The 72089-nt window shown below is 41.5% G+C and overlaps 2 protein-coding genes across 2 annotated transcripts in view; both read left to right on the top strand.

The window, feature by feature from the left end:
- The first annotated feature begins 11479 nt into the window (after window positions 1–11479).
- On the top strand, window positions 11480–40873 carry kcnk10a (potassium channel, subfamily K, member 10a). Its single transcript, XM_071478404.1, has 7 exons — window positions 11480–11934; window positions 13960–14345; window positions 27677–27794; window positions 30235–30395; window positions 32402–32594; window positions 33435–33577; window positions 35236–40873. The coding sequence occupies exons 1-7, from the start codon at window positions 11880–11882 to the stop codon at window positions 35899–35901; spliced, it is 1722 nt and encodes a 573-aa protein (XP_071334505.1). The 5' UTR covers window positions 11480–11879; the 3' UTR covers window positions 35902–40873.
- A 27163-nt stretch (window positions 40874–68036) lies between these two features.
- The window catches only part of LOC139621667 (B2 bradykinin receptor), a 4922-nt gene continuing 869 nt past the window's right edge, over window positions 68037–72089 (top strand). The window contains exons 1-2 of the mRNA XM_071478405.1: window positions 68037–68112; window positions 69793–72089. The exon at window positions 69793–72089 is cut by the window's right edge and continues 869 nt beyond it. Coding sequence (XP_071334506.1) covers window positions 69799–70872 — 1074 coding nt within the window. The 5' untranslated portion in view covers window positions 68037–68112; window positions 69793–69798 and the 3' untranslated portion in view covers window positions 70873–72089. The remainder of the gene's footprint in view (window positions 68113–69792) is intronic.

The following is a 72089-nucleotide window of genomic DNA, read 5'->3' on the forward strand; positions in this document are numbered from 1 at the left end:
AAGTAATGTGAGCAGTGTGTGTTTAGGCTCGTACAGCGTCCAGCTGTGCAGGTATCCTGACAGAAGAATCAAACACCGTGCAGTCTGAACACATCTGTAGATTATCTGTTGTGTGTTGATTAAACATGTGTGATGTCTGTCTGTTTAAGATACTGCTAGATGTAAGATATGACATATATGTCTATCAAGAGTGATATATCATTATCACATATCTTTATCCTCTGGATATATAAAGAGAAACGTTTATAACATATATAAAATACCCATAATAAAATTTGTATATATGAACATATATTTAATTATCTATATGATAATTTTCTTATATGGTGTATAATTTATATATGTAAGTTTATTAAAACAAAATACATATGAAATTCTTTATATCAATATATGTTGATAATTGTGAGTTGTGTGTGAACATTTATCCACCTTGATATGAAGCTTCTGCATTCTACATATGTACATATAAAATAAATACACAGGGTTATGTGTTACACCCTCATCCAGCATCATGTCAGATGATGGGGAGTGCAGAGGTGAAGTGTTTGTGAACATCATGATGGACATTCTGCTGCTAGGACCACATCAGAACCAGGATTACTTAATTTCTCTACTCCCTGACCTGGACCATGGAGGTGGACTGTCTGCCACCAATTATCCATTATCCTTGTCTGATGTCAAAATGGTTAGTTTATAAAACAATAAAACCTCATTGCTGATGCTTCACATTAGTTTACTGCTAACATCTGTGTCTGAATATAATGTCACTTTAAACGGCTGCATGAACGACACTGATGTCTCTAATGAGGTTTAATTTGTTAGATTACATGTCAGTGAAACAGATCTATGAACACTGATCATCAGGGATTTTGATTTGATGCAAGAAGATCTTTGGGATGTTCATCAGATCAGAACCTCCATCATGTCTCACATAGATCTACTGACTCTAATGAAACACCAGCATGCTCAAGAAAATCTTCCCCTCCACAAACATCAGTCTGGAGGCTTTTATTTTGAAGACAGTCTCGTCCTTAACCCAGAGGACATGTGTCAGTCAGCCTGTGAGCTCACTGTCTGGTTCTGATTGGCTGAGACAGTCGATGATGCAGGTGAAGTGTCAGAAACTGTAACAAACAAATCAATGACCAGGTTCACAGCCTGAAGTTTGCTGTTTACACAGATACCGATGGTGTTTATTCTGTCAAAAGTCAGGGGTCAGAGGGTGAGGGGTCACGGGTCAGAGGTCAGAGGGTATGATACAGGTGAGTGTTGGAGTGTCATACAGGTGAGGACTGCTACTGTCTCAGCTCTCAGAGGTTAAAGTCCTTCACTCTGTATGATTTGTGCCATGCTTCGCTCTCACCTGGTCTCAGGTGAGCAGACATGGCTTGAGATGACTCAGACTGAGCTGTGACTGATTCACAGGCTGTTTTAAAAATGTAACAACAATGATCTGTCAGACTGAGCTGAGCTTGTTTGTGTGTCTTTATTATGTGTCAGTCAGTTCACACTCACACAAACAACAGTTTCATATTATAGAAGATGACTGACTGTTTATCCTGCTTTAATCTTTAAAGGACCACACTGCTGCTGGTGGCGGTACTGTGGTTGTAGCATCACACCAGTGTACAAAAACAACAACAACAACCATCAGAAACCATTCAGAGGCAGGAGTCTGATAAATGTTAAAGTTCACTGGTCCTGTGTTAAAGACGTCTCACATCATCTGCTCAGTGGATGACAACAGCTGAGAGTGACTGAGGCAAACCTCAGGTCTCAGGTCTCCAGTCTCTGATCGAGGCTCTGACAACAGAAGGTTTCTCTGCAACACTTCACCAGGTTTTTGATTTGACTGACACATGTCCTCAGTGATATAAACTGTTAAATCATAATAATGATGAATCACTGGATAAAAACCAAACTGTATGAAGAGTCTTTACAGCCAGCAGAGGTGGGACCACTTCATTCAGTTCAGGTCACAGAATCCACAACAACCCAGAATGATGACTCTTTTATGGACTCGTCCCATCACTAGCTGATTCAAATAAAACATGAGTGCAACAAAACAACATTAAAATAATAGTAACATCATGGAAATGCTCATTTTGATTTTCAGCTGCAGAGTGTTCCTCAGTTTGAGCTCAGCTGATGAAGCACTGGCCTGAGAATTTCCAGCACATTATTTTTTGATCATGATATCGTACACACTTTCCTTTGATTTGCCTCATCTGTGAATTATTAAAGACATATATTTGAATTATAAATACACTAACTATAAGGAAACAGGCCAAACATTCACCATGCCCCAGGCTACATCTCTCCTCATTGCATATCATTTCCATGTAGTCTCTCTCTGTTTCCTCCTCTCCATCCTTTGTGTTTACCCCCCCCACACACCCTCCCACCACCCGGCCGGCTGATGTGATCTGAATGGAGGCTGATTCAGGGTGTCAGGCCTTGTCTTAAATGTAATAAATTAGCATCGAGTCAGGGAATGGTGCATCTCTTCCGACACATCACCAGAGAAGGAGCCTGTGCACCACCATCCTTGACCTCCTCTTCTCCCCTCATTCTCCTCACACACACACACACACACACACACACTGACACACAGCCCTCACCCTCCAATTCCCCATCTACAACCCCTGCCCCTCCATCATCAGCCAGCCCTGGTCTGGCTGGCTCTGTCACACGTCATCCTGTGCCCCAGTGAGAGTCATTAGCATTGTCAGAAGTGGCTGGGAAAGGAGGCCAGCAGAGACCTGTTTGTGTATGTGTGTGTGTGTGTGTGTGTGTGTGAGCTGGTGATGTATGCAGATACAGGAAGGCTGATCAATGATATGTGGCAGGTCTCTGCGCTCGCCTGAGCGGAGCTGCTGTGTGAGCTGAGCTGTGTTGATGAAATGTGCAGAAATGGATTATGGGTAAAATGTGTGGGGCACAGGTTTGAGACTGATCACTGCAGGTAAAAACACCACTGTGGGTTTTTATTCATCAGTTCTAAATGTTGAGATCTGGGAGTACGGTGACATCACAGTGACATCACAGTGACTGAAATACTTCAACTGGCCCACCAATTCATCCTGAGAGAGACAAAGAGACATGGAAAGAGAGAGAGTAACACGGAGAGAGAGAGAGACAGGGAGAGAGAGAGACGGGGAGAGAGCCAAGCAGGCTGTCTGCACTCTCACCCGTAACAGTCTCTCTCTCTCGCTTAAGGTAATTACACTATGGACTATTATTAGAGTCCATGTCTTTAGAGTTAGAGAACATAAACATGTCCTAAAGAGCTCTCGCAGGGTCCCTCAGTAACTAGTCAACATCTCTTGATCTCCCAGACAGTCCTCCCTGGTCCCTCAGCAGTTCTGGTCCAGACACAGTCTCAAATTCAGCTGGACCCTCACCTGCAGGAATCTCTCACTGAGTCTGAGGCAGTAATTATTGAGCCTTCATCATTTCCATGAACCATAAATCAAAGCTAACTTATTATAAATCCCTGAGCTAATGCAGCTGCACCATCATTAATCTCTTGGATAATCAATCCTCTGCAGCTCAGTGTGTGTGTGTGTGTGTGTGTGTGTGTGTGTGTGTCACTCTCTCTCCTGTTGAGACGTCTTTACCTCTGTGAACTGAACTGGTTAAAGTGAACGTTCATAATCAACTCTTCCTGTCTGTCCCAATATCAAATAGAAGCATTACCCCACCCCCACAAACCCCCACCCACCCAAACAGACAGTAGGATGGGGCATGTTGATTACACTAAACTATTTAACTATTTCTAGTTAAAGACTCTTATTTATATACACTCATATCTATATAGACTCATATTTATATACACTAATCTTTATATACACTCATATTTATACAGACTCATATTTATATACACTAATATTTATACAGACTCATAATTATATAGATTCATATCTATATAGACTCATATTTATATACATTCATATCTATATATACTCATATTTATATACACTCACATCTATATAGACTCATATTTATACAGACTCATATTTATACAGACTCTTATTTATATACACTCAAGACTCATATTTATTTAGACTTATATTTATATAGAGTCATATTTATACAGACTCTTATTTATATACACTCATATCTATATACACTCATATTTATATAGACTCATGACTCATATTTATATAGGCTCATATTTATATAGACTCATATTTATACATACTCATATTTATATACACCCATATTTATATAGACTCATATTTATATAGAGTTATATTTATAGACTCATATTTATACAGACTCATATTAGTGTAGACTCATGTTTATATACACTCATATTTATAGAGACTTATATTTATATACACTCAAATTTATACAGACTCATATTTATATGGACTCATTTATATAGACTCATAATTATATAGATTCATTTATATAGACTCATATTTATACAGACTCATATTAGTCCAGACTCATGTTTATATACTCTCATATTTATACATTCATTTATATAGACTAATTTTTACCATCTCATATTTATATACAGACTCATATTCATATAGATTTATTTATATAGACTAATTTTTACAGATTAATTTATATACAGACTCATGTTTATACAGACTGATATTCATATAGACTCATATTTGTATACACTCGTATTTATACAGACTCATGTTTATATAGACTTATGTTTATACAGCATGAATCCAGGAGTGAGGATCCATGAGGAGGCTGAGAGGGAATCAGAGGAGGGAGAAGTCAAACCATGTGGAGAGGTCATTATTGTTATTATTATTTTTATTGTTATTATTATTATTATACAGAGTCCTGAGAGAAGACCCACAGTAAGCCTGTGTGTGTCCTCTTCTAATGATCAGCCCTCCATTGTTGGGTGGTAGACCAGAGACCCCTTAAGTCCTCATTCTGTGTGTGTGTGTGTGTGTGTATTCATGCGGGTGTGTGGCTGTATGAGAATGAGATGCCGAGACTTTGTGTGTGTGTGTGTGTGTGTGTGTGTGTGTGTGTGTGTGTGTGTGTGTGTGTGTGTGTGTGTGGGTGTGTGTGTGTGCGTGTGTGTGGGTGTGTGTGTCTGGGCGTCAGTATTAATGAGCCCAGATTTCATTTCCGATGAGCGATTATTTGACTGTTCATTTGGCTGAGATTTATGACGAGGCCTGTATCTGTAGCCTGCAGCACTGCTCCAGTCTTTAATAATGGGAAATGAACACATTAATCACCCTGTAGCAGTCAGCCACAGAAAGCACAGCAGTTCCATCCAATCTGCATCAGAGAGTATCCCCTCATACTCATTCAGAAGCCTGATCTAGTATGTGGTGGTAGGAAAAATGACCTGTCTCTTTGAGTATGATTTAACATCCTAAAAACCAGACAGAGTCACACATACAGACACACACTCTCACACTTGTGGTGCTGCTCTGATCAAAGGTTTGAACAAAGCTGGGTCCGTTTGCATGGTCAGTTTATCAGCTGAGGTCACCACAACAAACCCACAGGATTTACCCAGGGCGCTGCTGACCACAGATCCCATGAGTCACCTGGTTCCCTATCAGCAGCCACACCTGACGCTGGGCCACAGCTCTGAGGTGAACAAAGGATCACAGGCAGCGCTGCCTTTTCAGTGCTCTCACCTATCAGCAGCTACAGGAACACAACTGAGGGATAACAGTGACCTCAGATTACATGAAGTGGCTGATCTGACTCCGCCTCTCTTTATAGCACTAATGTTCTACCTTCTTTGATGGTTCCCGCTATCGCAGCTCCTTTAGCAGAGACACTGATTAATTAATCCTTAAGGTTTACATCCTGCTTGATTTGGCGACGCCTGTGGTTACTCATGGTAACAGCAAGGTACCTGGGTTCTGCTGGAGCACCTGGTGAGCGCCTCTACTTCTGGGATCTGGGATCAGTCAGGCTGCATCAGAGGTTCAGGTCTCAGTGTCTCCACTGCAGCCAACAAACTGTGGGCTGAGAATGTGCATCATGTCACTCAGTCCCAGTACAGATGAATAAATGGTCAGACTGAGTGTTTCCCTGTGCATCACATCCAGTACAGTCATTATCGTTTCCTGAACCTGGATGCCACCACGAAAAAACTGGTCCTGATGAAAATCAGTGTTTCTACACCAGAGTGGTCACAGTCATATATGACGTGATGATGTGTCGCTTCCTGTCCTGTGGAACCATGATTTCATATGAACTGGGAACCTGAGGTTTACATGTTCATTTAATTACAGAGGTTTCATCTTCAGAGTTAATTTTAATTATACAGTTAGATAAATGAATGTGTATTATGTGCGCAATGTTAAGAGCTCATAATGTGGTGTGTGTACTTGTACTTGCTACATAGTAAGGACCAAAAAAAGTATTTTACTAACAGAGTGAAGACATTTTGGGAAAGTGAGGACATTTTGGCCGGTCCTCACTTTTTGAGACACCTTAAAATCACATGTTGAGGGTTAAGACTTGGTTTTAGAGTTATGGTTAGAATTAGGTTGAGGTTAAGGTTAGGGTCAGGGTTAGGGTTAGGCACTCAGTTGTGATGGTTAAGGTTAGGGTAAGGGGCTAGGGAATGCATTATGTCAATGAGAGTCCTCACAAAGATGGAAGTACAAGTATGTGTGTGCGTGTGATTGTGTGTGTGTATTGTCCATCCAGTGCAGTTTGTCCACTGTTGTGTTCACTGACACATGTGCACATGGTTCCATCACATGTCTCCTGCAGAGAGTGGCTGCAGGACGGGGAGGTTATCGTTGTCCTGCTGCTCTGGCTCTGAATTTTCACAAAGTGAAGATTTTATACATAATTCACCATAATTTGTTCACTGTATGTTTTTGCTTTTTGTTCAAAGCATGAAAGAAATCCAGTGAAGAAAAATAGGGCTCACTGCTGCATGCCTGCAGTACACATAGAGAATGATTCATCATCTCTGTTTCCTTACATCAATCCTTCATATTACTCACATTTTGCCTCCAGACTCGTTCTCATAATATAAATTACAAACAAATATAAAACACAAAAATACTACGTCCTTGTCTTTCATTACTTTTGGGCCTGCTGCTTTGCTGCGACTGTCACTAAAGATCTGGTTGGTCATTAACCATTCAAAGCACTGGAGTGTGTGTGTGTGTGTGTGTGTGTGTGTGTTCCTTTTTTCATTCCCTTGGGCATTGTGGACAGAAGCCAGCGAGCTCATTATGTCTCCTTTGGAGGATTTTAATTGTTAATTCTGAACAAAGATTTGGCTCAGTAACCACTTCTGTGCCACATCCATGGTGTGTGTGTGTGTGTGTGTGTGTGTGTGTACTTTATATACTCCCTGCTGCTCCTTGTATGTGTGATCACCAGGTTTAAAGCTGTAATTCTTCTGTCTCTAACTGTAATGGTGGATATAACTGTTACATCATGTGGTCAATTATTCTTTGACTGACACAGCAGTTCACTTCAGACGGTCCGATGACTCAGGATGAACACATCAGTCCTGGAAACAATAATTGATTTTGGTCAATCACACCGTTAAAGACAGGAGCAGTAAATGTCATTGGCTCAAAGAAACATACTTAAAAGCTCATAATCGTTTTGCAGCCCCTGGCTCAGAGCTAGACATAAATTCAGTGCTATCACAACCTGACCTGTGCCGTGCATCTTAATGGGATAAATATACTGTAAGACTGCAGCTCCATTGTGGGCTGGACCTGCCCCCTGCTGCCTCAACTGCCAACCAACAGTTCCTGGTTACACAGCTCAACACCTCCACCTGCTGGACACACAACAATAATACAGGGCATCAGGTGGTCAGCTCTGCTGCTGCTGTAGTTCTTGTCAAGAGTCAAAACAGAATTATCCCATCAGATTTTTCTTTCTGTTTTGTCTCTAGGCAGAGAAAAGGTTAGCTGTCTCACTCATTGCTCAGGAGTTCATAACTGGGCAGTGAACTAATGAAAACAAACATACACAAATTTGAATAAAAATGTTTTCAATTTCATCGGTCAGCTTTCATTACAGTTACCATCATCAAAATACAGGATACTGGGACTGCCCCTTTTTATTACTGGATAAAAACATTGGATCTTTTAATGATATATTGACTGAGAATGTCCCTGGTTTTCAATTTGGAAATCTGGTCACCTTACTGTTGACACGAGGCAGGTTGGAAAGAGTGGTTATCTTAGTGACCAGAGCCTCTCCATCAGCTCCAACCAGTCTGTCAATTCTCCTCTGACCTCTGACCTCTCTCATCAACACAGAGCTGCTGCTCACTGATGCTTCTGTTGAATAGCAGTTTGTGATATTTGCACTTTGTTTCAAACTTTATCAACACAAAGGAAGACTACGTCATCTGATCTGTGATGGTGGGACACTGGACATCTTCTATCTATCTATCTATCTATCTATCTATCTATAAACACAGGAAAGGTTTAGGCCTGTTGTCCAACAGGTATGTTACACCTGAGCACAGTTATATGAGAAACTATCAACCACACTGGTGTAATTAGTTATTAACAACTACTGTTTACTAATTAACTGACATAATCCAACAGCAGAGACAATTCCTCTGAGACAAAGATCAAAGATTAAACACACACACACACACACACACACACATACATATTAATAGCTGAGGGCAGGTCTGTATGTTAACATGTAGTTCATTTCTACCTGGTCAGTCAGTGAATCATGACAGTGGCTCTGTGTTTCCTATTGAACTAATTAGGCCATGTGTCACTACTATGAGCAGTAAGGCAGCAGTAAGGCAGCAGTGAGGTAGCGGTGAGTTAGCAGTGAGGTAGCAGTGAGGTAGAAGTGAGGTAGCAGTGAGGCAGCAGTGAGGTAGCAGTGAGGTAGCAGTGAGGTAGCAGTGAGGCAGCAGTGAGGTAGCAGTGAGGTAGCAGTGAGGTAGAGGTGAGGTAGCAGTGAGGCAGCAGTGAGGTAGCAGTGAGGTAGAGGTGAGGTAGCAGTGAGGCAGCAGTGAGGTAGCCGTGAGGTAGAGGTGAAGTAGCAGCGAGGTAGAGGTGAGGTAGCAGTGAGGCAGCAGTGAGGTAGCAGTGAGGTAGAGGTGAGGTAGCAGTGAGGTAGAGGTGAGGTAGCAGTGAGGTAGAGGTGAGGTAGTAGTGAGGCAGCAGTGAGGTAGCAGTGAGGCAGCAGTGAGGCAGCAGTGAGGTAGAGGTGAGGTAGAGGTGAGGTAGCAGTGAGGTAGAGGTGAGGTAGCAGTGAGGCAGCAGTGAGGTAGCAGTGAGGTAGCAGTGAGGCAGCAGTGAGGTAGAGGTGAGGTAGCAGTGAGGTAGAGGTGAGGTAGCAGTGAGGTAGCAGTGAGGTAGAGGTGAGGTAGCAGTGAGGCAGCAGTGAGGTAGCAGTGAGGTAGCAGTGAGGCAGCAGTGAGGTAGCAGTGAGGTAGAGGTGAGGTAGCAGTGAGGTAGAGGTGAGGTAGCAGTGAGGTAGAGGTGAGGTAGCAGTGAGGCAGCAGTGAGGTAGCAGTGAGGCAGCAGTGAGGTAGCAGTGAGGTAGAGGTGAGGTAGCAGTGAGGCAGCAGTGAGGTAGCAGTGAGGTAGCAGTGAGGCAGCAGTGAGGTAGCAGTGAGGCAGCAGTGAGGTAGCAGTGAGGTAGAGGTGAGGTAGCAGTGAGGTAGAGGTGAGGTAGCAGTGAGGCAGCAGTGAGGTAGCAGTGAGGTAGCAGTGAGGCAGCAGTGAGGTAGCAGTGAGGCAGCAGTGAGGTAGCAGTGAGGTAGAGGTGAGGTAGCAGTGAGGCAGCAGTGAGGTAGCTTTTCCACAGGGACGCGTCGAGTCAGAACCAGAAGTGAGGTGTCAAACTAAAAGTCAGACAGTTTCTTCCTGCCCACTGCTTCACTCTGAATGTGTGGGACGATGTCGAAATTTAAAAACACTTGACATCACCAAATTTGACCTGACACAGAGTCCAATGTCCCAACATCACAGACTACATGATGTAGTCTTCCCGTGTGTCCACTAGGTGGTGGTAATTAACCGAACTAGAATAGATTTCAACAGTCCTGTCACTAGAGAAACCAGAAACCTGAGACTACATGTCTCACACTCACTCACACTTTTTCATTTCAACAACAGAAACTCATTCATTGTTCACTCAGAGCAGATTCATTATCTTCAGATTCATTGACAGTACTTGATGCTCTGCTCACCTGTCAGGTAGATGGTGTAATTATTTTAATGATCACAGCAGAGGAACCCCCCCACCCACATAATTATAACATGAAACCTACACAAATATTTATATATAACAGTTCACCTCTCCGTCCTTGTCTGTCTCTCCCTCTGTCTCTCCCTTTCTGTCTGTCCCTGTCAGTCTGTCCCTGTCTGTCTGTCCCTGTCTGTCCCTTTCTGTCTGTCCCTGTCTGTCTGTCCCTGTCTGTCCCTGTCTGTCTGGATCTTATGATCCAGTTCCAGTTCAAACTGGGCTCGTTCTGAATCTCTTAAGTTTTCTTTCAGTAAAACTAAACGTGGATGAAAAATAACATCCTGTGTAATGAAACATCTCCAGGTTCATTTAACCACGAAACTGGTAATTTCGTCTTTTAATAGATAAATAACTTTTGTTGTCACTGTCAAACAAACTACACAACATTATATTCTAGTGTCTTAGCATCACAGCAAAACACACAATGAGGGGCAGGTCACTGTACCCTGTGTCATCTTATCTTATTATCTGAGGTCACTGTTGTGTATTTTATAATGTGTCTGCTTTTACTGTACAACAACAGAGGCCTTGAACAGTCACAAACACAACACTTCCCTTTCCTTATCTTCCCTCTGCTTTCTTTCCTTCCCTCTGTTTCCTTTCATTCACATCCCTCTGCTTCCTTCTCCTTTCCTTTGTGTTGTTTTTGTTTCACTTTCTTTATTTCCCTCCTTTTCCTTCCCTCTGTTTCCTCTCCTTCCTTCTCCTTTCCTTTGCTTTTTTCTTTTTATTTCTTTCTTTCCCACCCTTTCCTTTCCTTTGCTTCATTCCTTTCCTTTGGTTTGACTTTGTTTCATTTTCTTTATTTCCCTCCTTTTCCTTCTCATTGCTTCCTTTCCTTTTCTTCCTTCTCCTTTCCTTTGCTTTCTTTTGTTTCATTTTCTTTCTTTCTGTCCCTTTCCTTCCCTCTGCTTCCTTTCCTTCCTTCTCCTTTCCTTTACTTTGTTTTGTTTCCTTTTCCTTTTCCCCCCCTTTCCTTCCCTCTGTTTCCTTTCCTTTCTTCGCCTTTCCTTTCCTTTCCTTTTCTTCCTTCTCCCCCTTTCCTTCCCTCTGCTTCCTTTCCTTTGCTTTGTTTTTTTTCCCTTTTCTTCCTTTCCCTCATTTTCCTTCATGTGCTTCCTTTGCTTCCCTCTGCTTTCCCTCCTTTCCTTTCCACCCTCCTTTCCTCCAGGCGACCTGTCATCTTCCAGTACTGACGTCGTGTGCTGTAGTACGCAGCCGCCCGGCACGCCGGTGCGCCGCGGTGTGGAGATCCAACCAAAGCGCAGCAGAAGCTGCTTTGCGTCGGAGGGAGGTGGATCCTGAGAACTGGCGGTGCCGCGGCTCCGCTGCTTCCCGACGTAAACACACAATAGAAAATTCATCAGCACAATGTAAACGTTGACCACTCCACGCTGCAGACGGTGATGCGGCGAGCAGTGCGTGTGCGCTCCTGAACACCGCCGTGGGTGAAGAGAGAAGAGCAGCTGCATCGAAGCAGCCCCTCGGCCACTCCAGCAGAAGCACACGGCTGATGGTGATGATGATGATGATGATGATGATGTGTTGTTCCTTCCCGCCTTCCTCCACCCTCTCTTGGTTTGAGTCGACGGAATCGACCGACAGGACCCTGATGGATTAGAGACATTTGTTTCCCCATTTGCAGCAACAAGAGCCACAGAATCAAGATGAAATTTCCGACTGAGAATCCAAGAAAACCCGGGAACACGAACCCCCCACCAGGTGAGACCCTCAGTGCAGACCGCAGTCAGGAGACCGTGATCCTGTCCCCGTTAGATTCAGTGGTGAAAGTTGAGATCATGTGATCACTGCGTGTTATGAAATGAAGCGCCGCAGTCTGAAGCGCTCCTGTCTTCACCTGGTCTGCTCCTGCAGCTCCAGCAGCTCCAGCAGCTCCAGCAGCTCCTGCAGCTCCTGCAGCTCCTGCAGCTCCAGCAGCTCCAGCAGCTCCAGCAGCTCCTGCAGCTCCAGCAGCTCCTGCAGCTCCTGCAGCTCCAGCAGCTCCAGCAGCTCCAGCAGCTCCTGCAGCTCCAGCAGCTCCAGCAGCTCCAGCAGCTCCAGCAGCTCCTGCAGCTCCAGCAGCTCCAGCAGCTCCTGCAGCTCCTGCAGCTCCAGCAGCTTCTGCAGCTCCAGCAGCTCCTGCAGCTCCAGCAGCTCCAGCAGCTCCAGCAGTTGACCGCTGTGCAGAGTAAACAGTGTGATGCAGTGGAGGGATGCTCACGGTGTGAAACGTTACCTCATCCACCGCTGGGGAGAAGCCCCCCAATCCCGCATGTGTGTCACGTCCTCCCTCAGCGTGTGATGACGTGGGGGTGGTTTCACGGGGCCGTGACAGCCTCATCCTCCCGCCTGCACGTGCAGGTGTCTGATTGGTTAATATTTATCACCGTGTTCCCAGTGTGAGTGGGACCCATGGCCACAGAGCAGAGCAGGTGTGACAGTCACAGCATGTTGTGACAGCACGTCACCGAGGTGAAGCCCTTTCTCTTATTCATTAACTCAAGGGCCAAGGTCAAGCTTCTTCCAGAGCTTTCAGTTGTGTCCTAGCATCCTGTCCAGCTGTTTTCACCTCTGCATCGGTGACAGCAACAACTTCATCCACTGCATCAGCAAACCTCACCTGCTGATGAAGGCTGTGAGACGCTGTTGAAAGCTCTGGAAAAAGTTAGTAAGTAGACATGAGTTAAGATTTTCTCTCAGATACGATTTCCAAGGTTTTCCAGGAATTAACCTCCAGGTGCTGTAGCCTATGATTATTTTTATTATTGGTGCTGTCATCGGGTATCGTTTTGATTAACTGACTTTTTCTCTCTTTTGTCCAAAACACAGTCAGTTCACTTCGTCTGTGGAGACTTGTTAGTTGAGTGTAGTCAGGTCAGAGATGGACTCAGCAGAGGGAGAGACAGCCTGACACTGACACACACATCATGGTGTGTTCATCCTGCCTGCAGCATTCAGCAGCAGCTGGGATCAGCTGATCTGATCTTCAGGTTTACAGAGAAAACAACAGGTGCAGGTGTTTGGATGAGCTCCTACTGTTCCTGATACTGCTTATTGATCCAGTTCTTTAACGGTTCTCTTCTTGGTTCTTTCTGTTATTTTTAAAAACAGAAAGAAACAAATACAGAAGAGAACTAACAGCAAACTGCAGCAGCATCATTTGAACAAATCACCACAGTTTATTACTTAATCATTAACTGTATAGTGTAGTTAACACATGTGGGCTCCGGGCTGCTAGCATACACAACACACCTGTGGCTACGACAGATGAAGAACAAGCTTGATGGTTGAAAGTTCTGCATCTCTGTCTCTCTGTCTGTTTGTGACAGTGTTTCCACCGCAGCACATAAAAGACAGTATCGACCTTATGTTTAGTCCTCTCCACCATCGTCACTACGAGCAGAGTGTGTGTGTGTCTGTGTGTGCACAGTGCTGCAGCATATAAGAGAGCTGCCCCTGCTCCTCACAGAGAGATCTCTCTTCTGGATTGGAAGCAGGAAACAGCAGCAGGATGTTCATGTAGCTGTAATAATGAGGAAATCCATTCATTCCTCCAGAACCAGAGCTGATTATGTCAGTGCTCATCAGTACATCAGTATCATCTGATCACATGTTTGCATTTACACGGGGCACAGTCTTTAATAATTTAGCACCAGTACCCATCCCGTCTGTTCACCTGGTACCTGTCAGAGCGTCAGCAAGAAACATCTGCATCATGCTGAGGTTTTCATTTGTGCTTCATTTCAGTGGCAGTTCAGACCAACCTGATCCCCCCAAAGAAGGTGCAGCCAGGCATGCTTCAGTCCAGCCTGGTGCAGGCCAGCGTGGCCACCATGCAGAACCCGATGGGCTGCGCTCTGCCGCGACTCTCTGTGTCCTCCCGCCCCGCCAGCATGGTGGCCAGCATGGAGGCGGTGGCCGACGGCTCGGCTCCCTTCACCATGATGAAGCTGAAAACGGTGCTGGCAGTGTTCGTGGTGGTGGTGGCATACCTGGTGGCAGGTGGCCTGGTGTTCCGGGCGTTGGAGCAGCCTTTTGAAAACAACCAGAAGATCACCATCACGGCAGAGAAGGCGGCCTTCCTGCAGAAACACCCATGTGTGTCCCCGGACGAGCTGGAGGCCATCATCAAGGTAAGAGCAGCCGCCGGTCGATACTCAGCCTTTCCTCACCCCTGGACTTGGTCCCCAGTGGGGACTCAGGTCTACTGAAAGCTGAGCTTCATATTGATCAGACGCCATTCATGCTCCACACATACTCCACACTCTGGAACCAGACCCAGACCACACTGAACTGTCTAGATGTCTGATCCATACATCCTTGAACCTCCTTGAAGTTTGTGTGAATCTGAAAGTAATATTTCCTGAGGTGTTTTTGTGTGGGCCTTAACTTCAGCTCAGCTGAGCCGAGGACGAATGATGAACTGAACAAAGAAAGAGTTAAAGCGGTGTCACTCTGATTGTCCCACAGCAGAGCAACCTGTAACCTGAACTTGGTAGAACTCAATGAGGCTCTGGAGCTCGGTGTACGTTATGATCCTGTATTTTGTTATGATTTTTTGTTAATATATTTTTCCTGAAGTGTCTGTGGTCTACATTTCTGTCAGATGCTATCATTTTCTGGTCCAGCATCTAAACACAGAGTCCAGTTCCCTCTGAATGACCTGCTCTGAGGAGCAGTATCGCCTCCTGAGCAGAGCCCAGATCTGTATCCAGGAATTCATCCACAGAGTGAACAACAATTCAAACAAAAGCACAACTACAGACAATAGATACATGTTAAGTTTTGTTTTAAGTTCCTGCTGTTAAATCTGTCCAGTCATTATTTGGGTGTTAATTGCCAAACCTCTCACACTCCATTTTAGGAAATGGCCAGACCTTGATAATTAATGCCAAAGAACATGAATTGAGGCTTGAAAACCAGATCTCATAGGCTTGTGCAGTAACACTCACTTTTGCTAACACCAGGGTTTTTCACAGCCAAATGCTCACAGCCACTCGTAAAGCAGCGTAGTAACTCCCAGTTGTTTGGCCTGGACAGTTATTGACCTCGTCAGCAGTGAAACCCTGTATGATAATGGACAGGGTGATGCTAATAATGATGCACAGCTGCTGCAGCTGAGCCTGGAAACCTGCTGTGGATCAGTATCAGCTCCATTCACTGCCTGACACATTCAGTGGCACACGAGAGAAACACATAAACCCAGAGCTGCCTTGTCAACCCGCCCACCTCTGTAACTAAAGGTTCTCACATATGCCACAATTGGAAGTGAGTGCTGTTGCTGCCTGCCTTAGTTCTAAAAGCAAACACGGAGGTGGTCATTAATCTTGTTAAGGGAAATGGGCAAAAACCAGAGAGCTATCAGATATCAGATCCATCCCCTCTCTGGAAAAGATGAGCTGAAGGCTCCAGCCTGCAGGGAGACAGGCCGCATGGGGACAGGCTGCAGGGGGACAGGCTGCAGGGAGACAGGCCACAGGGAGACAGGCTGCAGGGAGACAGGCCGCAGGGAGACAGGCCGCAGGGGGACAGGCTGCAGGGAGACAGGCCGCAGGGGGACAGGCTGCAGGGAGACAGGCCGCAGGGAGACAGGCCGCAGGGAGACAGGCCGCAGGGAGACAGGCTGCAGGGAGACAGGCCGCAGGGAGACAGGCCGCAGGGGGACAGGCCGCAGGGGGACAGGCCGCAGGGAGACAGGCTGCAGGGAGACAGGCCGCAGGGAGACAGGCCGCAGGGAGACAGGCCGCAGGGGGACAGGCCGCAGGGAGACAGGCTGCAGGGAGACAGGCCGCAGGGAGACAGGCCGCAGGGGGACAGGTTGCAGCCTCCAGAGAGACAGACTGCATGCTGCAGGGAGACAGCCTGTAGGGAGACCAGCAGAGTGCAGCTGCTAAGCCTCACTAACTTCAGATCATCATGCTGAAAGCTGTGATGCTGCCACATCACATGGTCTTGCAGCAAAACAAAGTTAAAACAAACAAAGCTGCTGTGCACTTTTAATGGGCTCCATTTAACAGACATAGATATCTCATGTGTTTGCTGTGTGAGTGCTCCAGTACAGAGGCTGTGGTTTTTATCTGCACATACTGTATCTCTGGCACAACAGCTTTCTCTGAGCACCTGTGCATTTAAATACAACAACCTTAGAAAGAGCACTCTCTGTCTGTGGGTCATCTTACACCTGCCAACACTAGAACTGATATATGCAGGGATAATAACACATATTTGTAGCTGAAAGAGATTCAATCAAGTCTTCAGGTCTTGAAAGTTTCTACCCAGAGATGAATTATTTATCACTTGGTCCAGGTGTGGTGGCAACAACAGCAGAAATACTCTCAAAAGCAAGACCACTTAGGCCCAAGATGCAGGATCAACTTGAAAAAGCCAACACCTGACGATCCTAGCCTCTTATAACAGCCTGTTCAAGGAGAGAATGTGGCACCTTTATTCCACCTCACTGCTCTGTATAATGGTACAAACACAGTATGGGGGGCCTGGTGGTTCCAGGAATAAACAGAGGCAGTCTCTCTGTAAAATATCTGCTGACAGATGAAGCAACAACAATGTGTGGTAAAAAATGACGATGATATTTTCATTTGGGTCTTTTGTAGTCTCGACATGATGAATCCTACAAATAGTGATGGCAGCCGACACAAATACAACAAACAGAGAAACATCTCTGAGTCGCATTTTTTTTTTTTTTTTGTTCCTTGCTGTTTAGAAAGATAGCCGGACTCTGGACTCTGCTAGTCCTGCTTAGTTAGAGCTCTGATTGGCTAACCTGACACTCTGCATCCTAGGAGGGTATCTAATGAATGAATGAGTGACAGACAGTCAAGGTAGACAACCCTAGTACACACACACACACACACACACATACATATACACATATACAGTATTCTTTATTATACCACTATACTTTATTCAAAGGTGGCAGGTGCTGTTAAATCTGTGGTATGGATCTGAGTTATTCTTTGTCAGAATAAACATCATTGGGACTGGGGGACGGTCATTATGTCTGAAGCACAGATGAATGCAGACAGGTTAGCAGCCTGCTGATGGGAACAGATTTCAGACCATGTATATAAAAATGCATGTAGGCTCCAGGTCTGAAAAAAGACACCAATGCAGAAGCGCCTTAAAGTGCAATACCAGGAGAAAAACTCTGGCTCCAATAGACTCACATTCAGAAAAACTTCTCTTATGAAATACTGAGTCAATACATTTTTTCCGCAGCTCATTGCAGTGTGATTGGCTAAATTTATTCCTCCTGATCAGTGTTCTGGTGGTCCATCTGAAAATCATTCTCTAATTAATAAGATATTAGGCCTTAAAGACTGGTTATTTTGGGGAAGTTCCTGTTTGATTGACATGCCTGCTCTGTGATTGACAAGCTGACGAAGCACACCTGATTATTTGATTTTAAATTACTTTTTGGGTCACAGTGATTACAGTTTGTTCCTCGGTACTGACAGAGTGGAGGGCTCCTGACATCTGGTTTATTTGGTAAGTAAATATTTATTTTCTGATGCTCCCTTAACGTTACTGCGTTCTTTTCCTACGTATTTTAAGTGGAGAACAGGAAAGGTTAGCATTGCAGTTAATATCAGAGTTATATGAATCACAGACGCACTTTGCTAACTGAGCTAGCTAGCTGATAACTTAGTGTTTGCTATACTAACTGTACCTGGTCCCACTGAGCTGGTAACCTGTGTTAACCACATGCTGTGAAGGTGTAAACAGGTAAAAAGATACGTTGAATTGACCTGAAGTTAATGTTTTGTGTTTCTGACACGTGACCCAGTTTAACTGGACTGTGTTAGTGAACTGCGCTGAATTAATGTAACTTCATAAATGTCCATGTAGCTTAAACGTGGTTAAAACAGTAATGTTAGGTTTTCATGTTATCATGTGCTAGCTGCTGTAGTACCTGCTGTATCTCTGAGGTCGTACAGGTGAAGAAAACTTGTCTTTGTACCTATGTGGTGTAGACATAAAATGATGCGGACTGGGTGGGAATAACACAAGGCAATAAGTTCACCACATTTTGTTACATTTTAGTTGAACTATCTGTCTGTGCTTATGTGCTTTTGTATGTTTTTGGTCATCAACCTGCCAGAGACTGAGAGACTGAAGCTCAGGTAGATGAACAGGAGGAGAAAGAACTGGACCAGTCTGTGCTGAGGAGGATCAGTTCTCCACAGACGAGGAGGTAGGCAGATACATTTATGTAATTACACAGTTAAGTTCATAAAAGTACTAGCAACAGTTAATGACATCATCAGTCACCTTCATGATGTCACTGTTTTATTTTACCAACATCAACACAGTTTCATTACAGCTGATGAAAACAGGCTTTGAATAGGAGATGAGCTGTTACACCTGTGCTCTGATCAACACACCTGAGTTCTGACACCTTCAGTTGTCCTGCATGAAGCATCAGGTTCATGTCAGTGAGCACTGTCACCTCATAAGAGGGCTCTAGTTTTGAACCTGCCGGCCAGCTGAGGCCTTTCTGTGTGAAAAAAGCAAGTTCTCATGCCTGCATGCCTCTCATGGTGCCTCCCACAGTCCAGAAACCTGCAGGTTAATTAGTGACTCTAAATTGCCTGGAGGTGTGAATGTGAGCGTGATTTGTTTGTCTCTATGTGTCAGCCCTGTAAGAGACTGGAGACCAGTCCAGGATGTACCCTGCTCTGTCAGCTGGGGTTGGCTCCAGCCCCAACACAACCCTATAAAAAGGATAAGCAGTATGGCTAATGAATGAATAATGAGCTTTACATTAAGAGCATGATAATATAGAGCGTGTTATTTATGATTTCTAACAGCTGGCATTTGTTGTAGCAGTGCTCCACAGACAACAGACGAGCTGAGGGCACATTGTTGAACAAGGTCATCAAATGACCACACCACCCTTTACTAACCCTCGGCAACATCATATCCAAGTTGGCAGGAGTCTTCTACTTCGGCGTCATGGATACCAAAGTCAGGCTATTGGGCTGTAAAACTCAGAGGAGTCATCCAAGTTGACTACATTCAATACTGTGTAGAGGCAGGATAGATTCCTCCAACTAATGTTTGGATTGAAACCTGCCCAAGAAGAGTTCCAACGGAAAGTAGATGATACTTATGAAGGTCTACGGGGAGTCATGGCAATATCATCAAAGATGTCCTCATCTATGGCAGAAGCAAGGAAGAACAAAAAAAACTCTGTGCGATGCTGCAGTGCTCCAGAGAGTGTAGAGTTAAATTCAAGGGAACATGATCTCTACTCCTTAGGTCAGCTTCTTTGGGCAATCAGCCATCAAAAATAACCAAAATCCAATAGATTACCCTATTACAAAACAAGAGTTAACAGACAAACTGAAAACCCTTGAATCCAAAAAAGCTTGTGGCATGGATTGCATGAGAAATGCTGAAGAACAGCACCTCTGAGCTGCAAACTGAGCACTTGCTGCTTTCCTGATGTGTGGAATCAGGGGCTGATCATCCCAATCTATAAAAATGGAAGCAAACCAGACCCTAATAATGACAGAGGGATCTGTGTCAACAACTGTTCTGTAGTATCCAGACCTCCAAGATACTACCCTTTATTCAAGACAAAAGCATCATTAGTAAATGTCAAATTGGCTTTCTTCCAAATTACAAAGCCTCTGATCATATATACACCTTACACACTTTAATCAATAAACATGTCCACAAAAAAAGGAGGGAAGAGATTTCCTTGTTTCATTGATTTAAAAAAAAAGCCTTTGATTCCATTTGGCATGAGGGACTTTTCTTCAGAGTCCTTCAAAGTGGACTATTATCTCCAACCAGTGATGGTCTTCAACACAACCTGACCATCCTTGAACAGTTCTGTCAGAAGTGGGCCCTGGATGTAATCCTTTAAAAAACACAAATTATGATCTTTCAGAACAAACCCAGAGGTCTTGAAAACAAATACCAGTTTGATCTTAAGAACACCCTCATTGAACACACCAGAAATTACACTTACCTTGGTCTGAACAAACTTGCATCAATGAGTTTTAATAAGTAATGGCTGTATAAAAAACCAAACTATCCAACATGAACATTTCAGACCCAGTAGAGGCTCTCCCAGGGTTCCCAGAACTGGGAACCCTTTACAGCTAAACATCCAGAAACGGGCAACAACATTATGGACTCATCTTCATTTAAGTCCAAAAGACACACTTCCATTCAAAGCTCTGAAGACCCAAGAGCTGAACCCTGAAAACAGTCCTTCAGTCAGCTGATGGGAAGCTAACCAGACAAGCTCCCATCAGCACTGCTTCAAAACAACACAACACAATAAAACTAATTATCAATCAGTCAAAAGATCTTTATACATAACACAGGAAAAATAAAACCAAAACCCAAAGTAAACTTAATTGTTATCTGACCCTGAACAGAGAATATAAATGTCTGAGTGTCTCCACTCTGTCAGAGACAGGAAGCCAAGAATGATCCTGACCAAACACGGTAACCAACAGGAATTCACAGACAGACATGACCATCCGGAGAGGGGGCTTGTCTGGAGACAGAGATGCACTTCCTCCTCAACTGTGACTAGTTCTCTCCAGTGAAAGACCTCCACTACAGAGGAACAACCAAGAAGATACCAAACCTCCAGATGTTAACCCCTGAAGATACCAAACTTCGATATGTCAACCCCAGACCATACCAAACCTCCAGATGTTAACCCCTGAAGACACCAAACCTCCAGATGTTAACCCCTGAAGACGTCAGACCTTTAGATGTGAGGAAGAAAATAGACATTTTGTCTTAGTGGAGACTTTGGCACCTGTCTGTCTTGCCTTGTTAAATTTCCTTAATCGTCATACATTACCACTACCTTGCTTACTGATTTAATCTGGGTATAGGTGTTACACTGTGAGGTCTCTGCAATGCCTGTAACAACTGAAGCAACTTTATTTACATACAGGTGACCACCCCCTCCGTGTATCACACCTTTAGGTCCAGTAATGCAAATAGCCTTCCTTCCTCTGTTTTGTACCTGTATCCTGCCTAATTACAATATCTGTAACCACTATACGATCAGCATTTACATACTGTGTGACCCCCAGCTTGTGCCTACTGTATAACTGTTCTCCTGCCCTTCACTCTTGGTCAGTCTATTGCCTCAGACCCGCTCTGTGTCAGTAGGCTCACCGTATTCTGGAATACAATTAAACTCACACCACTGCACCAAACTCTGAACTGGATTGAATGAATTTTCTTCAACAGATGTCAACCCCACAAGATACCAAACCTTTAGATATCAACCCCAGAAGATACCAAACCTCCAGATGTTAACCCTTGATGATACCAAACCTCCAGATGTTAACTCCTGAATATCTAAATCTGTCAGTAAGCAGCACACATTTGATAATTAATATATTTTAATATTCTGTAAACTGCTTCGGCAACAACATGTTTTTGTTCATGGCAATAAAGCTATTTGAATTGAATTGAGAGAGAGAGAGAGAGAGCGAGAGAGAGCGGTGATGCTGGCGACCGGAGCAGAGAGTTAGTTAGTTAGTTAGTTAGCAGTTAGCAGTGTAGCTGTGAACGTAGCAGTGTAATGTTTGTCAGTAAATACTGGGGGAGCAGTTGGCTGTTCAGTTCTGCTTTCACATCTGTAAAAGTCACCACATGCCACAGGCCTCAGTTTTAAACAGTTTTAACCACCCTGCTAAAACGTTAAGTTATAAAGCACTTTGTTATTCTCATTTCCTGCCTTCAAACCTTAACTTTCTCATATTTTTTTGCAGTACCTCAGGATGTAGTAATATCAGTATTTAGAAATGTTCACCTTATGTTTCTTGTCATTCATTATTGAATAAATACCAACTTTTTCCCTTTATCTGACTTCATATCAGACCTAGTCACTTTCAGTATGATACTGTGCTAATGGGCTGTTTAACCAGCAGTGAACCTCCGGCCAAACATTCCGCTGTGCAGGTATAAAGACATTTCTAATATTCCTCCTTCATTGTGACACACTCCGTGAAAAGTACAAACCAGTGACACAGTTGAACTTTAAGTTTAACTCTGTATGGATGAGGCAGATCAGCTGTGTCCTTGTGTGTTTGCCCTTCAACTGGTCACACAGCTATTTGTCACACCCTGAGTGGACTCATTACACTGAGTCTCCATCTGCCAGGATGGACACTCACAGAGCAGACTGGCACTGAGTGTGATATGACTGATATCATCCTTGTGTCTGTGCCCCCTCCCTGCACACCTCTGCCAAAACCATACACTGAGCAGGGACACACAGGGAAGCAGCCAGATCTTATGTAACAGGATGAACAGGCTGATGGAAGAAGTCTGAGGAATTTTCTTTCCGCAGTCCCCCTGAGTGATGATGATGATGATGATGATGATGATGATGATGATGATGATGATGATGATGACGATGACGATGACGATGATAAATGATGACACATGGTCTATTCAACTCATCTGATTTTCTCTCACCTTCTCAAACTGTAACAAAACTCAAATAAGGAAGTTCAGTCAGTTTAGTTCACTCTCAAATCAAAATCTACAAAACACCAAAGTCGCAGTAAGAAATTAAATTAGACAGAAAACAATCACTCCTGGCTTGTTCACTTACATTTAATGGTGGTCAGTACTCCCAACGTCTGACCTCCACCAGCATCTTTTTAATCGACAGCCTCCAGGAAAGAGAAGAAGAGTAAGGATCTTTCTCCAGGTTCCCAGGTATCTGACATGTGCTATGGGGATGAACACAGACTTAACCTGGGGCAAAATGCTTGAGGTAGGCACACAGGATGGAAGAGCTGCTCCTGCTCCTCACCTGTTGGCGTCAGACACCATACTGATTGGAGCGTCACAGGGCTGGACTACTGAGAGCGGGAAAGGCCATCTAAGGCCATCGTTTGACTGGACTGGTGGGATGTGGAGGTGAATGACAAAAAACACATAAACGCAAAACATCATGATACAATAGGAGCGATCACATGACATAATGTGAATATCTGATTCTTGAAATAACAGAAAACAAAGTGCAAAACAAATGAAATACGATAAATTTAACTTCACCGTGAGAAATAGGCCAAATTCATTTGACCCATAATTTGGGCAACAATATAATACAGCGATTGATGCAACGATTAATGGAACAAATGATGCAACGATTGATACAGTGATTGATACAGTGATCGCTACCACGGCTGGCAGATACCTCAACTCTGCAAAGCAAACCAGCCAATCACAGGCTTGGACAAAGCCATCCTGATTGGCTGTTTATCAGGTCAGTATTAATATTATTCAGGTATTCATGAGAAACTAAATCAAGTTGTTCTATTTGATAACAACATTTTCTGTGAGTATTTTTTATTACGTGAGAGAAATGCCTCTTTCCCGTAGTGTATCATTGAGCTGTGACATATCTCCACAGGTAAGAGGTTTGTCTCACCCTTCTGTCATTGTCCTTGGCTGGCCCAGCACTGGACAGTGTTGTCTGAACCTGAACAGCACCACGGCCACGTAAGTAGTTTGCATTGCTTTGGTTTCATATTTCCTTTTCACAGTTTTTATAAAATTCTGTGTGTCTGTTTCTACGGTCCCTGACCCTGCACTAACACCTCTAAGACCAGAGTCTAATACATGACCCTGACCTTAAAGCTGACCCTGACCCTGACCCTGACCCTGAACCTGACCCTGACCCAGAGTCTAATGCAAGACCCTGACCCTGCAAAATAACAAAGCAAAAACTGTATTGTCATTCCTCCTGAGATCAGCTCAGCTTCAGGGTTCACCATCAAGGTATTTTGCCCTGACTGAAATTAAAGTGATGAACTAGCTACAAGTTTCATTTAATCTGTTGAAGTAACTGTAAACCTTACTGAGTGTCTTTCAAATGTATTTTCAGCTCAGGGGTAGGGCGGATCAGGGAGTTGAAAACCTGGACATTGGACATTTCATGTTGATCACAAGGGGAACAAGGAGAGCGAGCTTCATCTCTGTGGAGAGCTTCTATATTCTGACATTAGTCTGTGCTGCTTTGTTGGCTATTTATTATGTGACTGCATTATCCATCACTCATTTTGAGTTTAATTACAGATATAACAGACAGACATATAAAAAGTCACCAGCACCAGTCATGTGTTCAATTACCAGTAATCTTAATGTGTATAATTTTAAAATAAAATGTTAATGTTTATGTTTGTGTGTTTATTCTAAAAACAAAAACAACACAAAACAGAACAATATTTCATATGTACCCCATCCAGACTGATGAGAATACTGTGAAGCAGTGTCACTGACTGGCAGAGAGCTGTACTGAGGGAAGACTGATGCCACAGCTGTAGCTCCTGGAGTTGAGGTCCCACTGGATGAAGATGCCCTGGACGAAGAACTGTTGGTTCTCTGGAACGTTCTCAGTCACACGGTCATGACTTGCACATACAGTTCTTACACATTGTGTCAAACCAACAACATTTTAACATGGATTTGAAAAACCAACACATTAGCTGGTAACAGTTGTGTAACTCATAAGTAACAACTAGAAACTTGTGTGTGATTGCTGCGAACAGCAGCTGCTGCTTTTATTGCGTCAGCTGCTGAAGATTTCTTGGAGCTCCTGCAGCTCACAGCTCACAGCTGAAGCAGCAGGCTCTCAGCTCTGGCAGCTTTCACCTGCAGAGGATGATAGCTACTGAGGCTGACAACTCCAGGATTCTTTCCTCAGCTTGTAAAGCTGATAGCACATAGAATACAGAGGTGAAAGAGTTTTACTCTACACTTCAGAGTTTATTTGTGATAATGAAAAATAATGAAAACATCAATAACTGTCCATCCGATGGAGCTATCACAAAAGTTTTTGACAATTTGAGGAATTTTACCATGGTCTAGCTATATGCCATGTTTCAGTTTTGTAGTCTTTGCTATTACATTTTATCCATTACTCATTATAAAAGTAATAACTTGTTAATTATAAAAGATATCAACAAGCTATTTAAAAGCTGTCATTGCCTAGTCACATGAAGTCATCACTGTCTGGGTGTAGTAGTAATTTTTATTAAGCAAGTATTGTTTAAGTGCCATAGTTCCATGAAACTCAGTAGTGTTTTTCAGGGTGTCAATTTGTACAATTGGACCAAATTTGTTTATGATGAAGCAGATTGAATTGATTCGACCACGCCCGCAACAGTTTGTTAGCCGATCATGGAAAAATGGCTACCAAAGACAACAAGATCAGTACACAACCAAATGTATCCAATGTACCCAAATGTGTAACCCTCAACAGCGCAGTGTGATATCATTTATACTTCCAACTAAAACAAGCAGAGGATCCTATATGAAGTTCATTTTACACATATGTCTATTTCTAGATGTTGTCTATTTCATCAAACAGCTGTGAAAATATTCCAACAGCTGATGTTTGGAAACATATGTAGGTATGTCTGTTATCAGCTGTGTGTGTTAAACTCTGTGGATTTCTTCTTCTAAATTCAATGTAGGTGTTCAGATACTGCTCTGGAGACGGGAGGATGTGAACGTGGCACTGCCCAGTCCACTGGAGCACATGCTGGACTGTAAGAGGCTCTGACTCTTCACCAGCTGCTCTGTCTTCCTGTCTGTAATGTATGAAAATATAAATGGATTACAAATGAAGACAATGAAAATCAATTTGAACTTAGATTCTTTAAAAATAATATCTCAGGATGCTTTCATGTGCTCTGAACATTAAACCAGTAAAACATTCAAATGATGTCCCATGTATGTGACACTGTTCAGTATAGTACCTGGTATTTCTAACTATGAAGAAGGAGTGAATGCAGATTAGGTAAAGAGTTCAAAATCAAAGCTGTAAAGGAAACACAGAACAATGAGTACCATACAGAGCAAGAAGAAAACAGTCATAATTAATCATTTACTAATGAATCTTCCCAGGAACAGATTCAGCAGACCATACAGTTCCACGACCTTTGGTCTTGTTGAGGAGTGCAAGACCATAACATTTTAAAGAAAAGCACACAGAAATTAAACACTAGTTTGAAAATTAAAAATGTTTAAGTTTCTTTTTTACTTTACTAAATGATGCTTCTATACTCTTCAGCCTGTGTATTCACAGCTCACATCAGACTGTGCATCTACTGCATCTTCAACCTGAAAATGTTCAGTGTTGAAAGAAACTAAGGAGGTGAAAGGTGTTTAAAACACTGTAGACCTAATAACATCAGACAAATCTTGTCAGGATGTTCACCCATGTTCACCTCTCCAGTGCAGAGGAGACTGTGGCACCGCTCTGTAAGAAAGCAGGAGCTTCAGGCAAGACTGACTGCATGAATAAAACAAATCAATCGTGTACTGTACATGTATGTACAACATATATGTTGTACATACATGTACACTGGTTTGTTACCAAACTGAAGTTTTAATAATCAAGGTCTGTCCAAGAGTACTTGGGATTTTTACCCAGGTCTTTTAAAAGAATCACTTCTCAATACCTGAAATCATGTCTGAGGCACAAAACCAAAACCCAGTTTTAAGAGAGATACTGTTACTGATTGTTATTGATTTACACCAGGATGAAACAGGTAATGGAAAACTTACCAGTCAGACACTCTGTCCTGAGTGCTCCTGTATCCACACCTGCATCATCTATATCCACCACTGTGAGAGAGCTGGCAGGAGCTGCAGCTTTCTTCCTCTGCCTCTGTCTGGGACGTCTGTCCACACTGTTTAAATTCTGTTGTTGTTATCAGGTCAGGTTCAGCCAGTAAATCACAAATCCCTACGTTCTACTTGTGGAAGAAACTTGATTGGAAAAGAAACAGCCAATCAGGATGATTTTTTGTGATTGGCTGGTTTTGTCTATCTATCTATCTATCTATCTATCTATCTATCTATCTATCTATCTATCTATCTATCTATCTATCTGTCTCCCTGTCTGTCTGAAAGTTGTCTGCACTCTCAGGAATGAGGCAGACAGCTGTGACGGAGTCAATGACTGAAACTTATTGCAAACAGCTGATGCCCGTCAGCCAGTATGAGATGAATCCCGTGCTCTGTCTGAACTAATCCTATGCTTCATTTATTTGAATCAGTCCTCTGACAGTTTGATGAAAAGTGTAAACTGAACCATGGTGGGATTTTCTGCTCAGTTTTTTCATCATCGTGCACAGATGATCCTGGTGTTTTGTTCAAACCCTGTGTTAAATGCATCTGTATTTGCTTTTTGTGATTCATGATATGTGAATAACAGTTAGCACCTGCACTACAGCAGAGCCAACACCAGCAGTAAACAGAGCATTTTGACAGCTTTTAGGAGTGAAACCTGCCTCCTCAGAGGCCAGCAGACACAAATGAGTGGAGAGATGATAATTCTAGGAAGATACTGAACCCAGATCACTGTAAGACATAGTCCTCAACAACTAGAGTAGCACATAGCAGTTCTCATATGCCTCTGTCTCTGCTTTTCCTCCAGCACTCTGTGGAGGCTGTGAATGCTGGAGTGAATCCCATCGGTGACACCTCCTACAACTCCAGCCACTGGGATCTGGGCAGCGCCTTCTTCTTTGCTGGAACGGTCATCACAACCATAGGTACGGTGGTTATGGTTTTATCCATCTGCTCTGTTGATCAGTTTGTGATTGCAAGCATGAGCAAGCCCATAATTTAAACTCCTTTCTGGGGAGAATATATGCTTGGTACTATTATTATTATTATTTTATATCAGCGAGGACTGGTCCATGTTATCCCTGTAATTACTACCAGAGGTGGACAAAAGTCCACATCATGCTGTTTATTAGGTGTATGTACATGACATTTCTTCAGTTTCTCATAACAGTGACTTTTAATTATTACATCAGTAGCAGCAGATATTAGTTGCTTTTGTTTGATACAGTTTGATGCCTTCAGGTATTTCCCCTGTTTATGTCTTCTTTATGTAACCAGGATCTGTTTTTGAGAGTCCTACCCAAACATAACTTTGGCTGACTGAGTGCTGAAGTTGCACCACTGACACCACTGTTAGAATTTTTCATGTAAACTTAATGCCTTTGTCTTTAGATTTACTGGCATCTGACCCTGTAGTGATTGAACAACAAATCTAGATACTATTTGGATAAGCTAATATCTGTAGAAGACTCATCAGTATTGACCCGCGAGCGTGAGGTCGGGCTTTCTCGCTGCAAGTACTCCTCTCTTGGCATCTCATTTAACTGATTCTATGGCAACTGACATAGATGTGAATGAGTGATTATTTCACAGGAATTACACTGAAATCTCAGCTCAGTCTTTGTCTGTAACTGATGTATTTGATGTTGTCAGACGACATCATGGTCATAAAATCAGGTTTTTAGCAGCAGCTTGAAGTGACTGTTGGTTAACATGTCGTCTTAACAGACCATGTTTCAGTCACTGTTTCAAACTTGTTCTGTTGTCATGACAGCAGGAACAGAAAAAACATGTCAATTAGAACAGCTTAATTCTGAATTCAGCTGCATTAAAATACTGTATATGTGACATAGAGGGGAGGAGAGAAGTAAACAGATAAAGAGCTGAAACCAGCTGACACTAGACTGAAACCATCTGATACTAGAATGAAACCACTGACACTAGACTGAAACTAGGTGACGCTAAACTGAAACCAGCGGATACCAGACTGGAACCAGTGACACTAGACTGAAACCATATGATACTAGACTGAAACATCTGATACTAGAATGAAACCAGTGACCCTAGACTGAAATGAGCTGATACTAGACTGAAACCAGGTAACACTAGACTGAAACCAGGTGATACTAGACTGAAACCAGGTGATACTAGACTGAAACCAGGTGGTAATAGACTGAAACCAGGTGACACTAGACTGAAACAGCTGATACTAGAATGAAACCAGTGACACTAGACTGAAACCAGGTGATAATAGACTGGAACCAGGTGACACTAGACTGAATCCAGCTGATACTAGACTGAAAGCATCTGATACTAGACTGAAACCAGGTGACACTAGACTGAAACCAGCTGATACTAGAATGAAACCAGGTGACACTAGACTGAAATCAGTTGTCGCTTCACTGAAACCAGTTGACACTAGACTGAATCCATCTGATACTAGACTGAAATCAGCTGATACTAGACTGAACCAGTTGAAAGTAAGCTGGATGATGATTCGATGAGACGATGTCAGGAATATGCTGATTAGTGTGTTGCGTCATCTGGCAACATTTAGCAAATTTTCAAGAAGCTTTTCCTGCTTTACATTGAAAGTAGTTTTTTACAGTCATTCCACAACAGTTTTCAACAATGTCCTCAGTTTCTTACACTGACCACACATGGTCCAGACATGTACCAGGTTTTTACCTGGGCTTGTACATTGCAAAATGTACAGTACATGTCACACACAGTGTGTGAAGCTAGCGCACTTTCTCATAGTGCATATTAGTTAATAGCCTTATATGAATTGAAATCAAAGAAGTCTGTTGAATTATTTCTTTATCATAGCTTTGGTCTCTGAATGCCGTCTAACTTAGATGTTCTCGGTCCTGGGCTTAACCCCAGTCTACAGAGATGCCAGGTCGTGGCTGCAGAAAATGCACTCTGTTTAACCTGTAACCACACCCAGCAGGGATGTCACTGTTTCATGGAGTACACCTGTGCATCACTACAGCCAGATGAGAAGTTAGACCACTGGAGGTGAACAAACACCAGATTCTGACCTTGATTCACCGGAGTGATCTAGACCCTGTGTCACAGACAGGTTATGGGTTTCTTACACTGACCACACATGGTCCAGACATGTACCAGGTTTTTACCTGGGCTTGTACATTGCAAAATGTACAGTACATGTCACACACAGTGTGTGAAGCTAGCGCACTTTCTCATAGTGCATTTCTCATGGCATGTGTCACAGACAGGTTAATAGTTTAATCTTGGGAGATCTGAGCTGTTAGAAACTATTTCTGATATGTGTGTTGTACAGTGTATAAGTAAATCTGCCCATGGTTCTTTAAAACTCCTTCTTCTCCTCTTCTCCTCCAGGTTATGGTAACATTGCCCCGAGCACTGAGGGAGGGAAGATTTTCTGCATTCTTTATGCAATATTTGGCATCCCACTCTTTGGATTCCTGCTGGCAGGTGTTGGGGACCAGCTAGGTACTATATTTGTCAAAAGCATTGCCAAGGTGGAGAAGATGTTCCGGGTGAGTCACACTGTAAATGTTCTGTTATTTATGACTCAGTTTTGAGGAAATAATATTGTGATGATGTTGACATTTTGAAGTGGTCCTTTGGTTTACAGTGAGAACAGACAAGAGGAAAAGACACTCAGTAATAGTTAACAAAGTGAGACACACTGAGCACACTCTGTTCAGATGTCTGAAGGCTAGTGATATTTCTAAGTTCAGTTTGATCTGACAGCTGCTGAAAGCTCTGCACCCACACTATGGAAAATCTTCAGGCCTGTATTCATCTGGGGCTTAGTTATTTAAAGTTAATGTCAGAAACATCTTAAATCAGCCTGACACCTGTGCCAAGTCAATACCTCATCATTATTGATCTTTGTTTTGTGGAAATGTTCACTGGTTGCTGTATGAGGAGAAAATAATTTCAATTTCAATTCAATTTTCAATTCAATTTTATTTGTATAGCGCCAAATCATAATATACATTATCTCAAGGCACTTTACAGGGTAAGGTCAAGACCTTACTTTCAATTTGTTACAGAGAAAAACCCAACAGTTCCCACAAAGAGCAAGCGCTTGGCGACAGGGGGGAGGAAAAACTCCCTTTTAACAGGAAGAAACCTCCAACAGAACCGGGCTCAGGGTGGGGGGGGGTCTTCCTCGACCGGTTGGATTTAGGAGGAGATAAAAAAGGGTGGGTGGGGGGAGGAGAGAGGAGAAAAGAGAGAGAGAGAGACCAGGAACAGCTGTATAAGTAATGGTGTTATCAATAATAATGACAGATAACAGTGGTTAATAGTACAGATGAGTAGTGGTGGATCTGGATCCTGCTGCTCCAGGGGCAGAGAGACCTGCAGAATGAGGACAGAGAGAGAGAGAGAGAGGAGAAGCACAAACTACAGGAGAGAAAAAAATACAAAGTTAATGGCATAAAGTAGTCGAGAGAGAGAGAGAGAGAGAGAGAGAGAGAGAGATTTCATTAGCCCTTTTCATGAAAGACACAAAAGTCAAGGTTCTGGAGAGAGATGGAGAGGTAGAGCTGAATGAGAAGGATTGTAACAAAACTGATGTCGATGGCAGACATGACGAGTGGCAAGCCTCTCTGTTTCTATGGGAACCCAGTAAAATGCAGAAAAATAAATTCAAACTGGCACCACATCACAGTGGTACGGCTCTGGCCATGGTACAGTGTTACAGTACAGACAGAAATCATACTGAAATATAAGAATATCAACCTGATAGTTAGAAAATAGTTGCAGTATAAATTACTTTTTAATTGTTAGCTCCTCATTCCTTAACATCACTCATGTATCTATCAGTATGGACTGTACTGATGCACCATCAGTAATAAAATGTAGGTGTACACTCAGAAGAATTAGGTTGTACATTTCTGTCCATAATCTACAGCACAACTGTCTCTTCACTTTCTGTCCAATAATATTTATATTCCAACTTTAAAAGCTCCGTTACCTACTGTACCTGCTATTCACGCAGGAAAGGCTTTGTACTCTATTAAAAGAGCTTGTTTTTTAATGCACCTTATTTACAGGCTTGTACTTCTGGCGTTACATCTAAACCCCTCTGACATAATCAGAAAAAAACCTGAATCTTGTGAGACCAGCAATTATGGCTCTTGGTTGGTGGTTGTCCTGATGAGGAACAGGAGTGTGGTGAGTCGGTTCTTATCACGTTCAGATTGACGTTCTCCAAAAGAGCCATAGCACGTTCGCCCTCACAGCTTTTAGGAGGCCCCTGAGTGGAAGGTTGTTTCTTCGTCCACAGGCCTCCAAGTCTTCAAGAAAGATGAGGCAGATCTCTGCAAGCCAAACTGACTTTTATGAACTGATACTGATTATTCAAATAAAGATCGATTTCAATTGGAAAATCATTTTTTTTAAACCCAGCCCTGATCAGAACCCTGCTGAAAATGAGACGTACACTGCTTTGTGTGTGTGTGTGTGTGTGTGTGTGTGTGTGCGCGCGCACGTGCACGTGCACGTGCATGTATGTGACTTTATCTCACAGAATAAACACAACCAGATCAGTCAGACTAAAATCCGTGTGGCATCCACCCTCCTCTTCATCCTGGCGGGCTGCATCCTGTTTGTCACCATCCCAGCTGTGATCTTCAAACACATCGAGGGCTGGACGGCGCTGGAGTCAACCTACTTTGTGGTCATTACTCTGACAACAGTTGGAATAGGTGACTATGTGGCAGGTAAGAGCTTGTCATTCATCGTTTTTCATGAATTGAAATGTCTGACCTGTTTAATCTCTGACATGACATATCATGAATAAATACATCACATGTTAAAAGTTGTGTCATTGACTTGGATGACGTTAAGGTCATGATTACAGTTTATAAAGATAATTTAGGCTTATTTTATTTATACAACTGAAGAAAAAGAGGAACAAATGAACAATAATGAATAAGGATCTACATAGATCTGCTGGGGGCTCAGGGTTATGTCAGTGCTCATTAAACTGAACAACATGATTTGATACGCACATACATAAAACTTCAGCTGTAATCAGTTCAGTTTGGGTGGAAGTGATCAGTGGTGGAGGGAAATCATCCTTCAGTGTCATTATTGTCCTTACAGAAATGTTGGGTAATCACTAAATATTAGCCATCCTATCAGCAGTGAAACAAAAACTCAATCACAAGGACCAGTCACACAGGAATAGTTCAGTGAATGATGCAGAACAAAGTAAAGACACGTTTTATGTGTGGGCTGATTTGCAGCTGTTTTCTCATGTTCATTACAGAGCTTATGATAACAGTGCCTTCATTTTATACAGCAGCTCAGCCCAGGCCTGGCTCGTCCTCTCTGTCAGTCTCACTGATGAGGTCTCCATGGAGGCTTCTGTGATGGATGACGGTCTCACTGTGGACGCAGTGGACTGCAATGGTTGAGTCCACTGTCAGCGGCCCCACCTTCTAACATGATCACTGAAAATGACCTTGTTGTTTCAGCTTCATTTCCGGAAATGCTCAGGTGGCAGCAGCAGACTGACGTACTCTTCTTTATTCATTCATGTCCTGTTTTCTCAACAGGGGGGGACCGAAGGATCGAGTACCGGAAGTGGTACAGACCACTGGTGTGGTTCTGGATCCTGGGTGGTCTAGCCTACTTTGCTGCTGTACTGAACATGATTGGTGACTGGCTGAGGGTGCTGTCCAAAAAGACAAAAGAAGAGGTATGGTCTCATCAGGGCTGATTGATGCTGATCATGATACCGACCAGAGTGGCACCACACAGGGCCACAACCAGTAACTGTAACTGCATAATACATCATTTATTCATTATTTTCTTTATGAATTCACAAAACAATTAACCCACTGGCCAAATTAAAGTTTCCTCAATGATCACTCAGGGCTGAACTGAAAGCAGGGGAAACTCAGTTTTTCTTTCTGTTTGACGGGGAGAGATCACTTGATGATTCACCATCTGTCTCTTGACCTCTTCCTTTCAATTCTTCCTGTTGATAAACAGCTGTCCATTTTAATTCTCCAGTCTTTGTCGTGGATGTAATCTTTCAGACTCAGAGAGTAGTACAGATATAATAGATGTATAGATGTGGTTCAGACACAAGATAAACATGCTTATCATTGGCTTACTGCAGTGATAGGCCTTAATACCAGAAAAAAAAACAATGAAAGAAGTTTTTCAACATTTTTAATGTTTTTAAAGATAATGTCTTTTCTAACCACATCTTTCGATTTCATGATTTGTTGGCCCACTGACAATACCTTCACGGCCCACCAGTGGGCACTGAATTAACCTGTTATTGTTGTTACTGAATCTATGACTGTTATTACCCCCACTCTTCTAAGTGGGAGGGGGGCTCGACTCTGTCACATGACCTTCACCTGAATACAGTTAATGACAGTGCTTAATGATACCAGGTATAAATGCAGGATGATCAGGTGCGAGCATTGAGCCTGTGTGTCCAGATATACGTCATGTGTTAATGGGGATCATTGTGTAGCTGGTGAAACATATGGTATCTGTTTTGGTCTCTACAACATGGTTCATCTGAACCAAAAGCTGAATACTTAAGAAATCAATGCTTCATACCTGTGAAGAAACAAATTCTCATTCTGACTGATAAATAATTAAAACAATTAATATTTCCATTCAAAAGCTGGAATTGATTCATTTTCTGTAAATCTCATCAGTTGCTACAGTTTCACTACAGACCTTTGTTTAATTACAATGTGTGTTCATGGTGTTGTGTGTGACTTTGCCATCTAATACAACCTGCGCTTTTTAGTTGTATATACTTTGTGTCTTTATAGAGGAACTAATTAGCTTTGTCATCTTACGTCCTCTAAAACAAAGCCATGTCTCTATGGCCTCTTGCTGCAAACAGTGTGATAATGAGCTGTAAACAGCTAACTAAACAGTTAGCTTTACTTTTCAGATTGATTGATTAGAATGATTTATAGGCCTACTCAAGTAAAATGATCAGATAATTTGCTGGTAAAAAGAAAAAAAAGCCAAGCTGAGAGGAAGCTGTGAAAAAAAATACATTACTTTGTCTTCAGAGATATATTTTCTTTTCTAACCTGTCAATCATCTCCCAATTTCTTGGATGGAAACCCTTGATATATGTGACAGACCTGATTGGGATGAGATGAAGTTTTTTCACTGTTAATTTATAAACATTAAATATAACATTTAATTTACTGGCTTATATAGATAGATATAGATATATAGATATAGACATAGATTACTTATTTCTCCCTCATTTATCTCTAAAAGAAATGTCATTGTTGTACTGCAGCATTATTTGTGAGCAAAGAATACATGCCCTGAAACCATACTGATTTGTAATAACTGTCTTTGGCTAAGGTTGGAGAGATCAAGGCTCATGCAGCCGAGTGGAAAGCAAACGTGCGGGCAGAGTTCAGGGAGACGCGTCGGCGTATGAGTGTCGAGGTCCACGACAAGCTGCAGCGAGCCGCCACCATCCGGAGCATGGAGAGACGGCAGCTGGGCCTGGACCAGCGCGCCGTGTCGCTGGACATGCTTTCCCCAGAACGCCGTGCCATCTTTAACAGCCTGGACACCAACAGCTATAAGACCTCCTCCCAGGAGAGCATCGACACCAAGCTGAACAACCTCCGGCTGCGGGGGGCAGAGCAGTGCGATCGGCGGTCCAACCACCAGACCACGTCTGAGGATAACATTTTCAACCGCCTCGGCTCCGTCACCAGGCTGGCCAAGCGCAACAGGAATCGAGACCTGAAGAAGAACATCCCAGACGAGACTCGCCGGCCTCATAGTGAGGCCTACGGCTACAGCACACCCACTTTCGACTGCAGCACTCACTCTGCAGATGAGGGGAAAAGGGAGGATGATAATGAAGACAAGGAGTGCAACACTAGTTTGTCTGATTTCCCACTGTTTGTGGAAGCTTGCAAGCCACAGAATGGGTTTATTCCAGAGCAGACCAAAGAGAATGACAGTGAGAAAACATTTGAAACAAAAGAGCTGCATATTCAGATGGGCCCATAGACGGTGTGTTCTACAGAAAGAGGTTTTAAATGCCACCATTAGTGCCTTAGGTCTCCCTAATTTCCGTATGTGCTTAAGTGGGGACAATACCTGTCCCTTTGTGCTATATTCTGTAATGTTCACAATATTCACTGTGCCCTATGAGTCTGATGGACACACATTGTGTTCTATAAATACAAATCCTGGTTTCTGCAATTGTGCTATGCCAAATGATGGTCATATTAAAAAAAAAAAAAAGTCAGCTAATAGGCGTTTAAAGGATAAGAACTTCTTATTCTGCAGCTGTGGCCATTATTTCTCTCGGCTGTGCAAACACTGTACTCGACCAAAGTAACGATGAGATGAGGGGTGTAGGCTAACATTAACAGCCATGAACACAACTGCACCTTTGGGTCAGCTCTGTATAATCTGCAAATCACGCACAGATCTCACGATTACTGACTGGTGAGGAGTCCCAGGTATTTAACCTCTTGGTTCAGCAGTGCACCTGGCTGTTGTAACGACAGTCACTGGAGTTGTTGGGGTCACCTGAAGCCAAGTGTGAATGGTTATTAAATCTCCTTGGAGGAGATGAAAGGACAACATTGTAGGTGGGGGTAGGTGGTGTTGTCTTCTCAAACCAAAGAGGAGTGAAGAAGGCCCTGTTCAGACCCGTGTAACATCCGTCTCAGGTGATCCAATCACAAGTGGACAGCTCTAAGTTCAGGTGTGACCTCACCCAGGACGCTTTCAGGACGTATTTGAGATCCAATTTCTCCGACCACATTTGGAGGTGGTCATGTGTCCACATTCTTTTAGCAGTGTGAATGTGAATGTGTCCGGGCAACACTGGTGGACCACATCCTCTACTGACATCCTCTGACATGGTCTAATGAGTCCTGTCACAGTTTGTAATGAAGCGAAAATATTTTACTATTTCTAATGGATAAAATTTTATTTCACTGTAGAGCTGAGAACAGTGTATTGATTCACTCAGCCCCTTCTTACCCCTCTCTCTCTCTCTCTCTCACACACACACACACACACACACACACACACACACACAGACACATACACATACACATACACACACACACACAGACAGCCCATCTGTCACAGTCAGACTGGCTGAAAACAACATACGTTTCCACATAGAGTGAGATCTGATCACAAGTGGTGACTGGAGGCGCGTTTTAAAAATCAAGTGTGAGCCGATGTACTTGTCCACTTGTGATCGGATCACAGAAAACCAGCCCTCAACAGAGGAGGTCTACAACACCACCTGTCCCCTACCTACAATGTTGTCCTTTCATCTCCTCCCTGGAGATTTAATAACCATTCACACTTGGCCTCAGGTGACTCCAACAACTCCAGTGACTGTCGTTACAACAGCCGGGGCACCAACAGACAAAATGCAAAATGTACCTTTTGCATCTGTATAGCCACAAGGGTCTGGTCTACTGGTGTGGCTCAAGAGGTAGATCAGATGCCTGGTAAATGGAAGGGTCCTGGTTCAATCCTCCATTGAGTGTGTTGAAGTGTCCTTAAGCAAGACACTGACCCCCTAACTGATCCTGATGCTGTGCAATTAGTGTGTGAATGTGTACATGAGCTTGGGTGAACGAGACACATTTTAAAGTGCTTTGAGAGACTAGAGATGCTCTACATAAATGCAATAGATTTACTGTACATGACAACAAACAACACACCCACCTGAGCAGAGAAGTATGTGCTGTCACAGGCTGGGGGCAGCAGCACAGTCACAGCTGCAGACCGCTGCAGAGAAGGAACCTCACACAGATGGATGGACATGCAGGCAGGGAGCGGAGCGGTCTTAGCTACGTCCCATTTTATATACTGAGCAGCGGTGATTGTTGCTAAGCAACATACTTCACTCTAACTTCTGCCTTCAAACAAGCTGGAGACAGAAAAGCAAAAGGAAAGAAAATTAATTTTACCAATGAAGAAATAAGAAACGTAAAGTTGCATGCAGAGCACAGACCCGTTCTGACAGTTGCCCACAGTATTTTGAAAGACTCAGTTTGAGCACAGTCAGCTCCTGCAGGCCGGGGACCATGCTGCGTCTCTGTCCGATGCTGTAGTTGAGGGGAGAGCTCCTCGGTATCTCAGACAAGGCTCGTCTGCCCGAGTGAAACCTCTCAGCTCAGTGTCTCAGCAGACGTCCTGTGGGTTCGTCACTGATGACTCTCTCTCATCTTAACACCCTCTCATTATGTAGACACGCTGCCATCTTTGTTTTTCCTCCTGGTTGTGTGATCAATATTTTCCTGTTATTGTTACCATGGATACCAGTCTGACTTTAAAACTTGCACCTGCTCCATACTAGATGTAAAAGTTACAGCCAGGTGCAACACACACAGGGCTTGCACTGGTCGTAACTTTCAGTTCTACGTCCGTCGCACATCACACCCAGGCGTACGTATACCACCTGTGTGTAGTAGGTTCATAAGAAAACACAAGACATAAGCAGACGATCTGACCTGGAGATGGTGGAAATGGCTGGTTTAAGTACTAGCTGGGTTACTGTAGAAACTGGGAACAGGTGTGTGAGTGGGCAGGGAAGCTCAGGTGATTGGGAACAGGAGACGGGTGAGCAGGTGGATCAGTCAGTCAGGTGACTGGAAGGGAGAAAAGTCAAAAGTATAACAGGTGTGACAGGAATATTCAGAGTGGGGATGGGAGACCAGAGGAGGGAACAGTCATGATGCTGTTAGTGTTTACACATCTGGACAGATGTATTTTATGTAAGTGTCTGGAGAATGATTTGTGTTTTACTGATTTTTCACAAAACTGTGTCAGTGTTAATGATTGTCACTGTGCTGTTGGTTGAAACGCAGACCCTCTTGTGGATGTGCACTGACCCACACACTGATTTTGGTGGTCCAGTTTTTATTTTGTGTTTTACTCTACATTCAACATGTAGCTACAGGTTTTCCTCTCTGGACCTGCCCCCACTTGTTAATAAGGTCATACAGAGTCAGTACTGTCAGGTTTAAGAAGTAAGTATGAACCTTCCTTGTCAGGCTGTTTAAGTAGCAAAGTTGACCTTGTGTTGCTGGTGTGGCAGATTACCTCCCCTCTAATGTCTGACAGAGCACTTCGCCCTGGTACAGTTGAGTACATTATCATCACTGATAGAAATGATGGCCTAAACTGTGTTGTTTTCAGATTGGACCCAATTTGCAATAAATCTGTAATATTTCCTGACCCTAGAGAGAGGCGCTGTTCATCCAAGATGAATTAGCTCCACGAGCTGTCAGCCAGAAAAAGTCTGATTCACAAACCAGTGTGAGGCTGCTTGAGATAAAATCAGTCAATGCTGAACAGAATTGTGAGGGATACAGAACTGCTAGTCATGTTTATTGGATGTCAGTGAGATGACTGGTAGTATTTTAAATGAGGTCTGACGTGAGCACATGGACCTCCAACTTGGTGCTGTGATACCGTATGTGGCTGAAGTCAGAACATACAGTGAAACACAAAAATGATGAAGAAAAAGTCACTCAACAGAGGCTGCTGTGAAGGAGTAGAATAGTAAAACAAGAGAAGCTTGATTTAAATGTAATACTTCCACTATGTGTTTGTTGCCATGCTGTTTTTCATGTTGCCTATTGAAAGTAAGTTCTTACAATGTGCATTTAAATGTGAATGAAAAGTGAGAACATGCCACATGTTGTCTGTGCATGGTCCCCAAGCTAAGCTGTTGTCTTAGTACAATGTCCAAAAATGCTACCTAGGTCATGACCTCTTTGAACACTATCTCAGGGCTTGTTGTCCTAATGTTTGTTGTTGATAACTGTTTGACATGTGCTGCATTCACACTTTGAGAGGGTGAGGGGACAGTGACTGCACCTAAGCTCCATGAAAATGATTGACACCAGAACGGAAGATAAGCCATAATGAGGAGGGACTGTTCCGCACTGTACTGAACGTTAACATAGATGGTTTGAGATTATAAAGATAAAGTGTTACTCGCACTGTCAACTTTTCATATCCACAGACAGTCAAACACATGAACTAAGGGTCAACTGGGAAGTTCCTGAAGGGACCTTCTGGTGCATGGATTTTGGTTTATCCCTCATCTACAACCTGATCGAAGCATAAAGAGCCTGGATGGAGCTCAGTTGGGACAAGCAAGCAGCGACCACCACAGCTGACATGCTTGATTTGCTAAGACATCTGTCAATCAAGCAAACATGCCCCACAACAACTTCTCTAGAAGCCTTAATACCTCTGTGGTGGGTTCTCACCCTGATGACACACAGAAGAAGTGAAATCACACATCGTGTGAAAAAAACTGTTTCTGCAGAAAGGTTTGGACTCTGAATGGAATTCTATGCAGTCTGAGGTTTTTCACAGCTCTTACTGGTGCTGCATCTGAAGGCATTTACTGTGTCAGCTGCAGCTTTCAGCCCAGGTGGTGGCAGCTTGAGCAAACATTCTACGTCCAGTGCATTTTCATACTCACCATGTACCACTGAGGGACATGACGTCACATGCAGACAACATGTAACCGGTGCCACTGACTCTATCACAATGACAGTATGATGCTCACATTCTCTTTTTCACATACACTCCCCACACTCGTGTTAACATAATCATGTATGGACACTGTCTGTCTGATCCTACTGTTCACATCACTAAGTGAAGCTCTAGGCTAGTGTGAATGCAGCAAAAGCAAGGACTACATGTGTTTTAAAAATGCTTCTAAGAACTAATGTCAAAGCTTAAAAAGAAAATAAAGACATGGAACAAAAAAGGCATGCTATATTGCAAAACTATATAATGATATATATGGTGTTGATTGTATACCACCATGTGCTTCACAGGATGATGCTTACCATGGCATTTTGTTTTTTAACTGCCTGTATACACAAGCAGCTCATGCTCTGTACTTGCTCACAGTATCTCTCATGCAAACATTACATTAAATGTAGTGATTGCCTTTTGGAAATAAAGATCACTGAATGGAGTGCTATTTCTGTTCTGTTCTGAGTGTTCCCGCAGATTATTTCAAGGTTCTAGTTTGATTCTCACAGATCTCTTTCTTTCACAGCTACTATCGGTGCTTTCATCGGGACGGAAAGAGGCGGATGGATCAGTTTCATGGTCACTGCCTGTGACCTCGCCTGCTCTCACATTATCCCCTGGTTTTAGCTTTTCCTTCCTGTGTCTGATGAGAATGCTCAAGAAACTCTGTCACCTTCAGACACACTTCCTGACTCGGTGTCTCATCAAATACCCCACTGGTAGAAGCACGTCAGGTGAGCAAGGTGAAGGCGGAACAGAATAGCATCAGAATGCAGACAGAACTTTGAGTCAGAGTTTTATATTAGTTGTTTAACATTACACACAGCACACATTGAGACAGTAGATTCATGGGATTATTTTTAACCATTTCACACAACCCAGAAAAATAACATGTATGTGAAACTATAGACATGTATTCACAATGTTATGAATGAAATGTGCTTTATTTGGAAGCAATCAGTGGTGTGATTGACTTTAATCTACTAATTACATTAGTTGTGTGCTATTAGATGGATCCCTGCTCCAGTAGGGAGACCTGACGTCCAGAGGTGAACCTATAGTTGTGTGGAGCATCAGATCTGGTATGGGCCATCACAGAGTGGGTGCCGCCTTTGAGTTTCCTGGGTAGGTCCTGAAAGGGTTTTAATATAACAGAGCACAATAGCTTCAGATTAGATTAGATTAGATTCTATATTGTCATTGTACAAAATAAAAACATACAACAAAATTCAGGTGCACTTGAGTACCAGACTCAATAAATAAATTTGTATCAGGTACTCATACAAACATTGCCAACCTATGCAGTTAAAAAGTGATCGGAGATGACAATCGTGTGATATTCAGTGGAGGTTACTCTAAAAATAAGAGAGCTATTAATAAAAAAGAAATGAATATATGAGTATTATTGGTGCACCTGAGAGAGAAAAAAGAAAATTATTTTGTTTTCAGGTTGTAAAATCTGCAGGTGAACATCCATCCATCCATTATCTATACTACTTATCTGTACAGGGTTGCGGTGGGGCTGGAGCCAATCCCAGCTGACATTGGGTGAGGGCGGGGTACACCCTGGGCAGGATGCCAGTCTATCACTGGGCTGATATATAGAGACAAACAAGCATTCACGCTCACACACACCTACAGGCAATTTAGAGTCACCAATCTACTTAATGTGCATATCTTTGGTCTGTGGGAGGAAGCTGGAGAACCCGGAGGGAACCCACGCAAAGTATAAAGATGCCCTAAATCGGTAAAGTTACATAAGTTGTTTACAGTAGGTAAATATATAAAATAAAATAGAATTAGCCAAGTTAACAGTTAAGTTAACATTACCATGTTGTTATCTTAACAAAACACAACACCAGGATTCAGTTGTTTTATATAGACAGGAATAAGGAAAAAAATTGTACTGTCACATTTTCCAAGAATTTGATCAGCTCCTGCCCAAACTTGAAAACGACTTGGTTAACTTCAAAGGACGCACAGAACAACTAATTTTCCCTTTTTTCTTTTATTCTCAGTCCACTTTCAGTTTAGTACTGAGCATTTAGTGAAGTTTGTCAGGTTGAAAACCTTTAAAGAAACAAAAGAGAAAAATGTACACAAAATACCATTACTTTCAAAATGAAGACGGTCATTCTTCAGACATTTCCTCATTTACTTATCATAAATCATATTTAATTACTGAAACACATTCACAGTATCTTCATTTCAGTTATACTTAATTAAAATAAAGCATAAACCATAACACTTAAAATATGACAACTTTAACATTCTTGTTTGCAGCATTATGCTTAAATAAAATTGTTCAATTATATTTACTCAACATAACTTATAACCAGGTAAAGGTAACAAAGTACATCCATAATCAGTCTAAGCATCCTGCTTGACATTTCAGACCATTACTGAATGTTAATCAAATTATTCTCAATGTACATTACATTTTTGAATGCAACACTTCAGATTAATAATGTTCATTTCATACCTGTAGCGTGTTGAAGCTTCTTTTGTGTATCTTTTCTTCTGTGTCTTTCCCCACTGAGACACTGAGAGTCCACACAGATGTTCCGTCCCCTCACCTCAGCAGTTCACTGATTTAATTCTCCATCAGCAGCTAAACTTAAGTTCTGCTGGACTTAAGTTTCAGTTCACTTCTTTTTTTGCGCTTAAGCCATTCTTCACATGAAAAGATATAAAATGAACATAAAAACATTTTTAAAAAACATTAATGTAAAATGAGATTAAATAATAAGATAACATACAGTATGCCTCTCAGTGTTTTTTTGTTTTGTTTTGTTTAGTTTTTTGGGAGGTCACTAAAAACTGTCTTGAAATGAAGGCATGAATCAATCGTTCAACATCTTTTTGATATAAATGGCCATACTGAAGCTGTGTCCGAGGTGGAAATATGACATTTTCATCACCTTGCTGATGTGGGACTTGAAGTTCAGATCTGAATGTAAGATAACACGAACACTGGTAGCCTCAGGTTTATTCCAGGGAGTTAATGCCCTTAGGTCAATGAACAGATTTTTTTGGAATATTTTAACTTAGGCAGAATTATCTACCTGTAACACCACAGTCTGTTTTTACTCAGTCAGTATTTCTACATTTTGACATAGAATGAAACTCATCACTCCTTGCACAGATGTTTAACATTAAAAGCCTTCCTGCAGCTGAAAGGGCATATTCACTTCTTTTCTGGTAGACTTTAGAAGTGTTGACCCTACAGTAATATAGACTAGTGGCTCTCAAACTCTTTCACTTAAAGGACCTAAACAGACACAAATTAGACCACTGTTTTACCCCCCTTGCCTCCAAAAAAGCCCCCAGTGTTCAAGTCTTGATTCCTACATGCACAGAGTCAAAGACAAAGCAGAATTATTCCAGTGGGTGTTCCAACATGAACGAGAAAAAAGTCATTGTGAGTGCTAAGAACCGTCTGAACAGCCATGAGACCTCATAGGGGCTTTTATTTATGGGCACATTGTTTGCTTTCTGAAAGTGTATAACCCCACAGTGAAAGGCTTGTGTGAGTCATTTCAGGGCACCTTGACACAGTAGGTTTGGATATTTCCACCTGCTGTGGGCAGGCTCAAGGCAATGACAGTAATATGCAGGGCAGAAAGCATAGTGTCCAGCAGAGAGTTCAGGAGCTTTGATAACATGGCACTGCGAAGGTCACACAATTAATGTTGGCTTTATTTATTGGCTCCAGCTCCAATCAGCTCCGATTGGCATTGGTGTAAACACAACACCAGGGTGAACTCACTAATTTTCACCCCTTTGCTCCTGTGATGTCTTTCAGAGCACAGTCACTGTAGACACACCTGTCACCTGCCCAGCACGCTGCTGTTACACCAGAAACACAGCAGCCGAAACACACAATCGCCGATTGAAGCATCTCACACAGAGACTCCAACACTTTTAGAGGAGCACCAACCTTGGGGTAAGATGTGACAGATCTGTTTCACCTAGCATTGCAGCTAGCAGCTGACTCTTCCTCCACTGCGTCTGTGTGTGTCCTCTGCAAGTGCATGTGAAGACATCACCCTTACAGTTGTGTATATCCTCAGTCCAAACAGAAAGGCAACCTGGACTGGCAGTGGAAAAGGGGTCAACCAGCCTCAGGTTTACCCACGTTTAAAAAACCTGCTTATACCTGCTAACTCTGGTGGAAAAAAGGGTATTACAGACCACACAGAGAGAATGTGTTGTATATGGTAATGAACCACTGATTTATGGTCAGCCGTTACCCCCTGTGTCTCCAGATCCTCTTACTCATCACACCATATGAAGCACAAGGCTTAGCAGAAGTTCAGGGTGTATTTGCTCTTTATAGTCCAATTCCGTCATGGGAAAAGTATCTTTGTGTTCCAGATGCAAAAGGTGTGTTAGTTTGACTCAAGTTTCACAAGATGAAAATGTTAGATATACAGCAGGAGGACTGAAATTAACACACCTGTCAGCTTGGCACCTGAAGTTGTGTGAAGTTGTGCAGTCTGCGTTACATTCATTGGACGCCACTGAATACAACGCAGACTGTGAGGAAACAACCAGAGTGTTTGCTGAGAAGTGAGGGGAAACCACAGCCTGTCTGTGATGGAGATTCTGAGTGAAACACTGACCGGACAACCTTGTCTCCTCTCCCCCAGCACCCACTCCCCAAATCCATCACACTGGCTGATCTGAGCTGAAGTCAAGCTGTGGTTGGCTGCACAGCTATATGGTTACCACAGAACTCCTGTGATGTGTCTGAAAGATGAATGAATCATGATGTTTACTGATCTGGACCTCAGGTGTCAGAACCAGAGGATATGAAAATGTGTATTTACCTCGAAATATCATTTTTTAGTTATTTTTGGGCAGTTAATTGTGATAGTTATAGATATCTGAACCTGGGCCTCTGTCTGAGCCTAAGTTAAGCTATAATATTGACATTATTAATAGCTGCATTTTTTATAGGCTACTGCTTATTGAGAAAATTGTTACTTCAGTATCATAATTTACGTTCATTTAATGTGGTGTTTGTGTAAAGCCCCACTAGATGGCAGCATTAGAGCACAAATGGTGAGTGTTTGTGTAGTCAAAGTGTGACGTGACTTGGCAATTATTTTGATAGAAAACATGTCTTTTGAACACACTCGTGGATTTGGTTGTTAGAAAAGTTAAAGTAAGAAATTAGTCGCAGCGTGCACAGTTCTAAATCCTAAGCATAGTGCACAGTCATGGGAGAGTGAACTTGATAAACAAAATGCTCACAGACATTCAATTAAATGTAAATGTAAGGTAAATGTAGCTGAAGTGATCATGTGCCCCCCACTGTAGAAGTTAGCTGGTAGAGACTTCAGGTATATATATCCTGCAAGATAGCAGCATGGAGGGTCAGAGTGAGGGGTTCCAGTTGTCACCTTTGTGATTGGAGGCTGCTGTACTGGAAAAGTTGCTTTTGTTGCCCACTAGACTGCTACATGGTTATAAGATTTGTACTGTATTTTTGTAACCTCTTTGAAACCTTTTATGAATGTATGAAAACTCAGAGGAACAAAAATGTTCTCTTGTGTTGTTCTTTCCTCCACCACACCCTACGCCTCCATCCTGCTGGCTTCCATCCTGTGTGAAGGGTTTACCACCATCCAAATTTTACATGTAGCAACACTTGCTATTATGAAGTTATTGTTCTGGATTGTTTATTCACAGATGTATGTTATCAAAAAATTGTGTTGTTGTTGATTCATATTAAATACTAAGATTATTTAAGTGTAAGACCTTGCATGTTGTTTATCATCTTAAAACTAAATATGGAAAATATTAAGTATTTTAATATCAAAGGTAGGAGTAAGTGTAACATTCAAGAAATATACAATACAATTTAAGTGTGATGTGCATTCAAAATTTACAAAAATGTTCTTGTATGCAAGAAACATGAACTTAAAAAAATATAAAAATATAAACTGTTAATGCAATATTGTCAGATGTTTGTGTGTTCTATTAAATAAATCTTTTTTATTTATCAATACTCTGGATTTTAAAAAATGCAAAAAAAAAAAAAAGAAAAAGAATTGAAACAGACTAAAGAATTTAAGATTTCAAAGCGACAGGTATAAACATGTAACATTTGTAGTGATGTTTTAGATTTAATATGAAAAGATGCATATGTTGAAACAGGAATATTGAATTGAAAAAACTGACAAAATGAACATAAAAAGTGTAATAGCTTTAAAACAGAGGCATGAGCATTGTAGTATTGTAGTAATGTAATGTGCAATGCATGCGCATATCATGAACAAAAATTAAAGTTTGAAAAAAGAATCCACAAATTTTTCAACCGTCGGACATGTGATTCCTTCCTCATCAATTATGCAAATTAGACAGGGTCATGGCAGAGGTAGCTAGCAAATAAACTTTGCAGTTTCAGAGGAGGTGAGAAGGTTAATGAACAGATTCAATGTGAGGAGCAACTTCCATTAAAAGATAATGGATCCTCAGGATTACAAGCAAATAGTTAAATATAAATTGAATAAAGAGTATCAAGCACTTTTCAAGAAAAGAGACAAGTTCCTGCTCTAAGAAAAGCTGCTCTGTATAATGTGGAAGGCAAGATAGACAATGTCACAACCATTTTGTAAATGACGCCAACTGATGCAAATACAGGAATTGGCACAACATTTGGAGTTTGTGGTGGTTTATATCAACAAAACTATTCAGTTGATTCTACATAGTTTCTTTCTATGATTCAACTTCACCATGATATTTCAAATTTATATGCATAGAATGCTTTTAGTACGTTTATCAGCTACATCTGTCAAATAAGTCCTCAACAGGGTCCACTTCATCATAAAAAAAATATGCAATTACCCACTATTTTGACAGTTTGCCTACATTACTTTGTACAAGGGCCTAAATTGTCTACGTTACTTGGCATATTACTAAGGCAGCCGAAGTTTTGATTTCTTTAAAAGCATTTAGGACAATCGTGCTATTTTCCGATGTTTATAAAATGTGTATAACACATGTTATAATTAATTTTATTACTTTTACAAATACGTGTGTGTGTGTATATATACATATATATATATATATATATATATATATATATATATGTAGAGAGAGAGAGAGAGAGAGAGAGAAGAAACCAGATCTAAACATGATCCAGCAACGTCTCCGACTTCTCTGGGCCAGAGCTCATTTAAGATGGTCTGAGGTGACATGGAAAACTGTCCTGTGGTCTGACGAATCAAAACTTCAAATTCTTCTTGGAAATCATGGACACTGAGTCCTCCGGGCTACAGGGAAGAGATCATCCAGCTTATTATCAGCACACAGTTCAAAAGCCAGCATCTGTGATGGTGTGGGGGGGCATTAGTGCCCATGGCTTGGGTAGCTTGCACATCTGGGAAGGCTCCATTAATGCTGAACGGTATATACAGGTTTTGGAGCAACATATGCTGCAAGACAACACCAAACCACATTCTGAGCGTATTACAACAGCATGGCTCTGTAGTAGAAGAGTCCGGACACTAAACTGACCCGTCTGCAGTCCAGACCTGAACCCACTGAAAACATCTTGAGCATCATGAAACGAAAAATACGACAAAGGGGCCCCCGAACTGTTGAGCAGTTGAAATCCTTTGTCAGGAAAGAATGGAACATTTCACTTTCAAAACTCCAGCAGCTGATCTCCTCAGCTCCCAAACATTTACAGAGTGTTGTTAAAAGAAGAGGTGATGAACACAGTGGTAAACATGACCCTGTCCCAACTTTTTCAAAATGTGTTGCTGCATCAAATTCAAATTGAGCAAATATTTTTCATAAAACATGAAAACTGTTCCTGCCTGCATCTTACACTCTGCTGTTATGTGCTGAATTGTCTCAGGGGAATCCTGGACAGTTGTTCTTACTAGTCCTCGGCCTCCCTCATTCTGCTTAGTGTACAGTCTCGGGTGCTGGACATGGGGTGAAACCCTTCCTATATTGTGAGGAGCTTCCTTGTCTTGATGTCAGGGACCTCTATCTCCTCCTTTGGCCAGCTTATTATACCAGCGCGGTTTCTGATGACTGGCAGTGTGTACCTGATGATGGCTCAGATCTTGTTCTCCCCATTCAGCCTACTTTTCAGGATCTGCCTTACTCTGTGTAGGTATTTGGCTGTGGCTGACTTACTTGTGGCCTCCTCATGGTTTCCATTTGCCTGTGGGACCCCAAGGTATTTGTAGCTGTCCTGTACATCTGCAATATTGCCTTCTGTTAGTTCAACCCCCTCAGTTCTGACCACCTTCCCTCTCGTTGATAGCAATCCGACCACATTTAGTTCAAATGACATTCCAATTCTTTGTTTCACAATTTACAGTCCACATGTTGTTAAACTACATACAATCTAAAGGTACCCTATTATATTTGAAATGTAAAGGGGCAAGTTAACTGTATCACCTGTCCATTGAGTGGCGTAATGGAGAGAAAAGGTTAAGAATGTTCAAAAATAGACAAAAGATAAAATTGAACATGGAAACATTTCTATATCTAAAGATGTCAGTGTCCTTCAAACATTCCTTGAACTCTAAAAACATTTTCACTTTTGTGTGTGACAAAATGTGAACACATAATCCTTTATCAATTTTATCATTGTCTTCTTCAGAGCTTTCATGCAAATCAAGGGATACAAGGTGGGCTTCTGTCCTGCACCCCAAACAAAGGGACAGTGGGGTCTTTGCACTGAAAGTATGTTCATCCTCACTTTAATGTATTGTATGAATATTGTTCAGTTAAAAATGTCATCCAAAAACAAAGAATATAACAGGTTTTTACTGACTGCCGATTTATTTCTTTTTAAGGTGATATTTTGGCTTTTTGTTTCTAACTGGAACAGAGTTGGAACCTTTTTAATTTGATCATCTTAAATGTCTTTCAGTTTGCAGAACAACTCTAAAAAAAGGAGGCAGTAGAATTTCTGGTAACAATGCAAGACAACAAAACAGGCTGCAAATAGCCATCACTCTCTTTTTAGAGACTGGTAAGTAATATGCTCTCAGGATATGCTTTGGCAATCCAATAAAGTGTCTTAACAATTTCTGCTAAGACATACTATCATTCTTAAGTGACTTAAATAGTTTGGCAACGTGGACACATGACATAAGAATCAGCATGCATGCTTTTTAAATGTTTTAAACAGATGACCTGACATGACACTTCTGTGGGGAAGAGGAACACGAGACAGACCTTTATTGGGTAACAATATCAATCAGAGAACAATGAATGAAATACGTTGTTAAAAAGGTATTATTAATTGATGTTGAATTTTTCTATTTTACCAAGGTGCTACCTAACACTAACCTAATATAATTTTACCTTCACATGAAAGTATATATGCTGTATTATATGCTCTTAGAGGCAGACATCCTAGCAACTGAGCAACAATAACATTTTGAGGAAACTGCCCTGGTCTAAGGTTGGGTCATCAAAGCTATATGCAGCTTCATGTACGTCTCCCATGTAGCTAAGACCACGCTTTCCAGTTACTTTAAGAACATCTACACTCTAAAAAGAAATGTTTAGGCTCAACAAAAAAAATCAACGCAATAGTTTGCATCAGTCTTTTTGAGTTATGATAACTTCGTTTGAAATTACATTGAACCAACAAACTTCATTACTTTGGGGGAATTAGCTTTTCCCCTTCAGTCAAAGATTATTTTGATTACTCTTTACTTAATAGCTGTTAGACTAAAGGCAAGTTTTTAAGTTGATAACTCATAAAAATTATGTTGCTAAAACTAGCTTTACCATATTATTTTAAAGTACTTTTACCTGTTGTCTAGTTAACAACTAAATTAATGTACAAAACGTTTTAAGTAGTAGTCATTTTTTTATTATGACCTGTAGCTGAGTATTTAGAGACATTATAATTATGCCAAAACAAAAAGCAACTCAACTCAGAAACTCTAATTCCGACTGCTTCTCAAGTTGCAAATAAACTGGCCATACTCCCTTAAGAAATGAAGCATAATAATAAAAAAAACTAAATAAATTGTGCCATTACAGCCAAGTCTGGCAGGCCTTTAAAAAACAGTGACAAATGTATTATATATGTAAGACTTTTGTAAACATTACTTATGTGTATCGAAAAGTGCAATAAACAGATTTTGAAGACCCGCAAATGCATCTTGAAGAAGTGTGACCACCTCAAAATCTAAATCTCCATAGACATAATGGCGAAAGCCATGGAACTTTGTAATATACTAAGCTGCATGAGTATGCCCACAGTATTCATTTCCAAAACATAAAAAATACATTCTCTTTGGGCTAAAATGTGTATTTGTTTAAACAATATCTTTGTTTGGTTAACTGTCAAGACAAGATTTGTTGGACATAAAGAATAACAAAATTAACCTGAAAGAGAAACATTCACAACTGTTTTCATTGTCTCTTCAGTTGTCTTCCAAATACAAAACAATGTGACCTGAGGAAAATGGAACAGTGTTCTGAAACAGGTGGAATCTTTAGAAAATACTGTTCTTGAGACTCATCACTTTTGCGCTGACTTTCTGTCCATCAAGGTCGAGGAACAACCTCTGAAAAACTTCAAAAGTGTATTTAAGTTTCTTGCTGTAGCTCAGGTTGAGCGCATATATAATGCCCATCAGCAAAGCACAGCACCTTGGGATGTCCTTTTCCTCCAGGACTTTTGTTCCCTCCACCGCGATGGTTGCCATCCAGTTGTCAGATGCAGAACGGTCACCAACGGTGGCAATTTTTATAACCTGACTTTCCATGCTGGCCTCAAACTCTTCATTGTCCTTGTAAAAAAAACAAACAATATGTGAGAAATCAAGATAAGATACATACACACATGTTTCTCTTTTATCACACAACTAAACATGTTCAATGACCAACTTGGCCTGTCTTTAGTAAATTTCTGTCAGGGTTTTCAATTGCTCAGCATGAGGTTTATTATTTCAAATAGAGATTCTTGTTTGTATTCAAGGAATACAGTAGTACAGTAGCAGGCTTCTGCCGTTGCATTTACACTATGCTTAGTAAGTATTTAATTTTCTTTCAAAATATTAAAGTACTTACCTCAAACTCCTTGAACAGGTCATCTTCCTTCTCTCCAAGGTATACAACAAGGCAGCGGATGGCTACTTCTCTGCGCATTTCAATTGTATTGTTCTATGGGGAAAAGGGGTGGAGGGTTCAGCATGAAGTATCTAAAGTATAATCTATATGGGTGACTGTCCATATAGAGTGCATTTCAAATATACGCAAAGTCTAAATAATTAACATACCACAAGAAGCATGTCCTTCAGCTGCCTGAGTCTTAATCCTGAAGCGCTTCCTCTTGATGACACCATATCCATCACTTTCTGGGTGCAATGGTCAAGTTTGGCCATGAATGTAGGTTCAAGGTTTACAGTTGATATTCTCTTGAACTCGTTGTTTATCTGTGGACCACACAAACATAAAAATCAAATCTTGCACACATTTATACAGTATGGGCTATAGCATTCAGAGAGAGAGAGAGAGAGAGAGAGAGAGAGAGAGAGAGAAAACATAAGCGTAAATATAACAGAAAACTTTTTTTACCTGTGTGGCATCAAATAATGCAGGCCAGCGCTGCATGAAGTCCCTGATTGCAGGTGCCTCATATATGATTTCTTGCCTCCGAAAAGAGAATGTCTTGGCCATTTTCTCTGCAACCACCTGGCAGTTATCCCTTTTCATGACTTCACACAAGAGCTCCAGTCTCTCCTTCTCCAAACTTTCACTAGTTTCACCTTGTGGATGAGGAGGTAGGTAATTTACCTCAGCCTTTTTTGGCTTTTTAACATTCTTAGCAGGAGTCTGCTCATGTGACCGTTTTCTCTTGAGTGAGTTCACCACAATTTCTGGGCAGCCAATCCCATGAAGTTTGGATCTGAAGTTGTTCATTTTATATTTGAGGCGCTGGATCCATCCATAACACCCATTGAAGGACCCGGGTTCTTTGAGGCAGGGATGTTTTTTGACCAAGGCTTCTACTACTTGACTTAGTTGGGCATTTGATGAATAAGCAGCGTACTCAAAAATGGTCTCAGCTAAATTTCCAAGAATGTCTGGAAGTAGCGAGATGAGATCTTTGGTACCAAACAGAGTCCCAGAACAATGAAACGTTTCATCGCCTGACTGAAGCAGAATTTCTGTACTGACAGAGAAATGAGGGATCGGAAATTCCGCAGGCCATCCCTTTGACCGCTGGGTAGGACTTTCAGTGATTGATCTCGGTGAAACAGGTAAAGTGTCATGGGAGGATGCAGATGAGCAGACATCATCAGAAGACAGAGGTAAACTATCAGTACTTTGATAGTGCCCTTGTCCATGATGTCAGTTGTTGAAAGCAAGGAGAAAAATTCATTATCAAAATCAAATTCCTAGAAATCCCAAATGTATCTTGAACAAGTGAATGAAGCTCTCCGACTGATTCTAGGATTCCAGATGGTAATGTCAGTTTCTTGATATCATGGTCTGAAAGTATCACTCGGAGATGGGCTGGTTGTGACATCGCCTGTAACACACAAAATGTTTGAAATGTTTCAGTAAGTACCATAACAACAAAGCTCAATAAAAAAACGCATAAGCAAAATACAAATGCCACATACCCAGTAATGGAGGGATCAACACTCTCCCTGGATTAGAGAGGAAAAGAAATCAGGCTGACAGGATCAATACTCATCATCAAAAGGTGATAGTTATTAGTTATTAGAGAACCCTGTAAATATAGCTCAAAAGCTGTTGCGGTCTTTTTGTTTCAGCTATGACTTCTGTATTTGACAAGCAAAGGACATGTTAGGAATCTATGGAACATAAATGTACCGTTTCAGGGTTGCCATGCTTTTCCCACCAAGCATGTAAGGTGTTAAAGGGAACATCTCAGACAGCTCTGTAGGCTCTAGCACTTTCACAGTGCATGTTTTCTCAAGGACAAAACTCCTGAGATGCTCAACTGACCAAGCCATCAAGCATTTCACAATGAATAGAAGTGTGCCCTTCACAACAACTATTTGAATCAACTCTGCAAAATCTGTGAGTCCACCTGTTGAGCCATTAGCCAGAATAATTCCAACTGCATACTTTGTGCCACTGTACAACACACTGTTGGCTATCTGGATACGTATCTCACTGGGGAATTTGACTTGTAGAGCTTTCTGGATGTCTTCTCTTAGCACAGTGACATCTACAGTTGACGGTTGTGTGGCCTGCAACACAGGTCTCACAACACTGGGATCATGTTGGTTGTATGCAATCATCAGCTGATGCTTCATAGCCAGTGAGAGCAGAATATTTCGAAAGCTATGAGTGTGCCTTACAATACGCTTAAAAAGGCTGTGTTTGGCCTCAAAACGCATGGTCCACAGCAACACAAGTGGACCATATGCCCTGATCAGCTGAGGATAATGTTCCAGGTAGTGATGTTTGGGGATAAGTTTTTCCTGTGGGAAGACCTGGAGAAACCTGTGTCTGTGTTCAGAGATCTTACTGTCTAGGTAACATATACTCTCTTCTGTGTAAACATGACTTACAACAAGCTCGACTATGTCTTTGAGCACCAGAAGAACTTCCCAAGCTCGTTCACCCTCAGGTATTTTTGATCCAATTATGAAGGGTAGGAATCGCAGCAATGACCAGTTCTCATGGGCATTCCCTCCGACACTTTTCTTTGCTGCAAAATTTAGAGGGACCTGCTGTGGAGCATCTGTCTTATCCGACCATTTGTAGGGGAATCTTTTTATGCTTTTGTTGAGCTCATCAAGAGTGAAGTATTTACTCTTGATGAACACCTGAAGACACAAAGCCAGTTCCCGAGGGACTATGCCCTCAAAGAGATCATGCAACACATCAGGTGGGTAACCTGACAAAACACTGAAGTACTCCAGATTCTCTGTAAGTACACACTGCCTTTTGATTCCACAGACATGTGTCACAGCAGGATTCTCCTGCACAGTCTGGACATGGATTTGATGTTGTTCTTTGGTTCTGAGTTGAAATGCTCCTGTTCTCACTTCTTCCACCTGAAATTCTGACCGTTCACCAAGACAAAATCTGCACACATAAGAACCGGAGAAGTTTTCAACAAACCCTCTCATGGAATGGGCCCCAAGATTATCTGCCACAACACTAAAGACTGTTCCTTTGACTCTTCTGCCTAATGCTGGGATATACAGACCCTCCTCTTCCAAGCTCACAAGATTCTTAAGCAGTGGCTCCAACACAGTGCTATAACCAAATCTTTTCACATCGTCAGCCTTGCAGAGAATTGCTAAGAAGATGGAGGTCAGTGAAGATCTGAGCAGTGCAGGAATACCAGCTAACCAGCTGACTTGAGAATAGGGACATACTGGAAGCTCCTGTTTTCTTCCTTACTGAGTACATACTCCACTGGTTCAACCACACTGAACTGCTCCTTAAAAAATACCCTTCTCTTGTAGGCAGAAGAAAGTGGACCACCACTACTCAGGGTAGAGGTAAAGGGGTTGGCATCACAAAGCTCTGTGACCACGTCTGACACAACAGCATCATCAATCTCACAATTGTGCTTCCTCAAACAGGACTGCAAAATGTCTTTGATGATGGGACCTGATGATGAATGGGAGATGAAGTGTAACTCTTCAATAACTTGATCAATACACCTGTTTGATACATTAAATATGCTCTCCAGTTTTAGAAACAACAATGCTAACCTTCTTTCAATGAGGTTTGGTAGATCTCTCACATCCTCATCATCATTACCATCATCAGTAATTGAAAATTCAACATCTTGAACACTCATATCACTGCAGTCATCTGCATTTGTATACCTCTTTAGCAGGTCTTCTTTACAGTCTTGCGGTGTGTGTGGTGTATGCTTCCGGCTTCTGTGGGAGGCAAATGTACCATAAATATTAGTGCTGAAATTGCAGTTCTTAAAAACACATGTCACAGTCTCGTGTTTTTTCAAATGTCGACCAAGGTGTTCAAAAAACTCTCTCTCTGAGGATATTGCACTAGTGCAACACTGGCACTGGTGAACGAGAGACTTTCCGCAGATCTGACTTTTTCCTGAGTTTCATGAGAGTGCTTTCTTGACAGATGTGATCTTAGGCTACCCCATGTTTTAAAGGAACAAAAACAGTCTTGGTGAATACATGGCAGACGTTCCCCACCATGACCATGGTGTAACCTGTAATGTTTTAACAACACTGTTTGTGTAGAGGATTCAAATGTACACAGTTTGCACTCACAGCCCATCTTTAAAACAATATCGGCAAACTTAAAACAAAAACATGAATCTGTTTTTTTTGTCAGTATCTATGTAATAACTATAGATGCAAAATCTTAAGTATGTACAAGTCACGTATGCATGTGTGATACTGTCAGAATGATATTAGCAACAGTTTACACAAAAAAACCCCCAAGCCTTCTATGTGAACGAACAAAATATATTTAAAAATTGTGGCTGCGACATAATTTAGGTAGAATTTTAGAACAGTCACACGGTGATACAAGCTAAATGTGAAGTTCTCTCTTGCTGAGCACATATCTCAGTGAAACTCAATGAAACAACAGTAAATTCTTTACCGTAGTAGAACTAGTAGATGTAAAGTAAATGTTACTCACCATGAAATGTGAGTAACGGAACATGTCCAGGCGTGAATGTGGGCGGGAGAGGTAATTTGAAATCCGGAGGAAAATAAAGTTATCATGCCAACTTTGTCAAGTTATGACAACTTAAATTTTGTTTTACACCCATTAACAATGACATTTGAGTTTAAATAACATGCAAAATTAAGTTAATGTAATTACCAACGTTATTATTTCATCACAACTCATAAAAATAAAGTTTGAAACTTGGAAGGTTTATCTAAATGAATTAATTAGAATTTTTAACCTGAATCCATATATTAAATCAAGTGGTGGTGACAGATCCTCTGAGTTACTTTTTAGAGTATATAATGCATTCAATAACCTGCCTCTTCTTCCTGACCTGAGATTTGTTTTTCAGCCAGGAGGCTACTGATGTCTGCTTTTTTAGCTCTAAGGAAATAGGCTTCTGCACTGTCTCGAAGAGCCTTGCTATGCTCATGCTACTCTATTCTCTGATGGACATATGATCCTCACCATGATGGAAATTGAGGAGGATGACACCATGATGCCAGAGTCACGGCCAGAGGTAACCTAGAAGCACTCCTGAGGTATGGAACCATACTCACCACTCACATGTTTCTCAGGATTTTTGAGCAACTTCCCCAGTCTCAAAGTATCTGCAAACAAGTGGCATGGATATTTTAACAGCCCAGTGCTTGGTGATGTAATCTGCTGTCTTCACAGTATATTTACATATCTTTTTTACCAATATAAACCGAGGCACCCTGTATACACTTTACATTGTATACCTGCACATTCTGTCATTCTCACCTACCTCATGAATATGAAGTATCCCACTACATTAATCACTCCATATTAATTTCAGCACCACTGCACCAATGTGTTCGGTCACAAATTGCATTGTTATATACTTTTATAGATCTCTACATCGTAGTTAAATGTTTATGTTTGCCTTTTACTGTATGTCTGTGTTTGAAAGTACACTGAAAGCAATGGAAAACCAGCATCAAATTCCCATGGCTGAGTTTATGGTGATAAATGAAGTGGATGAACACATCTCAAGAGGAGTTTTCTGCGACCAGCAGAACCCAATGGACACCCTCAACAGCAAGCAATTGATTTTGCAGTCAGTTTATGATTTGTCTGACTATCTACAGCTGATCACTCTAGTTTCTCCAGCTCTTTTGAAGTTAATGATTGTTCTGCAGTTTTATGCTAGGGGATCTTTCCAGTCAGTTATTGGCAGTATTGGCTCAAATGTTCACTTGGACTCAATGACAAACCGTTGTCAAGGTCACAGTGACCTCACAAAACATTACAAGACATTACATCAAGACTTCACACAGCAATTATGACAAATTTTCACACAAATGGTTATTTCATATGACTCTGGATAAACAGGGATGTAATCTGAAACAAGTCACAGAGGCATACATCCACAAGGCGGTAATTTCTAGTTTTTGTTATATACCTCTAGAAGTGTAGCCATTTCCTCCTCTAAACAGTATCATCACACTGGTTTGGAAAACCAGTGTGATGATAACTGATATCACAAGCGCTAATGCTAGGAAACCATGGTCTCCATGGAAACAGTACAATTTTACCACTGTAAAATCTCTTTCATTGCTGTAAAGGACTTAACTTTTTTTTTTCCTAACTAAGCAAACCTTTTAAGAGTTTCTATGCAACACCCTTAAGTTACTCCCTTAGCCAAGGAGAAATTCAACCTCAGAAAACTGGAGGTGCTTTGTGCGGCTGGCCCCAGAAGTCTCCAGAAATACAATGCAGAATGATAAGTGAGGTAAAATGAAGCAGAGTAACAACTCTGAAATCTGAAATAATTATTGGAGCTGGTTAACATCTCTGTTCATGAGTCGACCACATGCAAATCATGGTGCATGATGTTTGTGACAGGACAAAAAACAAGACTAGGTCAAAACCTAGTATATGGCTGAACTGCTTATAGTCAAATAACACAGGAGGGAGTTAGATATAAAGACCTCCCTCCACTAAAAGTCTGTTATGAGCTGGAGTTTGAAGTAAACAAAGGTAAAGTATTGTGGATTCCAGACAGAGGCTGTGCTCTGTGTGAGAGACAACAAACAGTCTTTGTCAGAGCAGACACCCCAGTAGCTCCCCTGTTAGAGCGACTCGGGTTTGAATCCAGCCTGTGGCTCTTTGCTCTGTGTCATCCTCTCTTTCTATCTCGTAACTTTCTCTCCAAGTGATCATTTTATAAGTAAATATAGGTGTAGCTGAAATCACAGCACAGTCTTGGTCTTTCATGCATGTGTTAAGTGATTTTTGATTCAGACAACGGTTGTAAAATCAGGATTTGACCATGAGCAGTCCAGTTATACTAGGTTTTGACCTTGTCTTGTTTTAAGTTATTTTTCAGGTTTTATTACAGTCATAGTCAAAGAGAGATGGGAAAATTGGGGAGAGAGAAAGAGAGGATGACACGCAGCAAAGGCCAGAGGCCAGACTTGAACCAAGGCCACAGCGGCAAAGACTATGCCCAAAACGTATGCGCTCTAACAAGTGAGACACAAGGTTAATTTGTCTCTGCTGCAGAGCCCAGCCTCTGTTTGGGATCCACAGTAGTTTAGCTTTTATTGACTTCCAACTCCAGAACATTACAGATTTTTAGTAGAGGCAAGGACAAGTTGAGATTTTCCTTAAAGTCCAAGTTAAGATTTCCTTTAAATAAGAACTGTTGCACAGAACTGATAGCCCCCTTGTAAAGTTAGTAAAGTAAAGTGTTGCTATCTTTACAGTTAAATACTGGTGCATTCATTGCCACTCCATTGTGACAATTTTGTTCCATGTGCGAGTGGAAATTTGAGTGTGTGAAGGAATAAAAATATCAAGTTGCACCAATGATTCATTGATTGACTCAGATTGGTGAGGTAACTTGGTAGCAGTTGTTTAGCTCAGATGCTTTCTGCAGCCACTGTCTGTACTGTACTGATAAAGGTTGTCTGCAAGAACCCTGTACATCCACTACTAGACTGTTTTTGTATTCCCAACAACTCTAACAATAATACATCTTCTCTCAAGCTGATTGTGTCACATCAGTTTCAGCAGTTGCATCTCCCAGTTAAAATTTCATTCACATCATGTCAATAATTTAAACCTCTCAATTTCATAGTTTCATCATTAAGGGCCTTAAACATATAGAAATTATTTAGAAACCTAGGATAATGCAGTGATATTTCTTTGGTGAATATCTAGTAGCAGCTCTAGATGGCTGACTCATTCCTTGTAATAGCAACATGAAAGTTGACTGACTGTAAGTAAAGTTAATGTTATATCAACATTTGATATCAAGCATGTTTTTATAGTTTCTCTCAGCTGTTTGTTGCTGTTTCTCATGGATTGTTTCCTCTAAGAATGAAAGATAATGAACTGAAAGATGCTTCTTATACATAGTGGAACAAGTCAACTGTTAAACTGATTTGAACGAGACATTTTCAGGAGTAGAGAAAAGTGCTTTACTAATCCACTACTAATCCACTACCACTAATTCTACTAACAATGTGATTCTGCAGATGCACGCAGGTCATTGAATAAGACTTGACTAGATAATTCACATGGTTTTGGAATCAACTATCAAATATCAATGGAATGTTTGCTTGTCTACATTATTAGATTATCCACATATACAGACAAATCTTCTGGAAAGGTGTTCTGTATCTAAATAAACCTCAGTTACTCATTTTACTGATCTTTTTGATTTGATATACCTGTGTTATAAACATGGTTGTCAGCTGTGAGCATATGTGTCAATATAATGCACAATCAGCCAGTAATAATAATGCACAATAAGCTAGCAGCTCACTAAGTGATTTCAGATGGCAGTGTGCACAGGAAAACAGTAACAGACCATAGAAGGCCTCAGTTTGGCTGATCCAACCACTCCAGATCATAATGTGTCAGCAGTTCTACTGTCTGAGATAAAATGTGCTCACAGAGTAGCACTTTATAATGATAACATTCACTGAAACTGAGGTCCAGCAGACCAGTAAACCAGGGACAGACTTCACACACACTTCACACACTGATGTAGAGAGGAGTCCAAGTGATTACTGATTTAAAGCCAGTGTATCCATATTCGGACACTTGTTTCTATTTCCAGTTTATTTTGGAGCTTTTTGTTTCTGTTTGACCATCTGTGTAAAAATAAACCAGTTGTGAATAAACATGTCACTGAAATATACACAAATACCTAAGATGACCAAATTCAAAAGGTCTGCAGCTGTCAGCTCCTCTAGCCTGGATACTTTGAGTGATCTATAAGACCAGGAAGGTGCGGTCCACTTTACCTGGAGCTTACAGTCAGTTAAAGGACAGGAAAGCCCATGGGTTCCGTTTTACTCTAGTTTCTTCGTTGACTTCATTTGTCCAGGATTGCAGTGTGTAGTGTATGACTCCTCTGGGACTAGTTGTGTAACACTGCTGCTGGCAGGAAATGACTGTGGAGATAGCAATTTTAACTGTTGGTGTGTGACGCTAATCCCTCCTCATGTGGGAGTTGCTGAGGTGTAGTAACAGACCTGTTTATTTTCTCCTCCTGCTATTAGAGATGCATTTACAGTGAGGCAAGACGTCAGCACTCTGAGAGTGTGAGAAGAGAGTCAACAGATGAAGTTCTGATGGAGACCTCAACAGTTCAACAGAAAATAAAACAAGGACATTTCTATTGTTGATTGTCAAGAATCCAGAGAGAGAAATGGCAGAATGTGTAAAATTTCCTCTCTCAACTGTAGATATCAGGCCATTGCTGAGAGCAGTGATCACAGTCTGCCTCTGAGAGATATTTGACTCCAAGAAACCCCTGACATACCAGGTGCAATTGAAATCTCATTTCCCCCACTCATAGCTTAAAGTTCATACTCTCTCCCTCTCTCTGTCCTCATTCTGCAGGTATCTCTGCCTCTGGAGCAGCAGGATCCAGATCCACCACTACTCATCATTACTATTAACCACTGTTATCTGTCATTATTATTGATAACACCATTACCTATGTTGTGTGAACTGTTGGGTTTTTCTCTATAACAAAGTAAGGTCTTGACCTTACCCTGTAAAGTGTCTTGAGATAATGTATATTATGATTTGGTGCTATACAAATAAAATTGAATTGAATTGAATTAAATTATAAATGGGGGGTCTTAACTTGTCACTATAGATATACAGTACATAAAAAGTTGGCATAGAGGCAGAATTGAGTGGTTTGAACAGCTGCCTTTGGAGTCTGCCCAAAGCAGACTGAGCTAAGACTCACATATATTTAAAAAAGGTGTCGTATCTTATTGTTTGTCACAATTGGTGTCACAGTGGATACACACATTTGTAGATATGAAAGCATAAGTGTTCCATGAAAGGGACAAGTTCCATCAAAAGTGCTTGATCGGACTTCTGTTGAGGTCATGCCTGAGGCAGCAGCCTAAAAGCTCAGCTCCATCCCAGCAACTAAAACATTTCCTAAAAAACTGCTAAACTCGGCAAATCTACATAAGTTCAACATGGCAACATCATGAAGAAGTAGAGGCACAAGTAACTGAGAAAACTTGACGGACAAGACCGAAAATCCAGAGCAACAAACTTGAACACCTGTAAGTAGTGCAGCTAAAGCTAGCACCCACAAAGAGAAAAATAGCTAGACAGCATGGGGATTCCCATGATGTATTGAGCTCTCTCTCTCTCTCTCTCTCTCTCTCTCTCTCTCTCTCTCTCTCTCTCTCTGTTTCTGGAGCAGTAGGACCCAGATCTACCACTACAACACTCATTATTACTATTATTATCACTGTTATTTATTATTATTATAATTACCTATACAGCTGTTCCTGCTAATCTATGAACACACGGCATCTTAAAGCACAATGGGAACTGGAGCTGAATACAATAGTGGATGATGACACCTATGGAAATGATTTGACTGGAAAATCAAAATGAGATTCTTCAGGACCCTGCTGATAGTTTCCACCTTTAAGAACAATTCTACAACAAATGCTGGAGAAACTGTGGTATGGACAGGGGCCATACCCATATATTCTGGGACTGCTTGAAAAAACAGAATTTGGAAAAACATCAAAGATAGATCCATCATTGTTTTTACTGGAAATGCTACCTGAACATTGATTTTCTACTGACCAGTGTTACATACTGCATGTTCTGTTGATGGTTGCAAGAAAAAGAATTACTATTAATTGGATGAAGCCCAACCCTCCCACAATCCTTCAGTGGCTAGAAAAAGTCAAACATGTCTAAATGATGGAACACATGACTGCCAAGCTACAGCTACAGCTACAGCTACCTCAGTTAGGAACTTTGCTTACTCCATACACTATGTAAGTGTATTTGTATGTATGTATGTGTAGATGTATTATATGTACATGTCTGTATGCACATGTATGTGAAGATGTGGGTGTATATGCAGCTGTGTGCATATCCAAATAGTGGTGTTTGTGTGAATGTCCTACTCCTGCAAGGTGCCTCTCCATCTAATGTATAGGTGCATATATGTGAGGCAAAGCTCAGTCTCAAGGTGGCTCTGTTTTGTATAGTTATTGCCTGCTACTGTTTAAAAATAGCAATTAAGTTTTTAAAAAAATTGACCAGCTCTCCTACTGGCTGCATCCTTCAGGGCAGGCTGGCTGCCAGTCCTGCTCTCTCTCTGCTCCGCACCATCAGACCAGCCTGCTTGTCTGACTCTGACTGGGGGATGCAGCACAGTCACCATAAATCAAATGGAAGGACACAGAGAGAAAGGGTCAGAAGCAGAACAGCTTGTAGCACATCAGAGATATGTATGATCAGATAATGACTGAAATGTTCAACTCCAAAGGATCAACAAATGGACAGAAATGGGGGTAAACCACCAAAATCTCCATTTTGTTACAATAAGACTTAATCTCTGCATTGGTATTTGATTGGTACTTACAGAGGCAAAAAGGAGCCCTGGACTCTCGTCTCACAGATGCATACATACACACACAAACCACTGTTTCTCCTTTCTCTGTCCCTCTTCAGGCGACAGTCTTAAACCACAAGCCACATTCCAATGCTGACCAGGAACCAGCAGATGACTCTTTTCAGACATATTTTTTATTTCTGAAATAACATTAAATGAACTACTCCTCTGTAAACCATGTAATGTTTTTTATGATTTAGTTCAATCCTCAGATTTCTATCCTGTAGATGAAATGGAAACTGTAGTTTAAGACAATATGTTCCATGTGACCATCCTCCATACAAGGTAACAGACATTTAATTTTCATAATGGTCTCTACATTGTTGGTATTATTAGAATCAAAGGACAGTTGTGTTGTCCCCATAATGAAAGATTTGATCAATTAGCCAGTTGTATGGTTTTGGATGATGATTCATGACTCAGATTAAACATTCTATAAAAAATTACTCACTGCTCTAGTTAAAACTAGAGTAACCACCTCATGGTTGTCTGCCTCTGCCACTCACACTACTTTCAGATCACATGTTTATCCAGAATCATATGAAATATGAACCATTTATGTGAAACTTTGTCATAATTGCTGTGCTTTGACCACCAAAATCTAATCTGTTTGCCCTTGAGTCCAAGTGAATGTTTGTGCCAAATTTGAAGAGATTCCCTTGAGGAGTTCTCGAGATATTGTATTCACAAGGCCAAATTCATGTTTTGCAAGGTCACCGTGACCTTGACCTTTGACCTTTGAAGTTCCATCAAAGCATTACTGAGATAACGTGTCTATGAGAATGAGACGGACGTACGTACGAACTGATAAGGAATAGTGGGGACCAATTGCACCACACCCCAACAGTTTAGGATTGTCAAACAGAACTGAGTGCTTGAAATGATGGGTGGTTGTGGACAGGTGCGCAGGTGACAGGTGAGACCTGGACGGGATATCGCTGTGGACAAGCCAGACAGACGTGAAAAAACGATGTGAATAGGCAGCTGCTATAGCAGAGGAGCCGACAGCCGCAGGAACCCCCCCATCCCCTCTGTCCTCTGAGACATAAACAGCCCCCTCTCTCTACTAATTGGATGCTGGGATTCCCATTTTAAACACAGCTTTTAGAAGGATCTTAAATACTAAATACATTTTAGGTGTTTTAGCAGTTTTTAATAAATTGGGCCTATTTAAATCTATAAACTTCTTCAAACTTTCACTTGGACTCAACAACGAACTGATTAGATTTTGGTGGTTAAAGGTCAGCTCAGCCCAATTTTTAATAAATTGGGAAAGTGTGAGACAAAGTGAAAGGGTGAATATACACTATGTAGCCTATTGCAGGGGTTTTCAAAGTGGGACAGTGAGCCCCCTTCAGGGAACAGAAAAAGAGCTGAGCCCGCCCATTCCAGTTCCACTCAGGCCAATAACACCGGTATATGGGTACATATTCTAAATATCTTTACTTTTAAACATCTACATTTTTTTAGACATCACTTTAAAACTTTTTTATCATTGTCATCTTTACTTTTTAAGAATCTTTTGAACACAGCTCCATCTCATTCATTGTAATGCCTTTATGTGCAATTTTACTTGGACTTGGAATTAATGAACACATCAAATTAAGTAAAAATAATCAAGCGCTGCTTTTCATATCAGTCTCAACATTGTGCAGAAATCCGTTTCATATATGCTCTCTGCAAAAAACATATTTTCCCATATTATATTTTCTCCATTAGTGCTTTATTAGGTGGCTCCGAGGGGAAAGGAAGAGCTGAGTAAATCAGCTCTACAAAGCTCCAAATCATTAGTAAGTGGACCTTTGTGCTTAGATTCTCATCATCATATTATTCCCAAAGGTGAAGAATGAACATCCATGCACAGATCAAGGCTTTCTGTGATGTTACATTCATTAACTCCAACAGAAATATAAAATACACAGAAGTCACTGAGTTTTTCTGATGAGATCTTTCCTCTCTTGCTGACTAATGATAACAGATTTTAGAAGCCAATAAGCAGAAGCAGACTCACAGCAGCACACATCTGTGGCTCATGACCTCTGTGATAATCACCGGAGGAATGTTTCTCTCTACTCCCCAGACAGTGCCAGTAAGTGAGTTTCATTAGACTAGAGGCCAGACCTCCCCTATGCTTCAGACGAGATGAACAGGCAGGGGTGAGTGAACAGTTGAGATATAAAAGCCATATTATCACTACAATCAAACAAAAAGATTTTTTTATGACTACAGCTGTATAATCAGTAAAATCACTTTCACAATAGATCCATCCAAAAACAAGACCAATAGGCAAATAGGCAATACATCCACCTCCAGTGTAAACATGTTAATATCATATTATTCATAACAGTGGGGACAAGGGACCTTCTGAATAATTCTGTTTTGCATTTGAAAATCTTTAACTAGTCACTCAGGAAAGTTTTAACAGCATGCTGCTTGGGGTGATAATGTGAGTCTGTTGGCTGGACAGTTCCAGACAGATATTCAGATATAAAGAGATACAGAGGCTGTTGACAGCCGGCCAGGGACAGGCCTTTGTCCATTTAAATTGCTGTCCTCCCCCTCTTAGTGTCTATCTGCGTCACGCTGCTGCAGGTTCTGTTTACACAGACACATTCTCCCAGCCCATAAGCAGACTTCCTGCTGTCAGCTTGGCTCAGAGGGATCGCCTCCCCCCTTGATCCAAGCTGCACGGAGGAACAGAACAGCCAACGCATCAGTGTTTGTGTAACCACATATTCACACTCTTTGAAAATAAGTAATCTTTCCTTTCCACACACGTTTGACAGGAATCAGAGAACTTCCATGACCCAATATTCTTGACATTTTCATTTGGGTCATCTTCATTACAACCAGCACAGACACAGGAAGCTTCTATTTGTGTAACAATATTACTGTAATGGCTTCTGTGATGGCTGGTTTGTTGGACTGGAGGAGAGAGCCGGAGTGTACCAGGCATGCCACTAATTGTGGGGAGGGGGTGATTTTATGACATTTATTATGTCATAGTGTACTTACTCTGAACTACCATTGCTATATATATAAATATCTGCTTCAGCGTCTTATGGTGAACATACTGATGCACATTACACTGTGATGAAACCAAATTGGACCCGGCTTGGTTGTTTCGGAGGGACAGAACAATTCAATACCTTGATAAAAAGTCATGTTTTGGCTCTATTTTAACGATCCAAAGCACATGGTCTAAAGTGCGTGGCACAAATGCATTTAGGGTGTGTCTGTATCACTTTTGCTATTTTAACAGTGGACAAAAACAATCGCTCCAGGCACGTGGTTCAAAAGGGTTGTACCAAGTCTCCTAATTATACATGGGAGTGTTTTCAGTGCAACATGCAGTAAACCAATCAGAGTGCCATCTCTCATTCCTTCTCAATCCTTGATTCTGTGTGAGGTCAGTTGATCACATACTGTGACTGACCAGTGAGCCCAGTCCTGGCACACGTATGCAGCTGCTGTGTGTGTCCTGAGGGGAAAGGAAGGGCTGAGTGAATCTGAGCTGCACACAGCTCTACAAAGAAGTAAAGGCACAAATCACAATGTTAGACATCTTTGATATTATATGAGTGTGAATAAATCTCTGGTTCATTATGAAACTGTGGTGGATAAATGTTGGTGATGAATGAGAAACACTGTGGCGGTTTTACCAGCCAGTAAGAAAGAGCACTTCTTTGAAAAGCCACATGCATCTAAGAGACATCCAAACACACAATATGCCACAAAGAATGCTTCAACCTTCTGAGGCTGTATTATAATGTTCCATCTGAATTATTGTTAATTATGGTCAGCACACTTGTGCTTTAAAGCAGGTTTTTGTTGGTCAGTTGTGCAATCACTTTCCACAGTTTCAAGGTAGCAACGTGCCAATAATGCACCAGGCCACACCTTCATTTTACATGTGCATGGGCACACAAATGGGCACAAGAGTATTTGCCGTTAAATGGGGACAATTTATGGGCTCGATGATTCTAAGCATGTGAAATCATGCAAACAACTTTAAATCCACTGTTACATCCCAAACTTTGTAAACTCAGGGGAATTTCAAGTATGTGCAAGAGATCTGCATACAGATTCAGAGCTTAGAGCACACCACTCACTTTTATTTGTATAACGCCAAATCATAACATACATTATCTTAAGGCACTTTACACAGTTATAACACAGAATTATATGCGGCTTCTTATTGCACCATTAATTATTTGTTTACTGGGGACATATTATTTCTTGTTTTTGTCTTATTTTATATGAAGCACAGCTTGTTACGTCTTATTATTGCTCTGTAAAATAAAATGCAACCAAGACTTTTTTGCTTCCCAGGAAGAAGCTACTAGAAGACGTCGGGTTGTGAAAACTTAATAAGATATCACAGCTCAAAATGCACTCTATCAAACTCCAATACTCTGATTTGTTACTGTTTCTTCAGCAGCCATCAGTGAGGAGATCTAAGTGGTCATTCAAATCTCCAGACTAGAGCATGTACAATACAAAGGCTATGAGTGATTCCTCTGCATCAATAGATGTTCATACTGGATTTCTTTTAACCTGTTTTGAACTGCTCTGCCTCACATTCAAACAACTGGACTCCTCTACCAGTTTTCTCATTCGAACTTTTGTGGCTTTAGTGCTCCTCAGCAGCTGCTGAAGGTTTTTTATCATTCACTCTCAGTCAGTCCAGGAATTTTAACCATTTTCTGATTCCTCTCCTGGCAACACTGATCATGAAACACATTTACCCACTTTGTTAGTACATTTGTGGCAGATGCTTCCAATATAGAAACCAAAAATTACAGATATGTGTAACTAAACCCAAACAGACTGTCACCAGTCACTGAGTCAATTGAATGCATTTTGCTCCGGGACAGTGAATACCATTTTGTTGAGCCAGAGCACAGCACAGTAGCTGTGGGAGAAAAACAGATGGAAATAGTGAGTGACGACACACTGATGATCTCTGGGTCTTCACATATAAAAGTGATCAGCCTCCCAGTGCTCCCTTCAGTGCAGGCCGGATCACCATAACAATTATCTGCAAGGTATAAACATCAGGCACATCTGGATGGACAGAGCAGAGCCACGTAAATAAGGTGAGTGGTTGAAAAGCTTTTCATTAAGCAGATAGAGAGGAAGGTGTATTAGTTTCTGACCTTTCAAGCCATTTTTTGCTGACAGCTGCTTTGGACAGCTGCTTCATTAATAACAGCATAACTGTAATAACTGCAGATATAGTGATTTGGCCATTTCTGCTGTCAGAGCTGTGGACAGTCTCAAACAAAAATGTAAGCAGTAAAAAAAGGTTGAATTTCACACCATATATGACACATCAGGCTTTCAAGTAATCAGGGAAAGTAGATCCGCGATGGTATCTGTTTCTTATAGGTTACGAAATGTGTCTGCTTTCAGCATGAATTTCTAAGGGAGGCAGGGGTATTCATCACAATATTTAATATTGTGATAGCATCTTTTAACAGGAATGCTGGAACTGTGTTCTTCCAAAGTTATGCAACGACAGTTTTTCAAGATTCCCGTAAGAACACTTGTTCAGTCCTGCTTTCCCCAACAAGGAAGATTAATAGGGGAAAGAAATAAGAACCATTACGGTTTGGAAAAAAAGTTATCCATGCTTCTATCACACCCCACATGGACTACTGTATCAGCTTGTTCATCTGACAGTTTATCTCATCTAATGCGCTCAAATTAGGGTCAAAATCATTTTGACCTTGATTTTGACCTTCCAAAGTCTATAGTTGTATATCAACATTTGTAAACCTGTAAAATTAATCCGCAGGAGAAATTCACCTATGTATAAAACGTTCGCATTTGTGGAAAAGAGAGAGACTGTGTAAATAAAATCTGTGAATATCAGCGGTGAAGTTACAGAAAGCTGCTTCAAAAGAAGAAGTGCTGTTGTCAACATCTGTGAACAGATGCAGAGCACTTTAAAAAACTGCATTTTAAACTCAGCATTCAGATTTCCCACACAGTGTGAGATGCTGAAGTTACAAGTATGGATTTTGACCCTGTCTTTACACCTGAATCTGATTGGACAATGACCAATCGCAAGGCAGAGTCTAATCAGTGGGCATGTTGTTCCGTTACCTCCATCTCAGGTCCTCTCAGGTCCTGAAAGGTGCAGTAGATTTTCACGATGGCGTGGGCTCTTCAGTGACTGAGATGGATTAGTTGTGGAAAAAGTGTAGCCAGATTTGACTGACACCAAAAAGAACCTCAAAAATGTTCCGTCATCATAACTGTACATTTTAGTTTCCATGCAGAGGAAAGATTTTTGTCTACATTGTGCACCCTGAATAGACTTAGGACTTCACTGCCTCCTTTCCTCTGTTTTTATTATTCATGCAGTTAATTAAAACAATAAATGAATCATGGCTACAACATTAAAACATTATCTGCAGCCAGCTTTTTGAATAATGTTATACTAAAAGTAAAGTCTTCATTTATGTGAATCATTAGCCGAGCAAATTATGATTTATCACATTTCAGCTTAGTTTTGGTTTTGCCCACATCACTTCTCATTCGTCAAGTGCTTCTACAGTCAGTGTGCCCTGCTAACCTCAATCATGTTCTTAGAATGGAGGTGCTGTTTTATTAAAATGCAGCCAAACTTTTCCTCTACAGAGGTTATACACTTTGTCCTTGTTTTATATTGTGTGTTGTCAGTCTTGTATGTGTGCTACAGTATTATACATTAACCTTGCCTGCTTGCTTATGCTGACCCTGCTCTTACTACCAAGCATTGTCATTTACAGTTTCCAATGGCTGTGAATACATCTGACTGGTTGGTCCCAACTGTGAGCCCAGAGCTGGACCCCTGCACTAATTACACTGAAGCTTGGCTGTGGCTGTCCTCCCTGCACCCAGCCTTCCTGGGTTTGATCAGTGTGGTGGGGTTGCTCGGGAACTGCCTGGTTCTCTGTGTGTTCTGCCTACAGAGGAAGCCCTGCACTGTGGCTGATGTCTACCTGGGTAACCTGGCAGCTGCTGACCTGATCATGATGTCCTGCCTTCCCTTCTGGGCAATTACCATTGCCCAAGGCTACAAGTGGGACTTTGGAGAGATCCTTTGTAAGCTAGTCAACATGGTCATCTCTATGAACTACATCTGCAGTGTCCTGTTCCTCATGCTGGTTACTGTGGACCGCTACCTGACTCTGGTGAAGCCCCTGAGTCCTAGCCGTCTGAGGAGATCCACCTGGGCCAAACGTATCTGCCTGGGGATCTGGAGCCTGGGCTTCCTCTTCAGTCTGCCCATCCTACTCTTCCGCACAGTGACGTATGTAAAGGATCCTGGTGTGTATGCCTGCATTCTGAAGTACCCCCACCCAGCATGGAGGTTGCACCACAATATCAACAGGAATGTGCTGGGTTTTCTAATCCCTGTCCTGGCAGTGGTTTACTGCACTCGTCACATTGTGGCTGTGCTGAATGACCGGGGAACCACAGGGCTCCCTGGGATGAGGGCAGAGAGGAAGGCTGCCTACCTGGTCCTGGCCGTGCTGGCCATCTTTCTCTTCTGTTGGACACCACACCAGGTGATGCTTTTTCTTGACACTCTGGATTACTTGCAGGTCACGCCTGGGTGCCTCTGGGGTCATGTCCTGGACATCGGCATACAACTATCCACATATCTGGCATACAGCAACAGTGCTGTTAACCCCTTCCTGTTTGTTATTGTGGGGAAACATTTTAGGAGAAAGGCAAAGGAGGTGTTTGGAAAAACTTTGAACCCCTGGTCAAAGGACATGAGCTACCTGAGTGTGAGCCTCTCTTCAATGAATAGACTCAATGAAATACAGCGTGTAAGTATTGCAAAACTGGACCAATCCTGACCACAACCACTATATCATGACCAGTTGCTGTAGGGATATCTTCAGTGGTTCCAGATTTATGCACTGAATAACTTCATCTTGAAGCATAGCATACTGTGATCACTTGATAAGAGTATTTTCCTGCTGTGATTATTAAGTTGATGTAGTGGAATTGTTTACAAACAACTGCTTATTTACACATTCAGCAGACATAGAGAATCATTAACATTCATTTGGAGTCTTGTCTTTGTCTTTGTGGGAACTGTTGGGTTTATTCTGTAACAAAGTAAGGTCTTGACCTTACCCTGTAAAGTGCCTTGAGATAATGTATATTATGATTTGGCGCTATACAAATAAAATTGAATTGAATTGAATTGAATTGAATTGAATTGAATTGAATTGAATTGAATTGAATTGAATTGAATTGAATTGAATTGAATTGAATTGAATTGAATTGAATTGAATTGAATTGTCTGTACCCATCTGGTGAATGTAATCATGTGTTTGAGCCAACTCTTCTAGCTGATACTCCTGGAACAGTGCAGCTGCTCTAGGCTGCAGCTCTGTGCATGATGCAGACAGACAGAGCTGCTAAAAAGACACCTGGAGCAGTTATCGTGTTCAAAATGCACAGCTCGGCTCTAATCATGAGTGAAATTATTATTATTATTATTAATTATTATTATATTATTATTATTATTATTAATGTCAAGTATTTTAATGAGCATCAAAGCTCCCTGATACAGATACATTTTGGAAGTAATAGAGTGGAAAAAAGGCATATTACAATATACAGTAATCATTAGTAACATCACAAAACTATTGGCTGCAGGATCCACTGATCTGTGACTGTCATTCACCCTCTGTTGGTAATAGTGTGGAAAAAGAGTTGGTAATGATTCTCTGTGAAGAGGGTGTTTGAGGGTGAAGGGTTGGGGTAATTATTTGATATATTTTATTTAAAACATGCTGGTTTGTGCAGCTCCAACTAAAACTTCTGGTGCATTGTTCCAGATGATTGTGCTGTAATTACTGAAGGCGACGTGCCATTGTAATGCTTAGGGATTTATTAGCATTTATTAGCTCTGTGTCTGTACACTCTTCCCCACTGCCTTGTTTTATTGTCTTTGTCATTGTTTTGTTGATGCACAGAGAGATATTATCTTTACAAGACTAACCTTGACAATTTATGATGTAATTGATGCTAAATAACTATTGCTGAATACAGAAGATGAATC

The sequence above is a fragment of the Trachinotus anak genome, unplaced genomic scaffold (assembly GCF_046630095.1).
Source record: "Trachinotus anak isolate AG129_WGS33_773 ecotype Australia unplaced genomic scaffold, CSIRO_AGI_Tana_v1 ptg000005l, whole genome shotgun sequence".
NCBI classification, from domain to species: Eukaryota; Metazoa; Chordata; class Actinopteri; order Carangiformes; family Carangidae; genus Trachinotus; species Trachinotus anak.

Coding starts and splice junctions, on each gene's coding strand:
- kcnk10a (XM_071478404.1), top strand. CDS start 11,880: ATGAAATTTCCGACTGAGAATCCAAGAAAACCCGGGAACACGAACCCC. Junction 14,346..27,676: donor AGCTGGAGGCCATCATCAAG/GTAAGAGCAGCC, acceptor CTTTTCCTCCAG/CACTCTGTGGAGGCTGTGAA. Junction 27,795..30,234: donor AACGGTCATCACAACCATAG/GTACGGTGGTTA, acceptor CTTCTCCTCCAG/GTTATGGTAACATTGCCCCG.